The 72,089-nt window shown below is 34.2% G+C and overlaps 1 protein-coding gene across 1 annotated transcript; it reads left to right on the plus strand.

Annotated features, from left to right (window-relative positions):
- Nucleotides 1-15,915: 15,915 nt before the first annotated feature.
- On the plus strand, nucleotides 15,916-20,520 carry LOC131048468 (probable disease resistance protein At4g33300). Its single transcript, XM_059208383.1, has 4 exons — nucleotides 15,916-16,434; nucleotides 18,883-19,289; nucleotides 19,788-20,143; nucleotides 20,226-20,520. The coding sequence occupies exons 2-4, from the start codon at nucleotides 18,951-18,953 to the stop codon at nucleotides 20,518-20,520; spliced, it is 990 nt and encodes a 329-aa protein (XP_059064366.1). The 5' UTR covers nucleotides 15,916-16,434; nucleotides 18,883-18,950.
- The last annotated feature ends 51,569 nt before the right edge of the window (nucleotides 20,521-72,089 follow it).

A 72,089-nucleotide genomic window follows, 5' to 3' on the forward strand; every position in this document is an offset into this window, starting at 1 on the left:
TTTATATATGTTTATTTTAGTTTTTTACTATTTTTATTTATTTTTTAATAAGTTGCTTGTGATAAATAGGAACAAAAGGGTTTTCTTCGTGAAAATATATCAAAGATGAACTTTTGTCAATATGATATGATATAAGATTTATCTTTGTATTTGGAATGTTAAGACAATTTTGTTCATATGAAGAGGTTAGTTATGCTTAGGCGGCAACATCTTATTCCAAAGAAATGGAAATTATATAAAAAAATTGAACTTTTAAATATTCAAATGGTCTCAAATCACATAGTAGATTATTTAGAATAATTTCTGAGACAAAATATATCACTATGATGTTCTGTACATTGGTCATTCAAATATCTTACTTTCCATTTGAAATATCATCTTAAATTGTTTTGCTAAGAAAAAATTCTATTTGAAACATAAAAGTCTCTAATGATTTAATTTAATTTATATTTAAATATATAATAAATAGATATTTGAAATATGATAGTGTAACCTATCTTTGTTAAAACTTATAACTTCATTTTTGTAAAATAATATTTATCTAATTCTTTTACCTTCTTATGGAAATTATTCTAACTTTTAAAAATTATTGCTACATGTGTACTACCACTTTATTTATAGGTCTATGTAGTAGTATATGTCTCATGTTCTACCCGTTTATTTCCTACATAGGAAAAAAAATGTTTGTATTGAATTATAATATTTATGTTCATTTTTTATCATATAACATAGTGACTATCAACCTATAAATTAGTACCCATTATAAAAATAGAATGTTCTAACTATATTTCATATATGAATATTACTATAGCATCTAGGAAGGAATGATATTCCTCATAACAGAGGTTTGGGTATTATTGTTTAGTGTAAGTGAATACTTCCCCATTTCTATAACCATGAAAATTTTGAAAATTATTAGCATTTTTTTATTTTGGCTCAAAAAGAACAACACTAAAAATTCTAAATGCCTTATCTTGACTCACTTAGTTCAAATTTGTCTATTTGAAAGGGTTGTTTTTTATTCTATTAAAAAAAAAAGTATTATTATGCTTGTGTGAAGTACTATGAGATACACTTAAACTCAACAATACCAAAATAATATCATTCAACTTGGATCATTATAGTGATTTGAAGGATTTACCCTCTAGCATATTTCATATGCCAAAACTATAACTATGTTCCATCACTAACTGCCATATTCTATAATCAAGGTAGTGCAAATGGGCAAGAATTGGAGTGGTTGTGCGGGAGGGATTGGTCAAACCAGAGGTTTAGTAAAGGATGAGGATGCAGATGATGAGGAGGTTGGTTGCGACGATGATGGTGTGTAGACTGGTAATCGTTTCCCTTCCCTTCTTGCGGATTGTGCCTTGTTCTATGACAAGGATGATGTGGGAGTAGTCAGTGATGAGTGTGAAAGGGTGGGATGCTTTGTTGTGCTTGGAAAGTTCATGTTTGACTGTGTTTAAGTTGAATTTTTTGGCTTCTTCCTTCCTTGCTCCCTCTTTCTTCTCTCCCCTGATCTTTGCAGGCATTGGTTTCTCTCTTCCTTGTGCAAGGAGAAAGGCTTGGTTGAGCTTTGGGTTTGTTGGGCCACTCTGGTGGGATCTATAGGCTGTGGGTGCGTTCCTCTTGTTTGGGACCCAGGTGGTTTTCCAAGGTTCTACCTTTGTGGGTTTTTCGTTACCCTTCTCTCTTTAGGATGCCTTGTACCCTTGGGGACAAATTTGGTACTGCTAAGGTTTTTTTTAATAAGATCCGGTCTCTTTGGTTTTTTTCTGATCTAAGTTGTCCTCCTATTGAGGTGGAGGGACTTTTTCTATGTTGGGCTATGATTGAAATGTTTGGGCTTCTGAGATGCTCTTATCCTTTCCTATATGAGGTTTCCTTTTCTCTTATTGCAGTGGAGATTCAGTGGTTGGGAGAGGTGGGATTTTAGCTTGCTTCTAGAGGGTTCTTGGGGCTGACATTTTGCCTTCTCTCTTGTCCTATCGAGGTGGACCTCTTCCCTATTGAGGTGGGGAGATGGTGTGAGGAGGCCTTTCAGATGATGTTACTGCTCATGCTGCTAGTTGAAGCTTCCTATCATTTCTATCATGTGTTTCTTCATGGCAAGGTTTGGGTGTTTTGTGTCCCTACGACCCAGATTTTTTTGTGGATTGAGGGACCCTTTCAATTCCCTCCTCATTCTATTTGGAATCAGTCAGCTGGTTTTTTGAATTCAAGTTGTGCGAGGCTGGTAAAACCCACTAGGGGGTTAGTTGCTACTAGTGCTTTCTATATTTTCTTCTTTCTCGTGTGTGCTGGTCATGGGAGCCTTGTTTTTCCCATAGGCAAGATGGATGCTAGCAATTTTAAAGGGCCCAGTTTGGCCAGTTGTTGTTTTTTGTTAGCAGTTAGTTGTGCTATTGGTAGGATGAATACTTTGTTAGAGGTTAAGGGAGCCTGGGAAAATCCTTGTTTGTTGGTTTTTAAAGCCAGTTTAAATCTCATGCTGAAGGTTAGTGGAGCCTTTCAAAACCCCATTAGTCCAATTTGTGGGTATATGTTGATCTATTGTAATCTCATGTTGTTGAAGGTGATGGGTGACTGGATACACCCATTGAAACATCTGTAGGTTAAGGGAGCCTTGTAAAACCCTTGTTTATGTGTTAGAGATGATTTTATGTCCAGTTTGCGGTTTAGTTGCTGGTATCTTGATTCCCTTTTCTTTTAGCAGTGTTGTACTTTGGGTTCTAGATTGTAGTAAAATCTGAGGCTATTGGAATTATCATTTAACTTGGATCATTGTAGTGATTTGAAGAATTTACCCTCTAGCATATTTCATATGCCAAAAGTTTAAATATGTTCCATCATTAATTGCCATCTTCTATAAGTTTTATTATATAGCATTGATAATTTATCCACTCTAAGAGTGTTGATGCTATTAGCATTATCAAGCATGAAAGAACTTCCTACATGAATTGAAAAACTTGGATTATTGTTCCTTGTTTGAGAATCTAAGAGAATTTCTAGAGGATATAGGGAAACTAAAAAATTGATTGAACTTGATATGAGAGTGTTCATATTTTAAGAGTTTCCTGAAAGTTACTATGAACTAATTTCCTTGAAACATGTTATGTGTGATGAAAAGAATGATAATGATTGGTTATAAGGTATGCAAATTTCTATCCTTGCACTTGAAGTATACATTATAGAAGCACATTTTTGTTTGGATTGGCTTGATGTTTTACTTCCTCTCACAAGCATAATTTGAATGAAAGTTTGGATAATTTTATCTCTTTGAAAATTTTGAATTCATCTATGGGTTATTACAAAAAAATAAGATTTCAAGCATATACAATTCACCTAAATTGAGTCATAAAGTGTGATGCAAAATTTTATTTTTGAACCTGCTAATTCTTTCAATAATAAAAAATATAATTTGAAATATTTTTGCAAGTTAAGATAATTAGTTTTTTTTTTTTTTTTTTCATGAAACGAATTTTATTTATGTATTTTTTTTACATTTACTTCATAACTAGGTCCAATCATGTTAAGTTTTAAGATAAAAGAAAATTAAGAAGTGCTTATATATTCTTTGAATTCAGTTACAATTTAGTATAATCCATTACAGATTCAAATGGACTCATAGAAAAGGTCATTTTGTTTGTTAAATGTCATAAAATAGTGTGATTGGTTTCTCTATAAAATTAAACCAAGCTTTTTATTAAGTTTCTAAAATAAATTATGCATTGACTTTTTAAAGAAAAATAAACTATTTTTTTTTTATATTCTTATAGTAACTTTGTTGTAGGGGTGTCCATAAACATAAATCAAATATTTTATTAAATTGTTAGAATAGATTATGATTGAAAGCCATTTTGGATTCAACTATGTAATTTTTTTGGATATTTTTATTGAATTATCTTAAATGATCCATCATGAAGATGATGAGATAGATGTGAGATGATTCTAACTAAAAGTCATGTTTTTGAAATTGTTTGATATTAACAAGGAATTTCCTACTTTTTTAATCTACTAAAAAAATTCCCATAAAACATCTACAAAGTTATGACAAAAAAATTACATTCAAAATATTACATATCATTGAAAGTCGTTTTGGATTCAACTATGTAATTTTTTTGGATATTTTTATTGAATTATCTTAAATGATCCATCATGAAGATGATGAGATAGATGTGAGATGATTCTAACCAAAAATTATGTTTTTCAAATTGTTTGATATTAACAAGGAATTTCCTACTTTTTTAATCTACTTAAAAAATTCCCATAAAACATCTAAAAAGTTATGAAAAAAATTACTATCAAAATATATATATACATGTAATGCAATTGCTGATGTAATTAGAAGGTTACAAATGAGAGTTGGGTTTAATAAATTCTAAACTAATTTTTTCCATTTGTAACAGTAAAAGTGAGTGAGGTTGTTAATGTTTATAACTAATGTGAAAATTTAAATTTGAACTAATTAAATATTTTTTAAAAATAAATATGTCTGATTTTACTAATTATTAAATATGGACATATTCACAAAAACATAAGACAAAAGGTCACTCTCACAATTACACAACAACGCTCCAAAAATAAAAATAGAAATAACAATAAAATCATTAAATGAAAAACATATAAATGATTTTAATTTTTAATAGTATTATAAATGCACATATTTTTATTATTGTTCCTTACCTAGATTGGTTTAATTTGTAATGGTTTGTTAGTGTTCCTATAGAACGAGTGGGTTTAAAATTTGTGACTATTTAATAGTTAGAAGGCAGGAGAGCCCCATTCTCTGCACTCCTAGTCTATTTCAACTCCATGTGAAGATCACTGATTCGTTGCAACAGCCCCGTTTTATACTTAATTAGATAGCCCAGAATAAATGCCCTACCGATATTTGATATGCATAGAAAGGCATTACCTTCACCACTTATGTAGCAAGGTTATTCTTGCGTACCTGCAATTTTGAGATTAGAGAATTGAGAGGGAGAAAGAATGGCATGTACGTGAGTGAGTCTGGTCGATGTTAACACACAGTAAATTTGTGTCCATCCATGGAATCGTAAGACACTAAGGCCAGCGATACCCGGCTCTCATTTCTTCCTTCAAATTTTCCAATCACAAGGATGTGTCAAGAAGGTGAATTATTGTAAGGTTTGTAGTTGTAGATCGGGCCTTGAGTGGGCAAAAGAATATAGATAGTCTTTAGAGGTTTTTTTGTTTTGTTTCTAATTAAGGACTCTATTAGTATAGGGTTACCATGATCGTCTATTACAAGTGATCGCATAGCCTCGACACCCTGGTGATGGTAAAATTTCACTTCCTTATATAGTAATACCTTGATTGGAAGCTTTGTCATCGTTTTCATTGCTCTTCTATATCTTTCTTATGGGTAGTCTTTCCTAGTTTTGGGTTTTGAATTTTGAGATTCAATTTAAGGTTTATTTGACATGTTGAACTATAGATTCTAATGAAAAGATTAAATAGGAATTATTGTTGTCGGTGAATGGAGGCATTGAGTTCAGGAAAGTTTTTAAAAAAATTCACATATTTTTCGATTATAATTCCAATGTGTAATGGGAAAATGTGAGCATTCTACATACTACTTCACAAGATAAGATGGAATAATGAAATCATGTTAGTAATATTGATGACTTCATTCATTCCTTTGCCAACTCTCATTGATTGCAAGAATGAGGTCAAAAGCATGGTGTGTTATTATCATCTCAACCTCTAGATGACATGACTTGTTAGAAGGATTTTTTTTCTCACACTAAAACCTTATTATGGTAAAATTTCTCTTGGAGATGACACAACCTATGAAATCTAAGGTATTGGTGAAATCTCCTTGCGATTTGCATGCGTCATTGCAATATCCATAAATAATTATATATGATAGGGAATTACAAAGAATCTTCGATCTATCAATCAAGAGTTTTTACAACATCAAGAGGATTGGATTTGACAAAGATGATGATAAAAGAAATGGCCCACTCATGATAAATATAAAAATCAAGGATTGTTGTAGGCTCTTGTAAATTTGGTTAAAATATTTAGGCTTGATATAATCAAGACTTGGTGACTAAGAATGATAGTCTTTCTTTTATGAAATCACTAATAGAGTCACAAGAGCACTATGTATTTTATTGTTGTTAGTTAATATATGTATGATAAAAGGCCTTCCCTATCTTGAGAAGATTAGTGATATTTTTTATAGTTGTCTCACTAGAAAATAACATTGAACACCCTTCCTTACTAATAATCATAATGCATGCCAACCTTTAAGGTTGGTGAACCCATGGCACCTAGTCACAATGTTTTCAAGTACTTTTAGATTTTTGTTGGCAATCAAACATGAAAAATTAGGGTTTTATCACTTATAGACCAAAGATTAATTTTTTTCCTGATTCAAATAATTTTGAACTCTTCTTAAAAAATGAAAAAATATCATCGCATTCATATCCTCCACTTAGGTTAATGGGGAATTCACGAGCACAAAATTGTCCTATACTTGAAGGAAAATAAAATAGATTGTCAACTTAGTACAGAATACACACCTCAAAGAATGGTTTTGTTGAATCGTATAATCACATCACCATGGAGGTGTCACATCAAATGTTGAGGGATTCTCATTTGGGACATGTATATTAGATTAAATTCATTTTTATAATCATTTATCTATTGAATTATACACGAATTGAAGCACTTGATGGAATCATAGGAGAGAGCCTTGATAGGAGTTAATCCATCCATCTCTTCTTCTTATATTTATTTTAACAACATACATATGTTGGAATTAGGGATCACTAGGAGGGAGGAGGGTGGGAATCAGTGATCTATCAGTTATGAATTTTTTTGACTTAACTTTAAACCACCAGAAGCATACACATGAAACTGAAATGTAGAAACACAAAGCAACCAATCACAGAATTATAACACCAGGATTTTCATGTGGAAACCCAAATGGAAAAAACCACGATGGGATTTGAACCCACAATATTATTCCACTATGGCTAGTAGAAAAATAATATTACAATATAGGGAATGCACTTGCATTCAGGCACACTGCCTAGAGTTTACAACTCATTTACAATAAGGGTTACAACCCTAGAATTCTCACTACCTCACAAATAAATTATAGTGATGTATTACAATGAATGAACTATAAAATAACATCTGCAATGCCTAGATGAGTTCTGGTTAAGTGTCAATTACACTAATTGTATCACCTCTGCTATTCTGCTATGTTTTCTTTCTCAATCAGCTACCGGATCAAGAATGCACACATGAAACTGCACTACAAAGGATTCTTGATCACCATTCACTCACATAAAATCATACCATCCACCAAAAAGATCTTCTGCACCATTCTTATATATCTGTAATCACAAAATAGATCATTCATCAAGTCAACCTGCTAATGTAACATGTAGTCATATGTCATCTTGACCGGATCACCAAAGATAAATGTGGATCACCAAAATTGATGATAAAATGTTGTCTCTATGTCGGCCCAATTATCCTATACATGATTCATGACACTGTAATCACTAGAAAACTTTTGGACCAAAACTGCTCCGTTCAACCTGAAATACTGGTTAAATGGCTATCGGTTGACGTCCGCTTCCGAATATCAAGATCCGTGATTATTGGATGGGAATCTCATGAATATTTTCCATCAATGACAACCCTAAACCATTAGTCAAGAATCAGAAGCCACCGAATGAGTGTCAATTTCTAACAATCTCCCCCTTAGGCATTGATGGGAACACTCGTGAAAAAAAGCTAAGTGTTGAAAACCTGTGCACTAGATCAAAAGAATTTCTAAGGCTCCCCCTTAGACAAAGAGTTCTGAAACTTGTAATTATACTCTTCTTCTATATATTTTTCACTTTATTCTCCCCCTTTGATAGCAATGCCAAAGATGGGTTGTTGTCCAAAACTTATACAAGGATACATGTCAGAGACTTTACAAGTACTTAAAGACATCAACAAAATTGATCTTCAAAAATCCTAGGTGAGTGTCCCACCCACTCTTCAAGTTTTCCAAAACTGGGATGAATGCATTGAATGTATATGCATGAATCTCCACCCCCCACTGCTCAGATGGAACAGGTTATCTGATAACCTTCATACAATCAACCTTATTGCTCAACATGGTGTCCAACTTGGGGGTAATCAAATTCCAGAGTTCACCAACTCTCCTAAAAGTTCTATCCTTGTCCGTATTAAGGCTCAAGATCTCATCATTTAGAGCCAATATTTTCCCTTCTACAGTGCTAGTCAGAGCTACATTATGGTCAAAAGACTATGACATACCAGCAAGTTTACCCTAGAAAACACTTATTTGCTTGTCCAAGTCTACGGCAAACTCTGGAAAAATTAGACAGGACTTATATATTTTTCCACCTTCTTATAATGCATCTGAAATAGTCTGCAGACTTTCATTCAATCTGAATCTGTCATTTTCTATAATTCTTCAAAATGTCTGCATTCTTACCTCCTTGAATCTATCTAATAGTCTCTTATTAGTAGACTTCTCCAAAGAATTAAAATTGGTATTTGTATTGTTAATCAATTGAAGTAAATTACCAGAGGGGCTAGAATTAGGATCTAAGTATACACTCAGGGCCACCTTTTGTAACACATCAATAAACATCAAAATGAGCTTTTTATCTTCTAACTCTAATTTGACTAGATCTTGACTAGCACGTGCCTATACAGTAGCTGCAAGCATCAACTTCTCTGTAGGTGACATTTGTCCAAGATTTAGAGGACCATCTATATTGATAGAGATTTGAGGTGGGGTCCTTGTGCTTGGAGGAGTGTTAATTTTTAGATCAACAACTCCTTTTCCCTTGTCTACCTCAACATCCTTTACCTCTTCTTTCTTAGGTTCCTTTTCAGTTCCATCCCCTTTATCTTGTGCATCAGTGTTGCCACTTGGTGCAGTATCATCCTTTTGAATCTCAGGGACAGCAAAACAATCTACCACCAAAGGATTATCACTAGTCTCAACATCAAGGGTTGTGTTGCTTTGATCTTCCAGATGTCCCTCAGTCCGAGTTTCTTCCTTCTGATCATAGGAAACACCTTCTTTTACTTCTAGATGAGAAGACTTGACTACATCTCTGTACAAAGGATCATTTTTTATGACTCTTCTCCAAATATCTTCAGTTTCCTTTCTCACTTCTTCCACCTTTCCAATCATCAACTTGTTCACCGTATTTTTTCTTCTCAATTATTTCTTGTTAGCTTCCTCAATTAGCCTTTTGGCCTGATCATGGGATACACAGGTGCAAACATTTATGAATTCTCTTTCCTTCATTTCTTTATCAATTTTACTAGTTGTTAGCCTCCTTGCATCAACAATGTTGTATAGATCCTTATAGATTCTTCGCTCCATCTCAATCAAAGCTTTACTAAAGTTATATAAATATAGAATAGCAAATTCTTCAACCTTTCTCTAATCTACCTGATCTAAATTTTCAGAATATATTCCAATATTTTTAAAATTTTTATCAATAGTTATCTCATTAATTTATTGGTCTTTTGTCAATGGAGGAACAAACATATATTTACCTTGCTGATCACCGAACTCAAGATCTTTGTCAAATTGAGTTCTGGTCTTCCTTCCCTTCTTGGATCTTTCGGTAGGAGCAGGTTCAGATTTGGCTTACTTGCTTTGCTGGGCTCCACCAGACTACGACCTCCTCACCACCCTTACAAATTTAACTTTCTTCTTAGCTTTTCCATCTTCCTCATCAGATGCAGTCTCAAAGGCTACTGGAGATATAGAAACATAAGTTTGCTTAGGTTTCTCCTTTTCCTTCAAAACTCCCTTTCTGAATGGGCTCTAATTTGAAGATGGTGCTATCGGAGCAAAGGCAGACTTGGTTTCTTTTTGTTAAGCTTTAGAGGGAACCATGTTGGCCTTAGGCTTCTTCGAATCCTCTTTATCTTGTATCTGAATATACTTTTCTCTACCTTGCTTCACCTCTTCCCAAGAGAATCCCATCTACACAACTACTTCCTCAACCATCTTAGAAACTTCTCTCTTCCTAGCAGGTGCAGTGAACTGCTTGTGCAACTCAAGGTCCTCCTTAAAAGTGCCAAACCTTCATTTATTTACATCTATCGGCTGACTCAACATGTGAGCATAGACATATAGAGTAGCCATATCAACTTCAAAATCTATTGGAAGAATCCACATAGTCCTTGGTTTAGCTTCTTCCATTAAGCATTGGTCCTTATCAACCATGAAGCAAATTGATTTCTCATATTACTTCACTATTTCCTTTGGGATTCTTTCTCTACTCTTCATTGTTCTTCATTGTGGCTTGACAAGTTTTGAAATAACCCCACAGAGTAGATATCCTCATTGTGGCATCACCAATCTCCATAGTCCCATCTTGGATTTGCATTGCAACCGGTTTATCATATGCCCATTAGACCTTTCCTTGAACACAAAGGATCTCATTCATGAAGTATAGAGCTAAACACATGATAAGGGTGCCAAACTTAAATGTGAGCTTCTTGTCTTGTTTAAATTTCTTCAAATTACTTAGTAGCTCATTCAAGAGAACCGTTCATATGTCATACCTCTTGTCTTCCTTCAACATCAGATAGGTAAAATTTATGGTTGTACCGAAGATAGATTTTTGTCTTCTTGTCTGGTATACTTTATATCCGACCACCATTGATGCAAACTTGACATCATGCTTTATAATGTCATTTATTGTCATCACTCTACTGTCAAATTGAGAACCAGTGATGGCAATCATAGTGTTGTTTGATATTTTCCTCAGGCTAGGAACTTCACCAAATGCACTTAGACAAGTCACAACCTGGATTTCTTGTTGAGTAATCTTGTGAGGCTTATCCAACCACATAAATTCATCATGGATTCTACTGAGTACAAACCAGATCCATTCTTTCTCATCAAAAGTCAGAAAATGTATGAACTAAGAGAAACCCTTGGTCTGCAAATGCTAATATTCGAACTTGAGGTTTCCCAAGTTGTCCACCAGATGCTTTTTGTATAGGTTTAACATGTTTGCACTCCTGAGTTCATCAAGATCATAGTGGATATACCTCATTATGTCCTTATTATGAAGAACACCATAGGGTACAGAGGAAAATGCTCCTTTAGGATCATCCTTGACTGATTTGAAAGGATGCTTCTTAAAAAAAGGTTAAGCTCTATCCTTGATTTCCACAACCAACTGGGTAGTAGTTCCAAAAACTGAAGCCATTGAAAACTTAGGGTTTTATGGAAACTGATAGCTTGATACAGATAAATGCCTTAATTCACAACTAGGCACTAGAATTCAGTTAGGATCACTGAAATAATTGTTTAGATCACCAAATCATTTTGCTCTCCATCTATACACTATTCTCTTGATCTCATTGTGATGAATAAACCTTTGAAATGCCCTTTTAACCTTTGAAATCCTAATTCTGCACTATAATAAATGCTGCAACCAGTTACCTTGATTTTCATGGAGCCACTTACTAAAGCATCAAATCTTCACTAAAACTTCCAGATAACATCTATATGTATAATTTAACCATTTTGCAACCTTCTAGAATCAATTGCTGATCACCAAAGAGGGGGTTCTTAGAATCTGCATAAAAAATTCCTCCTAAGGCATAAAGCGCTAGTTACTGGATGAAGATCCTACACCAGATTCGGTTGCAGATACTACTTTGAATTCATCTTTTTTGACCCATGTCTTCTCATGCTTGTCTCTAATCTCTTTTAACTTTTCCTTCGGCTTCTCATCTAATTTGTTCTTGTGTACTGGAACACTATTCTTGCTTTTTTAATATTTTGCAATGTGACCAGGTTTATCGCATGCACGACAAACAACATTCTGCATTGGTATGAAGTTGATTTGATTTGGTCTCATCCTACACTAGTTAGAAATATGTCCAAACATCCCACAAGCATAGCATCTCTTATTTTGAAATTTATTCATTACTACTCTGCACATATTTGACTTGTGACCAAAATTATTGCATATGAAACACTGGTTGGTAAAAGTAGGACCATTGTTCATATTATTCATTTCATTATTCATCCTATTTCTATATTGATTTTCCATATGACAAAATTTATTGCAAGTAAAACATCTACCATTGAATTTATGAGAATTAGGTTGTCTTACCGGAGGATTCTTTCTCTTCTTCTGATTAGGTTTTGCATTGCTTTATCTAGATCTGAAGGATTCACCTTTCTCAAATCCAAGTCCTCACATGTCCTTTCCATGTCTCTAAATTTCCAAAATCTCATCAAGCCTTGCTGAGATAGCATTGAATTTGTCTTTGTATTCATTTGTAGTAGCAAGTTCATCTCTTAGGGAAACAAACTGTCTTTCAAGTTATTGACCATTATTCCTTGATTCTGTCAACCCCAGCTTCAACGGATCATTCTAATAGGTAAGCCTAAAACATTCATCTCCTCTTTCCTTCAATGATTGATTCAAATTCCCTTCATTCTTCTTCTAGTCCTCAATCTCCTTAGTCAGCCTCATCACAATGGATTGCATCTCATTGTTTAGTGCAAGATTTTCTCTCTCAAGCTTGTCAACTTCATCAGCTTTATCTAGATTTTCCATGATCTAATCTTCTTTCTCCTTCACCTTGTCCATCAATTCCTTCATCTTGTCTCTTGAAGTGTTCACTTGATCTTTCAATTCATTAATGAAATATTTAGCTGCATTCAAATTCCTCTTCAAAGAGATTATTCTATTTCTTGTTGCATCAAGATCTTCAAGAGCCACACAAAGCTATCATTGCAAACTGGAATTCATTGATCAATCTCCTAAACCTTCCTCAATTGGTTAGGCTTCCTTAGAGGAACTAGGCTCTGATACCAATTATTGGAATAACGGACCACTGAGAGGGGGGGTAATCAATGATCTATCGGTTAGGAAATTTTTTGACATAACTTTAAACCACCAAAAGCATATACATGAAGATGAAATGCAGAAACACGAAGCAACCTACCACAAAATCATAACACCAGGATTTTTACATGGAAACCCAAATGGGAAAAACCATAGTAAGATTTTAACCCACAATATTATTCCATTATGGCCAGTAGCAAAACAATATTATTATATGGTGAATGCACTTGCATTCAAGCACACTGCCTAGAGCTTACATCTCATTTATAATAAGGGCTACAACTCCAGAAGGCTCACTACCTTAGAAATCAATTAGAGTGATGTATTACAATGAATGAACTACAAAACAACATCTGCAATGCCTGGATGAGTTCTGGTTAAGTGCCAAATACACCGAATGTATCACCTTTGTTGTTCTGCTTTGTTTTTTGTCTCAATCAACTACCAGATCAAGAATGTGCATGTGAAACTATGCTACAAAGGATTCTTGATTACCATTTGCTCACATACAATCATACCATCCACCAAAAATATCTTTTGCATTGGTCTTATATATCCGTAATCACAAAATAGAGCATTCATCAAGTCGACTTGCTAATGTAACATGTAGTCATATGTCGGCTTGACCTGACCACCAAAGATAAATGTGGATCACCAAAATGATGATAAAATGTTATCTCTATGCTATCCCAATCATCCTATACATGATTCATGACACCATAATCACCAGAAAGCTTTCGGACCAAAAGTGCTCTATTCAACCTAAAATACCGGTTAACTGGCTATCGGTTGACGTCCGCTTCCGGATATCAAGATCCGTGTTTACCGGATGGGAATCTCATGAAGAGTTGCCATCAGTGACAACCATAAACCATTAGTCAAGAATTAGAAGCCACCAAATGAGTGTCAATTGCCAACAACAAATACATATTGATAATCAATTTCACTTAGCATTCACAACTATCACATATATTATTCGCAAGTGGTATACTCATATCATTTTTTATACAAAGCTAGATGGAACCCTAAATCTTTAATTTGGGGACTTAGAATTCATATAATGGCTTGAAACGATTTTAATCTCTCACTAATAAGTTTAGTAAATGATAATTTTATAAATTTTACTATATAACATCACTATAATCAATGGCTTAGGAAGAAGCTATAAATGTAGAATATTGATCACTAATTATAATTGAGGCTTGAGATCTTATTCATCTACCACCAGATAAGAAAGACATTGAATGAAAATAGATTCCCAACACCAAATATAAGATAGGGGGTAGTATAGTAAATATAAGGATAGAATTATGTCTGAGGGTTATAACCAAAATGAAAGGATTCATTATGAGGAATTTTCTCCCAATACGAAGATCAAAATTATCAAAATAAGTTTTTTGTTTAATTGCATAGCTTGATATAAGTTGTATCAAATGCACGTAATCATTATCTTTCTCAATGGATTCCTTAAGGAAGGAGCCTATATGAACCAACTGAAGGGGTGTATTGCACATAGTGAAAAATAAATGGTATATAAAATTGTCAAGTATTTATATGGTCTCAAAGAAACTCATAGAGTTTGTTACATCAAAATTGATGAGCATTTTCTACAACATAAATTTAGTAAGAATCAATATGATCCATATATCTACCTCAAGGAGCAAAGGGAGAGACTATGATTATTAATGTATATGTTGATGACTTGGTCATCATAGGTGACATAGAAATGGTGTTTAAAGAAATTCTTAATGATTAAATGCGGGCATTTGATACGAGAAAAGAAATTCCATTATACTATTATCTTACCTTAGAGGTATGAAAATTTAATCACCATTGTTCTGTACCTCGCTCAAAATATGCCCATAACTTTCTTTATAAGTTTCAATTAATTGATTATAAACCCTTTTTATAGTTGTGAAATCATGTTTATAGTTAATCTTCTTGATATGCTAAGGTATATCCTTAGGGTATAATGAATAATGGTTTGGAATATAAAAGGAAAGATAATTTTTTATTAATAGGTTAATTAGATGTAATATAAATTTGGCTAGATTTTGCATGTTTTTAGGGTGAAATAATTGAAAAAATAGAAATTGAACTCTGTTGTATAATTGTTTAGATGATATTCACTTTTGTTATACACTAAAGCTATGTTTTCCTCTTTAGAATGTTCTTATCTAAATTTAGGTGATATATTTCAAAGTTACTCTAGATGTTGAACATTTGGAAGAGCTTCTTGATCACTAGTGTAATGCTTCCTATAGATTGCTAGAGTCCTAGCTTGTGCCTCTTCCTCACCACATGGGTATAGACATGGTCATGGTTGATTTGCTAGATGAAATGGAGGATCCAAGTATCAAGGCTATTAGTTGCAAGGTTCTAAGGATTGCACTACCTGCAATTGGTTTGAATTCTCTTAGCATCCTTATGCCTCTTCTCATGGGCATGGTGCTCTTGATTAGTGTATTCTAGTAAGCTTCCTTACTTGGAATTAAGTATTTCCCTATTTTTTTCCTAATATTCTATTAGATAATGAGGAAGAGGATGCTCTTATTGTCTAAGAGCCTATTGGTGATAGTTTCATCTTTACAAATTTATGAGGCAAACTTGATGATTGTGATCCCTACTTTCCCCTCACCCCTCCTCATGATCTTGCAACTTAATAGTTCTATTTTTATTAGTTGATGGTTAGACTTTCCCTTTTATATATTTTTTGATTGTTATTTGAGCGAAATCTCATTTAGACTTTAATGACATGCTTTTCACCATGATTTTTACCACCCACCCTTTTCTTGACTAATATACTATTATCTTGTTAATTAATAAAACTAACCTACAACTTTTTAAAATATTTAAGTTAGAAATTAATTTATTGAACATACCGAAATAGTTTAATCATGTGTTAAAATCATATATCCCATATTAAAATTAATTAAACAAGGCCCTTAGAAAGCCATCATCAACTCCACCCACCTTCACAAGGGGAGCGCTTACCTCGAGGTCGGCTCCCACTCCCCTTGTTCCTCTCCATCGTGAATATACCCACCGAGCGAGTCATCGGCCCCTCTTTCTCTTTCCCCTCCCATCATTAACATTCACATACCACCTGAGTATCCTCCTCCCTGAGCATCCCCATCCGGTGGGATCTTGTTCCGGCAGCCACTGGTTCAAACAGGGAAAATCTAATACGGGGCTGCCACAGTCTAGAGTAGCTCCGCCCCATCAGATCCTTTTGGTATTCTTCCAGTGCTCCAATATCGGGTAACCGTTTAAGTTATCCGTGTTCTGAAGTTTTTGTCTAATTTCTAGAGCTCCTTGCAGGTTAAGTTTTTGAGATTTCAGATGGGTAGAGAAAGAATAGTGCTGAAGAAAATAGAGTAAGCGGCGGCCAGGCAGGTCACTTGCTACAAGCTGAGGAGGGGTCTGCTGAAAAATGCGCAGGAGCTTTCCATATGTGCGACGCGGATGTAGGGCTCATCATTTTTTCTCCAACGGGGAAGCTCTTCGCGTACTCCAATTCCGGGTATTCTTCTTCTTTCCTGCTTTTATTTATTTATTTAGAAGGGTAAAGTTTTAGCTAGATCTACTTTAGAAAAGTTCGTTTGTACTGTAGCAAGAATTGATGACAAAGCAGCCATAAAGTTCGGGGGCAGAGGACTTCTCTTTCTCAGTTCCTCTCCCTGTTGGGTAGGAAGGGCGGGAGGAGGAGGCCCATTGGAATTATAGGTTTAGGTGTTCCCCACTCCACTCATTGTGGACATGCAATGAACTCAGATCTGGATTCAAAATCAGCTGATCCCACCTTTTTTTATTCTTCTCTTACCCACCTTGTGATGTCGATCCCACTTACCCACCTTATGATTTCGATCCCACTTCCCTTCCATTTCCAAGCAAATGATGGGATTCATTCTCATCCGCGCTAAAGGCTTCAAACATAATGTACAGAATCAATCATCATTAATAACGAAAATGAGTTCGGCACAAACCAAATCAATGAGATAATTGCTAGTCTAGTGTGAAGATTGCTTGGAAAAGACCTGAATGTATTTCTCCCCGACTAAACGTCCTCCCACGGGAAAGTCGATTAATTTGTAACTGGTAAGACCCATGTTGTCAATGCAGCCTACTGCTTCTCCCCGCTGCTTTCGATGCCGAAAAAGGATTTCGATTCCCTTTCGTGGGGTCTCCAACACGCTAACCAGAGGCGCTAGTTGTTGAGCGAACATCCAACGCAATTGGTTATACCGATTACGGGCTCGCTCATACTTGCGTCATGAGCACGGTGTATACATTAAACCTAGAAAATAGTATATTTAAATTAAAAAGTAAGCTAATAAACATATCAAAATAATCAAATAATGGAGGAAAATTATATATTCCATTTTAAAAGTTAAAAATTTAATATATACAGCTTCCACGCAAATTTGTAATTTTAAAAGTTCCAAGAAAACAGACTAGCAGTTGGAAGTTGGAACAGCTACCCCGACATTTTCGTATTGTGTTCACGAAAAACTCGCAATCTTATGTAAGTAAGCCCGTCGTTGCATGCCGTCCAAGATTTAGCATAACACTAGAAGTTTGAATAATCGATAGTGTCTGTCTAAATAGAGATAATTATGTGGGACAAACGAAAGAATATAAAACATAGTATGTAACGATTGCGTCATTAGCAAGATTAAGGTACACAGCCGGCAACTTCGCTAAAGTTCACAAATCAGAATTACCATTCGAAATCTAGGGTTTTACTCTGAAACATCTAAAACCGGAAATTCTACAAAAAATGGTCTCACAACGTGCTGCCTACTCAAAAGTATGGGTTTGGTATTCAAAGGTCTGACCCACTGTAAATTATCAGCCAACAAAACCAATGGCCTAGAAAAGTATTTTGACTATGGGTATATTTTACAATGTGCCGTCTAAAGACGGTTTACCAAAAAGACTTGATGCCGGCGTCAAATCTCAATCTATGACTTGATCCGTGACATTGAATGCAAGCAAATGCAGACGTATGGGTTAAGATCCGACTATTTCTTCATAATTTCCCCGAACCCAATACGAAAGTAAGTCTATGAAAATTTTTAAACTTCTGCTTCTCAAATAGTTGTATATTAAGCTGCCCACAGGCATGTCCAATATTAAGAAGTTATCAATCGCAACGACAAGCTTCGATAAAATGGCTTCAGTTGATATGGTTGAAAGCAATGAAATGGTAGAGGATTCCGTAGTCTCTTGCATTCCTGGAAACTCTCAGTTTTGTGTGGGTTTGAAGAGAAGTATTGAGGAATTGAAGGTGCCTTTGTTGGAGAGAGATGTGTCTGTTGTTCACGTTCATTGCATTGGAGGTGGTGGGAAAACAACACTCGCGAGGGCGCTCTGCAACGATCCTCAAATTAAAGGTTATTTTCCCCTTCAATAAAATTGCGGTCTGTTTTGAGTCAATTGTTTTATTATTTGTGATATTCTGGCCTCTCTTTGCAACTAACAAATATGCCTTTGCACCAAGATAGACATAAGTCGAAGCTGTTGTACAAGGGAATGGCTTTTCAAAATAAGCCTTCAATCCAAATACCACTGAATTTTAGAACATGGTTGAAAGTCTCACTTTTGGTATTTAGTATCTAGAATTGTTTAGCATCAATTTCTATTATTGGCATGCATTTAAATCTTAAAATAAAAGCATTCTAATCTAATACAAAATATTTAGGAGAAGTTATTTATGTAGCATATGAAAAAAATGCAAATATACAACATCATTTTTAGACCTTTCTAATAGTATCAAGCTGAAATTGTGTTTAAGGATCTGTTCTTTTTTACCTTTCATCAGTCCAAATAAATACATACTAATTTTTTTCTTAAGACTTCCTATCTAATAGGCTATTCAATATCATTTTCTATTATAGGGTTGCATTTTATTTTCTTTATACTATCTAATTTAGAATCTAAAATTCATTTGTTTCTTGATAATTATTAGGTTACTACAAGAATGTGATTTTTATCACTATATCCCAGTCTCCAGACTTGAAAGTAATATTGGAAACTATGTGGGTGAAGATTCTAAAAAGAAATAAAGTCAAGTTCCAAAACATTGAAGATGGACACATGCAACTACAACAACAACTTCTAATGCAATCAGAACCAACCTTGATAATATTAGATGATGTTTGGTCGAAAGAAGATTTAGATAAGCTACTCTTTGAAGGAACAAGATATAAGACACTTATAACATCAAGAGATAGTTCCATTATCCCCAAAACATTCTCGACTGAAGTGTATCAATTACCATTGTTGGATGAACAAGATGCTCTATCCCTTTTATGCTTTTGGGCTTTTGGACAAACATCAATTCCAAGTACAATCGATGCAAATCTAGTCAAGGAGGTATGATTTTTTAAAATTTTCATGATTATAGACATAAATGAAACTATTTATTGTTTTCCTTATATAGCCTTTTTGAATATTTCATTTGAGATAGATAAATTATAAAAAAATTCATCAAAATATTTTAACTTAGAATTAACAATACTTGAAAATATATTTTTTGTTAAATCATATGGTTAAGCACTATATATATGTGTGTTTGTACATATCTAAATGTAAATATATATAGGTATACATATGTATGTATGTATGTATGTATGTATGTATGTATGTATGTATGTATGTATGTATATATGTATGTATGTATGTATGTATGTATGTATGTATGTATGTATGTATGTATGTATATATGTATGTATGTATGTATGTATGTATGTATGTATGTATGTATGTGAGGTTGATAATAGGTCATTTAAAAACATACCTCTTTAATTATATGTGTGATTTTATTGTGCATAAAAGTTTGTGATAATTTTAATCCTATTTCATGAATTATAGGTGCAAGAAGAATGTGGTGGTTTGCCACTTGCTCTAAAGGTGATTGGGAGTTCCTTGAAAGGAAAAACTCATGTAGCTTGGGAGAGGGCGAATAGTAAGATTTCCAATGGAGAAATAATATCACAATATTATGAAGAAGGGATCCTTAGATGTTTGGAATCTAGCATTGATTCCTTAGATGATGTGGTCAAAGATTGTTTCTTAGACTTGGGATTATTTCCTAAGGGTAGAAAAATATGTGTTGATGCACTACTACAAATTTGGGTTAATATTAGGAAGATAAAGTGGCAAGATGCTGTTGACATCTTATTTGAACTTGCAGGAAGAAATCTTATAAACTTAAGTAGCAATCAAAGGTAAAAATTTTTTTTCTTGCATGTATATTTAATTTTTTAATACTTATAAACATTGAGCTAACATGTTGCTTGTTCTAAATAGGATCAAAAGGACTCTCCCTTATGGAAATGCATTAGAGCTGAATTTTTTTCAACATGATGTAATGCGAGATTTATCCTTGTATCTGGGATGCAAAGATAACATAGAGCATAGGAAGAGATTACTTATGCCTAGGAGGGAGCATGGTATTCCAGAGAAATGGAAATTATATAGTAACATAGCATTTAATGCTCAAGTCGTGTCAATTCACACAGGTAGGTTATTCAAAAAAAATTCCAAGGCACAAAATATCACACTGATATTTTTTACATTAGTCATTCAAGTATCTTACTTTTAATTTACAATATAAACTTCAACTATTTTGCTAAAATTTTCTCTACTTGAAACATAAAAGTTACTAATATATTTTTTTGGTAGTTTATGTTTAAATATATAATAAATAGTTACTTGTCATGTCATAGAATGTCAGCTCCTAAATTTTTATTTTCCTAGTTCATTACCTTCTTATACAAACCAAAGAATTCATAATATTCTCTCTTTTAAAATTTATTACTACATGTGTCTTTGTTTTTTATATGAAATTATTTTTCTCATGTTGTACCTTTTTATTCTTTTATATGAAAAAAAATGACTACATTGAATCATAGCAATATTATTCAAATTTTACTCTATACTATGCTGACTATTAATTTGTAAATTAGTATGTGTAGTCAAATAGAATGTTCTAATTGGATATCATATTTTATATGTTTGTGTAGGACCTATGGAGGAATCTCAATGGCATGAAATGTTATTTCCCAAGGCAGAGGTTTTGGTATTACTATTCAATGCAAGTGAATACTTCCTTCCCCCATTTGTAAAAACCATGAAAAATTTAAAAATTATCATGGTTTTTAATTCTGGTTCAAAAAGGGCTATTTTGAAAGGTCTAGATGCCTTATCTTCACTCAATCAACTCAAGGTTGTCCATTTGGAGAAGTTGATTTCAATCCCTAATGAAAGCAGTAAAAATATACTAGATAACTTAGAGAATCTATCATTAAGCTTATGCAAAGGGATAGAAAACACACCCAACTTTAACAGTACCAAAATTAGATCATTTAACTTGGATCATTGTAGTGATTTGGAAGTCTTACCCTCTTCTATATTTCATATGCCAAATGCTCAACTATGGTCCCTCACTAATTGCCATCTTGTACAAAATATTTCACATAGCATTGGCAATCTATTGAATCTAAGAGTGTTAAGGCTATCAGCAATGCTAGGCCTGAAAGAGCTTCCTACGTCAATTGGAGAACTTGGTTTGCTGGAATATTTAGACATTTCATTATGTGAGCATCTAAGAGAACTTCCAGAGGAGATAGGGAAACTTAAAAAATTGATTGAACTTGATATGAGAGAGTGTTCATCCTTAAAGAGGCTTCCAAAAGCTGTATGTCAACTAAGTTCCTTGAAACATGTTATGTGTGATGAGAAGATTGGGAAGCAATGGCTACAAGCTAAGAGAATTTCCATCCCTATACTTGAAGTAGAAATTACAAAATTGCATTTTAGTTTGGATTGGCTTGATGATTGACTTCTTTCCAAGCCCATTCAACAATCATACATTCAAATAAACTTTGACAAGTTTTATATAATTTTGTATTTTGAAATTATTTATGGATTTTCACAAAGGAAATAATGTTTTAGGTGTATGTACACCTAAAGTTAAGCATGGAAATATGATGTAATTTTTTTTTAAAACCATCTATTCTTTGAATGATGGAAAATGTTATTTCAAATTTTTTCATTAAAATGCTCATTTTTTTATATGAAATTAATTTAATTTATTATGTATTTGTTTTACATTTGATTTTGACTTCATAGATAGGATCAAAACATGTTAAATTTTAGGGGTAAAGGAAAAATATAGATTGCATATATAATTATTAAATGAGTAAAAATGATCATTTGGTTTATTAAATTTAGAAGAAAATTGTGTCATTGGTTTCTCTACAAAATTAAGTCTATTTTTGTATTAAATTGTTAAAAAATATATATAAAGATTTTCTATACAAAATCAAGTAAACATTTTTATTATATTCATAGTAAGTTAAATTATGGTATATGAATGTTTTACTAAACTATTTGAATAATTATGATTGAAATTGATTTTGGATTCAACTATGTAATCTTTCTTTTATCAAAATTTTTGAATCACATTCAATGATTCATTTTTAAGATGATGAAATAGATGGGAGATAATTCTAACTAAAGTTTATTTTTTGTAAAATCGCTTTAATGTTGACAAAAAATTCCTGACCTCATTAATCTACTTCCAATCAAAATTTCCAAAGAATATGGCAATAAACTTCATCCAAACTATCATAATATAACATATGTATGTTGATGCAAATGCTTATATAGTTAGGACATGCATGAGAGTTAAATTTTCTAAATTTTAAACTAATATTTACCTACATTTAGCATTAAAATTGAATTAATCCTTAATTTGTATAACAAAGGTGATTGTATGGGTCGTGTCAGTTTTAGGGACAAAATTGTCTCTCTTGGAAATGCCATGGGTAAAATTGTAATGAGAAAGATGGTTGTGGGAGAGGTGATTGTGGGCTCTAAGATTGAGAAGAGGGATAAAAGTAGAGAAAAGAAAGATAGAGGGACAATTCAGAGGGACGACAAAGTGACTATCATTGCTAAAAGATGGGAGGTTACTTTGGAGAAGATGGTTGCACTAAGACTCCCTCTAGTAGAGTCTTCTGCACTTTCTTTTTTGACTGCTTTTATATGATTGGTTGCTATACTATTGTTTCTCTATTAGTAGTTGTTTTTAGACTCTAATGTTTTCCCACTATTTTCTTTTTATTTATAATTTCTATTTGTAGTTATTAGTTGATTTTTGTTTCATTGTATGTCAAGCTTGTCTAATTTTTTTTTATCTGCTATGAACTGAACTTTAAGAGTGGAAGACCCTTCCCAACTCAACTAAATGTGATAAAAATTTAGTTTTGACCCTGACCTATTTTTTTTTTCATATCCTATGAGTGTTGTCCCTATGTAGTTTGTTTTAGTTTGATACACTTTGTTAGTCCATTTAAGATCCTATTTGTTATTTGTTAGTTTCTTATAGAACCTCGTGACTTCTAAATTTGTGACTATTTTATAGCAATAAATACCTATTTCCATAATACAGACTTAATGCTTGAAGCTCTAATATGACATCAGATCTATCCGGCAACGGCATTGGATATTCTTCTTTGACATAGAAAGGGAGATGCGGAGGCATGGATGGCAAGTTAGAAGGCAAGAGAGCTCCCCTCTCTGCACTACCAGTCCATTTCAACTCCATGCTAAGATAATTAGCTTGTTGCAACACCTTCTTTAAATCTAAAAGCGATGGCATAATCTGCATATCCTGGTAATGGTAAAATTTCACTTCCTCATATAGCAATACGGGTATGCTCTTCCAAACCTTTCTTATGGATAGTGTTTTCTAGTTTCGTCTCTTGAGATTCAAATTAAGGTTTATCTGATATGGAGTCGAACTATAGATTCTGATGAAGAGATTAAATAGGATAACTATCATATCCGGTGAACTGAGACCATGAATCTATAAATAATATAATAAATTTGCACTCATGTTTTTTCTTTTTTAATCTATAATTGCAATGTGTAATGGGAAATTTAAGCATCCTACATACTCCTTCACAAGACAGTGATTGAAGGATGAAAGAATTACCCTTTTCAAGTTAGTAATATTGATGAAGTCATTCATTCCTTTGGCAGCTCTGGAAGATCAGAAGAATGAGGTCATAATCATAGTGCATTATTATCATCTCAATCTCTAGATCATGTTGTTCTGCTATCTAATCAGAATTGCTTGGATATTATGGTATCTCCAAACACAAGGTAGTTGTTGTGTTATTGTTTTCATCAACTGAGTTATATTTTACTTATGGCGTTAATTTTTATGGTAGATTTTTTTTTTTTTTTTTTTAAATTGCTGATCTAAGTGATGAAAAATAGAATAAGGTTAATAAAATGGAAAGTAGTTCATTGTTTTATTTCATTCTTTCAAATTTCTAGTTGCTATGTTAGAATAGTTATTTTACATGGAAAACTAAAATCAAAACTTGACTGAATTTTGAAGAGATTTGGCATATGGTTGGTAATACAACTATATGGTATGAGAATGAAATTGACGAACACAAGAAATTCAATCTAATTAATATGAAGGTCAAGTTGATTATTATGTTCAATGTGTGTTTGATGTTGTTTGACCTTTTATGGGAGACTAATGAATAGCCAAACATTAATGCAATAAGATCAAGATAATCTATGAGGTGAAGAATCAAATAAATCCTAAATTTGCAAAGTCAATTATGTAGCATGAAGATTGTGAGATTTTGCCAAGCTTAAGAGCTCAATGAAAAGTACAATAGAGACAAAATATAGGACAAGAATAAATTGTATTCTCATCAATAGAAAATGATCAATAGAATCGAAATTACATACAATGTAGATGAGCTTGCTTATATAGGCAAGGCTAGGGATATGTGAGCACACAAACATGACATGTGGCTCAATAAGAAACAAGGGTAGGTAGGAAATAGGTGTGGGTAGGTAGGAGAAATAATATAATAGTCCACATGAGGTGGATCACCCACTGAATGTGGAGTGTAACAACAAGATCAACACCATAAAAGGTGGAATTTCTCCTACACACACTATCCCAATGTGCCACAAACACCCAAGTGTCTCATACCCAAACTACTATGAAATGCATTTCCTAAGTAAACTTAAGTATACTGTAATAATATCCATGATGAATAATTATTTACACCAACACCCCTCCTTAAGTGCAACTTAGGGGAATGCACTTAAGTCTACAATGCAACTAAGCAATACAAGATGGGTCCCGGTTACTAGGCCATGTTAGGTACCAATGTACAAATGCAAATGCATGCAAACCAATGCAATGAAATCTCTCACAAAGTGGGGAAAGAGAGAAAAACCCAATGGGAAAAAACCCTCCCCCAAAAGAGAGATGAAAACATACAAGAGAACTCTCATAGAAGAATGTGAAGGACAAAACCCCATGTGAGGAAAAAGTCCCCCCCATACGAGAAAAGAAGAGAAGCTAGGAAGCCCCCCCTCAATGTGGAATCTGCACCAATGATAGAAGCTCAATGTATGAAGAAACTGCTCCACGAATGTCAAACAACATTCCGCCCCTTAGGAAGAAACAAAACCAAAGGTGTATCCATGAAGTCTCCCCAATCATGAAGGAAAGATGTATGAAGAAAACTCATGATGAAAGGAATCTCTGAAAATTGATCAAGTGTCCCCATGTCGATGCTGAAAGATACCCCCTCCAAAGGTGGTAAACTATGCCACACTGCTGAAAAAGGCACTCCAAGATCTAGTGGAGATGGATGTAGAACATGTCCCAAAGACTCACATGTCTCCTCTAAACATAAAGAGACCTCCTCCAACTGCTGTACATAAGTATCCACAATCATGTCAACCTTGAAAGAATGATCATGTAGAGAATGAACAAGAGGGTCAGAGTGTTCCCTCGCAACAATCGAAGAAGGATCATCTTCATCAAAGAGAAGATGAATGTCATCTATGATGTCTCCCAAATCTGCAATGTAGGATTCCACAAACAAACCTGTAATGTCTGTCAAGTAATCATCCCATGAATCTAAAGCTGGAAGACAATGAATATCCTACTGCACTGAATCACATGAAGGCAAAACTGTCGCACTATCTGCATCATCAGGTGTTATAGGTGATGTGATATCAATATGAGGAGATGAAATAGAAGGCTCAGGAATGGGGTCACATGTGAGACTCCCCATGTTCAAGTGGCCAAAGTTCTCCTCAAAATCTGAACCATCATAAGAAGTGTGATCATCATGTGTAGAATCATCAAATGTGAAATCATCATCATCAACAAAATTTGAAAAGGAGTATAATCGAGATGCATAATCAACCACCTCAGTTGCAATGATAGCTCTAGTCTCCAAGTCTCTAATGAAAACTAACTCGGGTGTGAACTCCACAACTCTCTTAGTTGTGCCATGTGTGATTTGATAGATAGAAAGGAGATTGTTTGTCAAGTGGGGTACACACAACACATCATTGAAGGAGTTATCCCCAATGTCAATAGATCCTTTCCCAATCACATCCATGTATGTATGATTGCCCATCAAAATCTACGGCATGGTGCAAGGCTCAAATGTAGAGAACATAGACTGCGAAGATGCCATATGATGAGAAGCCCCTGAATCTAGAAGCCATCTCTCTGAATCATGACTGATAGTAGCACATAGAGCTTTTCCTTTTCTTGTCCCGAAAGAGTGAGTCTTCCCACTTGTAGAGGCCATGAATGCTTGCCCTTTTCCTTTTGAATGTGAGGAAGTGGAAGTTGATGAATCATCCTTCTTGTAGACATTAGGCAAATCAATGTTATGCTTTTTGATGATATGTGTGAGCTCATCAATCTTCTTAGAATGGCAACAATGCTCCTCATGACCAACCTTTTTACAATAGGCACAAGTAGGTCTCTCCCTCTTTGGTGAATTATCTCTCTTGGAAGAGGATGAATCTCCTTGTTGTGGAGAAGATGATGCTTTGTCCTTATGCTTTGATTGCCATTTCTTTTTGTTTGAGTTGTCCTTTCCTTGATTTCCTTTGTTCCCTTGATTTGCCACTAATGCTTGAGACTTAGAAGCCTTAAGAATGCCCATGCTTATCAACTTAGTTTGTTCCATCATCAACATTTCATTGAAAGCATCAAATGTAGGCATTGTGTATCTTGAACCCATTGTCATCCTATGGGTTTGGAAACTAGAAACAAATGCTGCATATTCTTATGGAAGCTTGCCTATCAAGTTGAATATCAATTGAGTATCCTTCTTATCAATGCCACAATCTTTGAGTTGTGCCCTCAACTCATTTGCCTTAGTGACATAATCTTGTATAGTATCAAAGTTCTTGGGATCTAACATGGTGAGATCACTATCAATTTGATATCCCCTAATCTCATCAACTTGACCATACAAGTCTTGAAACTTTTTCCAAGCATCCTTGATTAGAGTACACTTCTCAATATGAAAAATGAGATCCTTTGATACACACTTTGTTAAGGTACCAATTGCCATGATATTTTTAGTAAGCCAATCCAAGTGACCAACTAGATCAACCTTAGGATCAGTGGGAGCAACAATAGTTCCATCAATGTAATGAGTGAGTACTTTTTCCATAAGTTTACTCCATGCATCAATTTTTCAATTAGCATAATTATGAAGAGTTAAGAGAGGAAACTTAGAAGAACCCATAGCAACAAAAAATGAAGGAACACAAGAGCACAAAAGCACAAGAGACACCCCCGCAAATTCACTCAATCAAATTACCCCCCCCAAAATGATGATTTTGGCACTTTATATGTAGTGCATGTACAATAAGCCACTTGCAAACAATGGCAAGATAGAATTCTGATTTTGTTTTACAATTGCCCCAATAGGCTGAGAAATACAAAGAAAAAGATCAGAAAGATAGATCTATGCAATACAAATGCCAAATTGGCCAAATAAGACCATATGATGAAAGTAAAATTTATACCCATAATTGCTACAAACTAATAGCATATTCTGAGAGTAGACAAAAAATAATGCACTTTCAAAAAAAATGGCACCTGAAAAGGAGTTCGTATGAGCCTGATCGGAGACTTGGAAGTTGTAGAAATGGGGATTGGACAGGTACAGTCACCAAAAACTAATAATTTTAAAAAATATATCAATCAAAATCATAAAATAATTCCACCATGTGAAAGTACATGAAATTCTAGCCCATTTCAAAAAAAATTGTACCAAAAAAGGAGCAAAAATAAGCAAGATATGGCCATTTGAAGTTGAATTGCAAAATCAAAAAGCTCAGTGAGAGGGGCCTGCAAAATTTTTGAAAAAATAATGACGTCAAAAAAATGCGGGATTAAATTTGATGGCCATATGACCGTCACCAAAATTTCATGGTTGACTAGGCACTGATGTGGCATGATCTAACTGGCCAAAAATCTGACTGGACAGATGACGTGTCAGATGATGAGATGGCCACGGGCCAGTGGCCTCCTGCCACGTGGCGGGTGTGGATTCGTTGGGTTCCCTACGGAGTCCGCGTGGTGATAGTGGAGGGCTCGCTGGAGAGCCGGTGATGGCCAGTGGCGTGGCGCGGAGGAGTGCTAAAGATGGAGGGGCCGACTGGAAGCGGTGCGACAGGGGCAGCGATGGCGAGGCCGGAGGAGTGGGGCCTGCGCAAGCGGCGGTGTGTGGAGAGGTTGCGAGGTGGTAGCTGCGAGGTGCGTTGCTTAGGCGATATAGGGAGGCGGGCGGTGTGTGGGAGGAGTGAGCCTAGGCGGAGGGAGCCGAGGTGCAACGGAGGAGACCGCCGGGAGGAGGAGCCGCTGGGAGGGGAAGCCGGAGATGCCGGAAAGACCACGCTACCGGGACAGTTCACAGGGAGGTATGGTGTACAGAGTGCCTGCAGACCTATAGAGTACGGTAGGTCATGAGGGGGTCTGCGGTGTTAGTGTAGGTTTTTTATTTTCCTTATGTTAGGGGATATTTATTTTTTCCTGCACATATATTATTTAAGCTTGCTTAGGTTAATAGAAGTGGTTTATATGAGGACACGTGGCGAAATACTTCAGCTACATATGTAACTCTCCACCTCACATGGGTAGTTGAGTTACACACCCTCTTTTGGCTTGTTGTGCCACCTCTCATAACCACTATTTTGTCATTTCCTAAGTGGGTTATGGGGTAGTTGGGTTTCACACTCTCTTTTGGCCTTATGTGCCAACTTTCTCAACTCCTTTTTTGTCTTCATGTAAGGAGGTTATGCCACATGTTTTGGCATTTACCAAGAAGGTAAAACCTCCCACTTTTTATGGGGAATAGGAGTTAATGCACCCGTTGGATGTATATGCTTATATTTTTCTATATAATAAGCACTATACTCTCACCTTCACTAGTCAAGCAGTTAAGTGATAGCTTGGTGAGAGTCTTCTCTAAATTCTCTTCTTTATCTCTATTTTTCTCTCATATTAGATTTATCTTCATTTAGCTATTTTGATCTTCGATCATCCGTTGCTTGGAGTTGCATGTGATCTATGACCGACATCAGATCCTGGCTCGATTCTTGCTTCTCACAGAATTTAACATGAAGACCCTAAAACAAAATGTTTTTGATTTTTTTTTTTGAAATTTTTTTTTTTTTTTGAATTTTTTTTTATTTTTAATTTTTTTTTTGAAATTTTTTTTTTTTCAAAATTTTTAAGGAAAATTTTTCGAAATTTTTTAATTTTTATTTTTCAGAAAATATAAATTTTTTTTCGAAATTCATATAGTAATAGCAAAATTGGTGAAAATTTTTTTCTCACCAAAATAGGCCGACTTTATAACCAAAATTCATGGAAATGACATTCTGGACGCAATGGCAGGGTTAGATCTAGTCTAGGACGCCTCTAAAAGATGCTACTCCTCAGATCTACCTCTTGACATCACAATAATGCCTCTTCAAGATGAATCAATGAAGCCCCAATGACTCTGATACCATGTGAGAGTTTGCCAAGATCAAGAGCTCAATGAAAAGTACAATAGAGACAAAATATAGGACAAGAATAAATTGTATTCTCATCAATAGAAAATGATCAATAGAATCAAAATTATATACAATGTAGATGAGCCTGCTTATATAGGCAAGGCTAGGGATATGTGAGCACACAAACATGACATGTGGCTCAATAAGAAACAAGGGTAGGTAGGAAATAGGTGTGGGTAGGTAGGAGAAATAATATAATAGTCCACATGAGGTGGATCACTTACTGAATGTGGAGTGTAACAACAAGATCAACACCATAAAAGGTGGAATTTCTCCTACACACACTATCCCAATGTGGCACAAACACCCAAGTGTCTCATACCCAAACTACTATGAAATGCATTTTCTAAGTAAACTTAAGTATAGTGTAATAATATCCATGATGAATAATTATTTACACCAACAAAGATAAAGCAGGGAAAATAGTTAAAATTATTTCTCAAAAAGGACCACTAAGTTGAGATCTTTGATACAAGAATTGGATGAAAAAATTAAGAATTCTATCTTGGTGCCTATTGCTCTATCAGAAATTCTCTCGAACAGAAAGTGTTTGTGACAACATTGAGTGCCAGAATATAAACTTTCAATTTTGACAAACTAGTCAATTTACTTTAAAAATAGGAATTTGAGTTAGTGGCATGATGATGAGGATCATGTAATGACCAAAATCCATTCAACAAATAATCCTTAGAAGTAATTTGGTTGACCTATTAAATTTGGTAGTTCATCCTAATCTCAAAAGAAACGTGCACTTTATGAAACAATAGGACAATGTAAAAAAAATTATAAATATTTGACCAAAATACCATCCACCAATAAAAATCCTTAGAAGTGACAAAGTAAGATGGGATTAGAATGAAAAACACAGCATAAAAAAATTGTTGAATAAAATATGTTTATATGGAAAGTCTTGATTAGATGATATTAATAAAATTATTTTTTAGTCTTGGATAAGTTTTGTGTGAGCACTCTACATATTTGCAACCCCTGTTGTGTCAAGGGTTTGTTGCCAATGGTCTCGACAAAGGAGAGCCCACATCGTGACCCTCTTTCAAAATTTGCTGCTACTAGGCCTCCTCGGGTGTCAAGATTCCACTTACCTCTAGAGGAAAGAAAGCTCAAAAAAGACAAGGGCATTGTCTCCTTACCCTCTAACATTGACTCATTTTTCAATAAAGGAGTCCTCACTTTATACGTTGTGTGTGGGGGAGAAAGTGACACTAAGCAAACATACCCTAATCTCACTTTCAATCACACACTTGTGGAATACGAAAGAGCCTAGAGGTATCACACAATTGGCTACTTCTTTTTGTGGAAGAGAGAGCCATGGGCTACCTATTAGGATTTCTATTCCTTTGTTGCAAATGACAGATAGAATGATGCAAGTTCAATTCTAAACCCCAAAGTGCAAGTATAAACTAGTAACAAGATTGCAGAATTAAGATTAAACAATGGAAAATTGTAAACACAAGGATAAGACAATAATGCAAATGTGTACCCAGAGTTAAAATTTGAGTGAAAATGTTCAGGACGAGGGCGCGGGCACCACTGTCCTGATTCTGCTCCTGAAACTGCTATTTTGCAACCTGAAAAGCTGTCGGAAAAATGCTAAAACTTGCTATCTGATAGAAGGACCAGGGCGCCCAGCGCCCCTGTCCTAGGGACCAGGGTGCCCCACGCCCCTGTCCTAGCTTTTTGGGCTGGAATTTGGTGTGAAGTTCTATCTCAGTCTGCTTCCATCGGATCTGCAATTTGCGGCGTCGTCCAAATCTCGAAACCTGCACTTATATCTGAAAAGGTATGGTGGGCGGCTATATAGGGTTTTGCCTTAGTCAAACCCCTGCTTTGGTGATTTCCACCTCCACGAATAGCCAAGTTGTATTGTAAAAGTAATGTGTGTGCAGACCTTGTGTGTGTGCAAGATCCTAAAATGCAAGTAAGCAAACTAGAGCAACTTAGAAAGTAAACCCTAATTGCTTGTAAATGATAATGTAAATGCTCCAAATCAAGATGCAAAGTGATCTAAAACATGAGTGCAAAGGATGTAATAAAGCTTCTGCAAAGACATGAAAATAACATGAAATCATACCCAACCCCAAGGGAGGGGTACAAGCCAATCTTCAGTCGGCGATCCCTTATTGCTCTTCAATGCCTTCAAAGCCCTAAATGGATGAATGAAATTGATGAATGCTTGATGGATGGATGTTGAATGTTGTTGAAGTCTTCAAAGATCCACCCTTTTGCTGCATAGAAGGTCCCTGAAAACAAAATTTGGATCCTTTCAAATGAAGAAAGAGAGCTCTTATATATGAAACCCTAGGTCTTAATTTCAACTTTTGGCCAACTTAGAGATTGAATCTCCCACCAATTTCTTGGGGTTAAGCTTTATTTTATGATTGGATCGCGCTCCTAAAATTTTGAGAAAAATGTCCAGGACCGTGTGCACTCCGGGCGCCATGGTCCCGACAACTTTTCGCCAAATTTTCAAGGCCGTCAAATATGATGATTTTAGAGAGAATCCCGAAGTTACAAGTGATTTCAAGATGTTTTGACCCCCGAAATCAAGCCCCCAAGTTTAAAATAGGACCTAATTAGGGTTTTTGATTAAATGATGTATTGGAGGAATAAAATGAATGAGACACACTTTAATGAAAAGGGCCCAACTTTATGATGTGGAAGATGATGAAATAGAACCTTAGACCTAATTAATTTGATTAATTAAGTGCTAAAGGGGAAATGTAATGCAAATGCAAAATGCACCAAGGCAGGTGCTAAACTAGGTGTGAAATTGTACCACCCTAGCAAGTGCGTACAATTTACGACGCTACATTTAGCCCCCACTTTAGCGGTCATATGAACACTACGTGCATATGCAAGCTAAAGTACAGAAAAGTAAACATTATTTGAAAAAGGATATATCCATAAGTCTGTCGAATGAAGCCCCCAACGGTATCTACAGTACACAGTTAGGAACCGCACCCTACAAAACACACATTAGATCACAAAATCACCTAATGCTTACTAAGGAAGGTGATGAAAATTCAAGGGTAGCTATATGCCCCCCCCTGTTTCAGCTTGCTAATTTTAGTGAGTTGAAACAGGGTGTCATGTTTACCACTTTGAATTGTTAAAGAATATTGATGACAAATGCTCACAAAAAGATTTGATATGAGATCAAAAACTAATGGAGAATCATTTGGTAAGAAAGAGGACTAAATCTCAATTCCAAAACAAAAAAGAGTGTGAGGATTTGAGAGTTCTCTAACACAAGATGAAGGATGTAAATGGAAACAAAATGCAAAGAGAAGAAGAGACAAGATAGTTGAAAATGGATATCTTGTAGTATGTGTAAAGGAGATCCTTAGAGGAGAAGAAATCTTTGTACAAAAGACACCTATCCTTGAGAGGAATTGTCTTAGACAAATATAACATCTTCTAGAATAAGACAAAGAAGAGAATAAGAATGCAATACTTCCTTCTTTTGCGAGGTGAAAGTGACTCTTAATGAAGGATGATGCCCTTTTTAACCCAATTGGGAGAGTGAATTCATTATGGATGTATTTTACCAAGTGCAAAAGAGGTTGTAGTCAAGGACTTACACCTCTTGTAAGAGAGAATCCTTGAACAAACAACAACAAATGCATACAAGGAATAACATCAAGTATTAAAGTTCACACCATCCACGAAATAGGAAAAACTGGATCCTTAGATAAAAATAAGAAAAGATCATTGCCTCCCAAGGATAAGGCCAATGAGAAGGACTTACACAATCTTCCAGGGAGAGATTTAGACATAAGCAAAATGTACTACATACCCACATGAGTTCATGCAAGCAAGACATTAGTGTATGTAAAATGCTCCTCACAAGAAGTGGGTAGGATAAGAAAGAGAATACACATCTTCTCCCATATCTAGGAAAAGAGGATTCTAAAGAAAAGATGATCAATATTTCCATACTATTATCCCATAGGAACAAGAGATAACATAGAAAAATTAGGCTATTATGTTGCTTCAAAAAATATGATTGCACTTGAAATTGTACCATCATGAATGACAATGAGCCCCCAGTAAATGAGCTACCAATGTCACATAATGATGAGCAACATAATAGCCATTAATGTTATTTAAAGACATGATAGACTAAATGCGGTATTTGAATATGACATGCTAAATGCTCAACTATAAGTGAGATCAAAAACATGTATAAAGTGATAAAAATTGAAGAAGAAAAGTCACAAGAAATCTTAGAAGAGGGATGAGTGTAATTTATTAGAGCCTTATCCCTAGAGGAAAGGACTTTATGATGAATAGGAGATAAAGATTCATAAGTGGATTTAGAAATTTGAGGGGAGTCATAAAGAGATTTGTTCATCGCCAAGATTTCCTTATGAGGGGAATGAGAGTTGATAGAAGTAGAAGATGATTTAGTTGAAGTGAGATCAACATCACTACTAAATATAGCATTCACACTAAGAGATGGTCTTTTGGATGCTTTGGTGGGCTTAGAAAGATTATATCCAAGTCCAAATGAATATTCATGCATGTTATGTTCTAAAGGAACTTTAATTCCTTGTTCATTTGCACCACAACCATTTCCACTGTAGCCACTCTTAGCCAAAATATGGAAACCACGACCATAACGATTAGCCATTTCAGAAAGAAAAGGTGGTTTTTCATAAGACAAAGAATCAAATTCTTTAGAATTAGAGGCGTGAGGAGAAAAATTTTGAGAAGCAGCCACAAAATTATTGCTCATAGGTTCAAGTAAGACTAATTGATCTCTAGTTTCTTCCTTCTTTTTAACTTTAAGCTCTTTAGGAGGAACCCTATACTCACCTACAAAGGTGGGATTGAAATCAAGAGATCCCCAATCGTCTTCTGCGAGAACCTTCTCAGGATCAAAAGCCTTTTCATGTGTAGATTCAAGTTGAGAAGAATCTTCTTCAGGAACTTCAGACTCATCCAAAGAATTTTGATTATCAGAGGGTGATGATTCATCCATAGGTATCTTGTTTAACGAGTCATCACTAGAAGAGGAAGGCTTAGAAGAACTCCCTTTGGAATTAGATGTTTGCAAACAAGCTTGAAAATTAGTATCACCTATCAAGGTATATGTCTTATTATTATAAATAAATTTAACTTGTCTATGCAATGTAGAGGGGACAGCTTGCATACTGTGAATCCAAGGTCTCCCTAATAACAAGTTGTATGTTAGATTTCCCGACATAACATGGATAGGAGTGGGCAAAGTAACAGGTCCCACTATGATGGGTAAGGTGATAATACCTAATGAAGACTTAGCCACATTATCAAAGCCTCGAATGGGATGAGAGTCAGGCTCAATAAGGGATGTATCCACATTAATCTTATGCAATAGATTAATGCTACACACATTAAGGCCAGAACCATTATCTACCACTGTTCGTCTTATAGCAGTGTTCTTTATGATAACCACAATCATCAAGGGATCATATTGATGTTGAATTTCACTAGTAGGCAACTCATCTTGAGTAAACACAATTTGAGCTTTAGGATTCATCATAGAGTTAACCAAAGACACTATATTACTAGATGTATTAGGTGGAGGAACATTCAAATCTTTCAAGGCATCTTGTAACATTCCATGATGAGCAAAAGAAGTTTGGATCAAATCCCAAAGGGATATCTTAGCAGGAGTAGTTTTAAGTTGTTCTATGAGATCATATTCCTTACTAAGCATTTGTGAAATACGAGGAGCTTGAGGAAGAATAGGTTGGGAAGGAGGAAGTGAGGTTGGGATAACTGGAGGAGGATTAGGTTGCCTATTATTTCTTGTGTTATAGGTATGAGCAACCGCATTATAACTCTCTCTAGTCAGTTGCTTAGCATACTCATAAGGGCTCTTAGTAGAATAACCTCCTTGCACAGTAATAATAGGTTTCTTAGGAGTGCACAAAGAATCATTAGCATAACCACCTTGGACCACTAAGATAGGCTTATTTAAAGGTTGAGAATTTTGATAAGGATAGGCACCTTGGACAGTGAAGAGAGGTTTGTTAGGTGTTTCATTCACACGTATCAAATTAATTGAGGATGGTTTAGAGGAATGAACAAAAGTGTTGGAAGAATTATTGATAGTCTTCTCTTGCACTAAAATCTTATCATGGATTAAATCAATTTTAGGAGAGAGACAAGGGGTAGGCATTGATCTTCCAGTAGGAAGAGTAATACTAGGAAAGGTCATATCATCCTCTATCATCAAAGGACCTACATGGGGAATAAAATCTCTAGGAGAAGGATCAACATTACTCTCTAAAGTCTCACTTTTGAGAGGGAGATCTTTGAAAGAGATCTTAACCATCTTGCTTTGAACTAGAGTTTCCTTATGAGTAGAACCAAGTTGAGGAGAGGGAGATGCCTTATTTTTAGAGGGAGAATGATTGAGATTCAAGGAAGGTGAGAAACTATCAAGGGAGTTTTCAATCTTGATTTCATCCCCTCTGGCTAATCTATACCTTCTTCTAATGGTTCATCCCAAATAGTGAGGTTGTTGAAAGGAATGTTTGAAGTATTGTCAATTTCAAGAGAGGAGATAACATTGTTTATTAATTCCTCATCCTTAGGAGGGAGAGCATCAATAGATGTGTTAAACTCATCCTCTTTCCTCAAAATATGTTCAATATGATCTTTAGGGGAGAGAGAATTAAGGAAATTGCTTTTTATTTCATCTTCTTTCTCTAAGGGATGCTTATGGGTAAGACAAACTTTAGGAGAAGGGTAAGCATTTATCATTAATTCATCATCTCTAGTGGGAATTTTGTTGGAAAAGGAAATGCCATCACTAGGAAATGTAGGGATAATGTCATCTTCTTCCACAAAAGGATCCTCATGAAGGGAGCGTCTTTTAGGAGCCACAAAGTCATCAAGGGCATCATCCAACAAAGCATGATCATATCTATTAAAAGGTTTATCTTTTGATTCAAAAGGAGATATCTCTTCATAGAGGGGTTCATTGAAAACAACCATGTTACTAGATTTAGTGGAAGAGTTGATAGGAATGTACCCTTGAGAGGAATCATTCGACTTATCTTTCTCATCACAGCGAAATGGCATAGTAACAATGTTTATGAGTTTTTGGTAAAATGAAGGTTTGGTATCTTTAGGTTTCAAAAAATCATCTAAAGCTTCATATAACTCATAATCATCACAAATATGAACATCTTGCAAATAAAAATCTGACATTTTGAAATAAAAATTGCACACAATGCAAAGAAACAAAACACACTCTTTCTTTTCCTTCTTTTTTTTCCTTTTTTTTTTCAAAATAAAACTTAAATGAAACACGCTAAATCTAGATTTAGATATAACAAATGTAATGCAAGAGAAAGCAATAATAAGATTCACGTCAGGTTCACCAAAATGTGTGGGGGAAAAAGTGACACTAAGCAAACATGCCCTAATCTCACTTTCAATCACACACTTGTGGAATACGAAAGAGCCTAGAGGTATCACACAATTGGCTACTTCTTTTTGTGGAAGAGAGAGCCACGGGCTACCTATTAGGATTTCTATTCCTTTTTTGCAAATGACAGATAGAATGATGCAAGTTCAATTCTTAACCCCAAAGTGCAAGTATGAACTAGTAACAAGATTGCAGAATTAAGATTAAATAATGGAAAATTGTAAACACAAGGACAAGACAAGAATGCAGATGTGTACCCGGAGTTAAAATTTGAGTGAAAATGTTTGGGACAAGGGCGCGGGCGCCACTGTCCTGATTTTGCTCCTGAAACTACTGTTTTGCACCCTGAAAAGCTATCGGAAAAATGCTGAAACTTGCTGTCTGACAGAAGGACCAGGGCACCCAGCGCCCCTGTCCTAGGGACCAGGGGACCCAGCGCCCCTATCCTGGCAGGACCAGGGTGCCCCATGTCCCTGTCCTAGCTTTCTGGGCTGGAATTTGGTGTGAAGTTCTGTCTCAGTCTGCTTCCGTCGGATCTGCAATTTGCGGCATCGTCCAAATCCCGAAACCTGCACTTATATCTGAAAAGGTATGGTGGGCGGCTATATAGAATTTCGCCTTAGTCAAACCCTCACTTTGGTGATTTCCACCTCCACGAATAGCCAAGTTGTATTGTAAAAGTAATGTGTGTACAGACCTTGTGTGTGTGCAAGATCCTAAAATGCAAGTAAGCAAACTAGAGCAACCTAGAAAGTAAACCCTAATTGCTTGTAAATGATAATGTAAATGCTCCAAATCAAGATGCAAAGTGATCTAAAACATGAGTGCAAAGGATGTAATGAAGCTTGTGCAAAGACATGAAAACAACATAAAATCATACCCAACCCCAAGGGAGGGGTACAATCCAATCTTCAGTCGGTGATCCCTTATTGCTCTTCAATGCCTTCAAAGCCCTAAATGGATGAATGAAATTGATGAATGCTTGATGGATGGATGTTGAATGTTGTTGAAGTCTTCAAAGATCTGCCCTTTTGCTGCATAGAAGGTCCCTAAAAACAAAATTCGGATCCTTTCAAATGAAGAAAGAGAGCTCTTATATATGAAACCCTAGGTCTTAATTTCAACTTTTGGCTGACCTAGAGATTGAATCTCCCGCCAATTTCTTGGGGTTAAGCTTTATTTTATGATTGGATCGCGCTCCTAAAATTTCGAGAAAAATGTCCAGGACCGTGTGCACTCCGGGCGCCATGGTCTCGACAACTTTTCGCCAAATTTTTAGGGCCGTCAAATATGATGATTTTAGAGAGAATCCCGAAGTTACAGGTGATTTCAAGATGTTTTGACCCCGAAAAACCAAGTTTAAAATAGGACCTAATTAGGGTTTTTGATTAAATGATGTATTGGAGGAATAAAATGAATGGGGCATACTTTAATGAAAAGGGCCCAACTTTATGATGTGGAAGATGATGAAATAGAACCTTAGACCTAATTAATTTGATTAATTAAGTGCTAAAGGGGAAATGTAATTCAAATGCAAAATGCGCCAAGGCAGGTGCTAAACTAGGTGTGAAATTGTACCACCCTAGCAAGTGTGTACAATTTACAACGCTACACATTGAAACACTAGTTGGTTTTATATCTTCTCTATCAAAATTTGTTAAGTCTTTAAAAGTCTCCCACAAGGCATCTAGATTGAATGAAGTCTCGGAAGTGTAGATCTCAGATAATATCTTGAATGTGGCAAATGCACATTTGCATCTTTTCCTAGTATGAAAATTCCTTACTTATAGATCTAATGTTGACCAAGTTTAAAAATGATTCAATGATGTTTGAAAGTTGAAAAGTAGTGTTAATATCAGTGCAATAGCCAATATTATATCATTAAGAGTGAGTTATGGATTTTTAGTTTCTATAATTAATATGGATCAAAATTTAATTTTGAACTATTTAAATAATCACAATTTTATTATTATAAATGATGAAAATATCCTCAACCATTTCTCGACATATTCTATCATTGTTGTCTTTTAGCTAGTCTATTTAATATTCTATTTGTTATTTTGTTAGTGTTCTTATAAAACCAATGAGTTCTAAATTTGTGACTCTTTAACAAGTATAAATACCTATCTCTATAATATGGTATCAAACTAGCAGGCAATGACATTGGACATTCTGATTTGACAAGGTAAGGAATATGGGGAGGCATGGAAAGCGTGAGAGGGTGGAATGATGAGTTAGAAGAAACTAGAACATATTCTTTATATTTATCCATGTAATATTTTATCATAAATTATAATATACGAGTTTATACAAAATCTTATTACTTATTAAAGTGTTTTTTTTTTCTAATCTCTTGGAATACATTTGGCATGTATTTTGAAAAGTATATATCTATATTTATTTGAATTTAAAGAAAATATCACTTTATCTATCTTATTAAATAAAATAATTCTTTGGAAGAATTTTTTTAATATACATGATGTAGGAATTGATCCCTCAATATCAACTCAAAAAATCCACCTATAATCAAGTGCCTTTCAAAAAAAAAGAGAGAGAGAAAAGAAAAGGCTATGGGGGAAAAAAGAAAAATGATCCAAAAAAATGATTCATATTGATTATTAAAAAATATTGAATAAATAATAATGATATAAATAGTACTAATAAAAGGAGAAAAAAATACTAAAAAAATCATAGGGAAATTTTAGGTGAGGCTAGAACAAGATCATGACATGTGTCTTCATCATTGGACTCAAGACACAAAAAAGAACATTTTCTAAGTAATCTTGCACACTAGAGTACTAAACTACTCTAACACATGAATGCTTTGTTATGAATATTCAACATTTCATCAAATTCTCATTAAGACACATATCTTCTTGTAACCAATTTTCATATGAAACCACTTGAAAAATTGATAAAATACTTACACAGTCATTATTTATGCACCCTTTGACTTTTAACTTGTATGATATAAAATAGAAAACTATACAATTTCTAGTTTTATTCACATATTTTAAAAATAAATTTTATACTTGCTAATGAGAGTCTTTTTGAGACTCCACAAACTTTGAAATATGGTAGAAGCCTTGTAGTTGATAACTATAGCAAATGAACAATCACTCTTATATGAAGTTAGAATAAGCTTGGGGCCCTCCATCTTACTTAATAATGACCCCTTTTCAAAAACTCCTTGAAATCGTTGGCTTGAGAAATGAATATGTCATGTTCTATTTGATTAATATAACACCCTAAAATATTTCATGAGATTCAAATTGGTAATCTCAAATTCCTTATACATGGCTTCCTCAAATTCAATTGATAAATAAACTATTAATATCAAATCATTCACATACCCAAAAAAAATAAAATATTTTGTATGTTTATCTCTTTACGCAATGTGGGCTCACCATTATAGTAATTTGTAAAGCTATTTTATAGAAGGTAAGAATATATTTACTACACCAACACTATTATTAGTATATCAAATAGGCTACTATAATGAATGTTTCGCCGTTGTCAATTTTTAGTATACTTACATTTGTACATACTCACACTACACCATAAAAGTTCTCTTGTACATTACATTGTGTCAAACACATTGCCTGCTTGTAAACTAGCATATATGCCTTAAATTTTAATTTAATCTATATCAAATACATTGAGAGATATCCTTCTTGAGGCACCTATTTGACTTTAGCATGTAAAATTGTATAAAAATAGGCACCTTGAGAAAGATATCCCTTGACGTATTTTATATAGATTAAATTAAAATTTAAGGTATCAATACTAGTGGCAGTCACGCGGCGCAACATGGAAAACATAAAATAAATCAATATATTATTATATAATATCTTTTTATTAAAATAAATTTTATTATAATATTATTATATTATTATGTAGAGATATATGAAATTTTATATATCTATTTAGACTATTTTTTATAATATATATGTGTTGCAAGATGAAAGCAAATACTAAAATCTAAGATATATTAAACTTTATTTAAATAATGATAACATAAAACTTTATTTAATCGAGAGTATTATGGTTATGGTTAGCGTTAGGGTTAAGGTTAGTGTTATAGTCTAGGTTAATGTTTACATCATGGTCCACGTTAGAATTATGATTAGGGTTAGAGTTTACCATTAGGGTTATGATAATGGTTAGGGTTTATATCATGGTTAGGGTTATAATCATCATTAGGGTTTGGTTTTGGTTTAGGATTATGGTTAGTGTTAGGGTTTAGGATTGCAATTAGGATTATGGTTAGGGTTAAGATTATGTTTATGGTTTAATATTGGGGTAAAATTTATGGTTAAGGTTTGGGTTTAGTGTCAAGGTTACAATTATATTTAGGGTATACATCAAAGTTAGGGTTAGGGTTAGAATTATAAGTGGGGACATGGTTAGGATTAGGATTGGGTTTATGGTTATGTTTTGGATCAAGGTTAAGGTTAGTATTATGGTTAGGGTTAAGGTTTATATCATGGTTAGGGTTATGATTAGGGTTAGGGTTTAGGGTTAGGATTATGGTAATGGCTAGGGTGTATATCATAATTAGGGTTAGCATCAAGGTTAGGGTTTGGTTCTGGTTTAGGATCATGGTTGGGCTTAGGGTTTATGATTATGGTTACGATTATGGTTAGGGTTTAGTGCCAATGTTACAATTATGTTTAGGGTTTACATCAAAGTTAGGGTTAGAATTAGGGTTATGGTTTAATTACATTAAGGTTAGGGTTAAATTAGTATTAAAGTTCAATTAGGATTAGGGTTTGTGCTAGATTTAGGTTAGGGTGTTAGGGCTAAGTTTAGGGCAAAATTATTGTTCGGGTTAGGGTTTAGGATTATGGTTAGGTTAGAATTAGGATTAGGGTTAGAGTTAGGATTATGACTAGGGTTATTGTTAAGTTTACTGCTTACATCATGGTTGGGGTTAAGGTTAGGTTTAGGAATATGGTTAGGTTTAGGGTTAGGGTCATAGTTAGGATTATGGCTAGGGTTAGGGTTTATATCAAGCTAGGGTCAAGGTTAAGGTTTGGATTAGGATTAGCGTTAAGGTTAAGGTTAAGATTAGAGTTAGGGTCATTATTATAATCTTGGTTAGAGTTAGGTTTAGGCTCAAGGTTAGGGTTTAATATTAAGGATACGGTTAAGGTTATCATTTGGGTTAGGGTTTAGGATTAGGATGAGGATTATGGATAGGATTTACTCTTAGGATTAGGGATAGGTTTTGGGTTATGGTTAGGATTTAGGTTTGGGTTTGGGTTTGGGTTCGGGTTAGGCTTAGGATTAAGCATTATTCTTAGGGTTAGGGTTTAAGGTTATGGTTAGGTTAGGGTTAGGGTTTAGTGTTATGGTTAGGATTATGGTTAAGGTTAGGATGGGGTTAGGGTTAGAATTATAGTTAGGGTTGTAATTATAATTAGGGTTTGGGTTAAAAAATTATAATTATTGATTATAATTAAAATTAGGGTTAGGGTTAGGGTTAAGATTATGGTTAGAGTTATAATTAGAGTTAGGGTTAGGATTGGTGTTAGTCTTAGTGGTTATAATTAGGGTTAGGGTTAAATATTATAATTAGTGATTATAATTAAAATTAGGGTTAGGATTAGGATTAGGGTTAGAATCAAAGTTAGGGTTAGGGTTAGTCTTAGCAAATATAATTAGGGTTAGGGATAAAGATTATAATTAGTGAATATAATTAAAATTACGTTTACGGTTAGGGTTGTAATTATAATTAGGGTTAGGGTTATGGTTAGGATTATAATTAGGGTTACGGTTAGGGTTACGATTGGGGTTAGTCTTAGTGATTATAATTAGGTTTATGGTTAAATATTATAATTAATCATTATAATTAAAGTTAGGCTTAAGACTATAATAATAATTAGGCTCAGGGTTATGGTTATGATTATAATTAGGGTTAGGGTTAGGATTGGAATTAGGGTTGGTCTTATTGATTATAATTTGGTTTAGGATTAAAGATTATAATTAACGATTGTAGTTAAAATTAGGGTTAGGGTTAAGATTAAGATTACAATTAAAGATAGTATGTGATGATAGCTATAAGAGTCAGGGTTTGGGTTAGGATTAGGATTAGGGTTAGGGTTAGGTTCTAGGTTGGATATGTAGTTAGGTTTAGGGTCATTATCAAGTTAGGGTCTAGATTAGAGGGAGTCATAGTATTATACCCAAAATAATACTTATAATTGGTTTTAGTTAACAATTAGGGTTACTTGCTTGGGGTAAGGGTTGGCATTCAACTAGAATCAGTGTTAGGGTTAGTGCTAGGGTTTAATTAGGATTAGGATTAGTATTTAAATTAAATTTAGGTTAGAGTTAGTGTTATGACTCAGGAAGGGTTAGGATTTAAGGATAAAGAAAGTTGCTAGGTTTAGGGTTATATAAAAGAAAATTGTTCCAAGGTTAGTGTTAGGGTTTAATTAGGGTTATGTGTTATGTTAGCATAAAGATTGGGGATAAGGTCAAGGTTATGTTGGATTTATTTAATTAAGCTTACTTTAGGGTTATGGTTTAGGTTCAAAATAAGGTTTAGTAATTATGGTTAGGGTTAATTTTAGGGTTAGTTTATTATAAGGGTTCAATTATAGTTAGTGCTAGAGTTTAATTATGGTTAGAATTAGGGTTGTGATTCAATTACATTAGGGTTATGGTTAAATTAGTATTTCACTACAATTAGGATTAGGGTTTGGGTTTGATTAGGGTTAGGATTAGAGTTTAATTAGGATTAGAGTTCAATTAGGATTAGAGTTCAATTAGGGTTAGGGTTAAGTTTAAGAATAGGGTTCAATTACGCTTAGATTAGGGGTAAAGTTGTAGTTAGGGTTCAAATCTACGGCTAGAGTTGAGTTTAGGGTTAACATTCTGTTAGAGGGATTAGGGTTAAGGGTTAAGGTTATAGTTAATTACACTTCATGTTGTATTAGATAAACATAGATAAAGAAGGAAATTAGATCTAGAATACCCTAATGTAGAAGATTAAATATCTAGTGATGAGAATAAATTATTTTAGTACAAATTAATTATGATTAATAATTAAATAATAGTAATTATTAATTTTAAAGTTTGAATTGATATATTAATTAAATATATAATTTACAAAAATAAATAAATAATATAGTGTTCAACATATTGGAATTTATTTATGAGTATTATCAAATAATAATTTAATATTATTTTATAATACTTATCTATATAGAATATAGTATTAGTATATATATATTTTAAAATAAAGCTAGACTTATATTGTGTATTTTATAAGTATTAGTAGAAATTTACTTTTAATTATGAAAATTGAAGAAAAAAAGGAAAAGCCAATCTAGTTTTATAGGTTTGAGCAATATTTCTATTCTATTTCTTTCTTTTTGCATGGAAATCATATGAAATTCTCAAACTAAACTAAATTCTATTACTTTTAAATTTTAAATGCATAAATTTAAAATTAAAATGGACATATAAATATAATCTTTCTATATTTTTTTTGTAGATATAAATAGATTCTTTCTCTCTTAAATAAATTGGAATATAAATAGAACCTTTTTTATATTTTTGTTTTGGACATACAAAATCTTTTTATAATTTTAAGATTAATTAAAAAAATTAACTTTTCACAAATTAAAATTAACAATTTTTTAAAAATTCTTTTAACAAACATTATTGAAAAATAAAAATAATATAAAAACAATTTCAAATAATTTTTGAAAAACAACTTAAATTGCCTTTTCACCAAAGTAAAAACAATTTTAAAAGAAAATCTTGCTATTTCTTAAGCTCTACTTGCTAATTAGAATGCCTAAAAATCTTTCCAAGAACTGTGAATTCTAATCCATTCTAAATTGCCTTTTTTTAATTGGAATGGGAAAACAAAATGATTATATTACTATTTTGGCTGCTTTCTACAAAGTAATGCACTAAAAAGTAATGCTAAATTAATGCATCTTATTACTAAAAACAAACCCAATTTTTCTCAAGAGCACATTTTTTTTTTTGAAAAAAATGGACGGCTTGATTCTGAAACCAGTTTCTTGATTTCAATCTATAATCTTTTGGGGTATCCATTCACTAGTTTTTAAGAGGAATCCATGAAAGAATGGATTTAAAGATCCAACACTATTGTAGCGAATGTAGAGGTGCTCAATGTTGTCACCTTTTCAACATTGATTAAGTTGGTCCCTCAAGCCAAAATAAAATAAAATAAAATCGCTACATAACATAATAAAAGAAGAATTATCATTTGCTTAAACTGAAAAATAGAGCTTACAGTGGATTCTTTCCAAGCATAGATTTGAGAGACAAATGCAAAAGATATAATTTTGTGTTCATCACAAACAAGAATTGTATGTATCTAGGGACTAATAATTTCTGCTTCCCCTTATTCCCACTCTATCTCAAGGTTTACAAAGAATAGATTGCAGAAATATTTTAAAATCTGCATGAATCACAATTGTAACCATCATTCCTGTGTAAATGTCATGCATTCTTTTTTATGTACACAACTCAATAATTCTGAATCTGGTGACCTCTATTTGGTGCCATTGTAGGTTACGCCTCTGGGTGTAAAGAAATTGTAATACGTTCATATAAGAAATTTTCATTCGATTTATATTTTGTTTATTTTGTAAATTGATAAAAAATACATGAATTTCAAAACTAATAGTTTGGTTGAAACTAGTACTATAAATGATGGTTCAATTTTGTCTTGGTTTATGTAAGCGTGAGGCCTTATTTTTGTAAAATGAATTCAGTATAGTTTATGCACATCCAAAGCACATGAACCAATAGTAAAATTTAATCAAAGAACATAGGTCGCTAAAACATTTGTTGATACCAAACGAAAATGGCATGAAAACATAACGAAGATATATATCAAATTCATTTGACTAGTACCATTTTAATTGTGGCCTAAGCTTGCTAAAATTATGTTGACTACTACATAAAATATTATATAAAGACATGCATACTGGTTTTTTGAGATTCAAGTATATGGAAGCTTTCTCTTCATAGTATAGTTTTAAAGTAAGCACTTAAGCAGTGGCTTAGGTTTGATTCTTGAGATTTTGTATTTTGGTGTCATAGTAGTGGACATTTGAATTTTCATAATAGAAAGTGACTGTTTTCTCTATAAGAATGGACGAAATTGGGAAAAATAGATCATGGAAAAATTGAAAAAATACGAATATGAAAGGACATTTTTTAAGTACCTGAGCAAAAGGAAAAAATTAATTGTTTTTCATAGGAAAGGAAGGAATTGGAAATATTATGATATTTATTGCAACATTTGAATGGGTTTATTAATCCATCTTCATAGTGTGGCTGTTGAAGTAGGAAATTTGTAAAAGTATGGACATGAACCTTACCTAGCTAATATATTCTTTTTTCATGGTTAAAGAATGTTGATTGAGATAATCAAGTATTTGTAATTATTTTTTATAATAATATTTTTAAAAATATTTATGTTTATAAAGTCAAGTGATTACTATTAAAAGCATATTCATTGTAATTTTTATCAGGTTGATTTGGTCATGAATTATATATTTTATCTTTTGAAACTCACACTTCAACAAAATTATAACATTTATCTATAAATATAAACATTCATTTATAAATTTATTTTAATTAAACATTATGATGCAAATAGAAGTTTAAAATACATATGATAATATGAAAACCAAGAGAGGCATTAACTTTACATATAGTTTTACCATGCTTATGTGCCAACTATAGTAGATGATAATCATAAGGGATGATAGGATACATTTAATGTATGACATCCTATTTAGGGTTTTTATGTTCAAAGAAATTGCCAAGCAAATGTAATAAGATCGTATTCAATGTAAATCAAAACTACATACTAGTTCATGTATATAAGTTGCTTCTTATAGTTCATGTAGGTGGAATCAACAAATATTACAAATGTTCAAAATTTAATAACATTTATTTTCATTTTTGTTGTTTGGAAGAGTCTAGGCTTAGCCTATTTAGCAACATGGTACAAATATGATTTTTATTTATATAATAATCTAGCACAATGTAATCAATTTTTTTATATTTCATCTCATGATAATTTATACTAGAGAATTGTATTTGCTTTTTCATATTTCATCTCGTGATAATTTATACTAGATAATTTATTCTTGTTTTGAACATTTATCACATTAGATATATGGTGCATATATCCAACCATCCAATAGAATAATGTGGTAATTTGTACCTTACAAGAGGATGCAACGTGTGTGCACATCATAATTTCAATGATATAACACCATCAAAGCATCATAACTAATAATTTCAAATAAAATATATAGGTGTCTTTGTATTGGTAAGAGGGAGACTCTTCCAAAATTAGTGAGTCATACAAGGGTTTTATGCAACTAATCCTTCAAGCTTCATTCTTGAGTTTTTTTCCCTCACTTGGCATTTCTTATGGGTTGGTTATTTTTTATAAAATAAATGGAGTTTATTTAAATGGGATTATATTTGTAGTCCAAAACATGAAGGTGGTTTGGATCTTTGGAAAACAAAACTTAATGGTCAAGTCTTGGAATGAAGCTCTATTAGTGATGCGATTTTCATCAAGACCAAGATTATTCTAGTATCCTTACTTCTAAGCATCTAAGAGGAGTAGAGAGAAATCTCAAAAAAGGTGATAATTTAATCAATAAAGGGCTGTTTGGGATTTTCAATAGAGGCTCAAAGGCTTTATTTTAGTTTGATTCCTTAGAAAACATCCCTTCTATCATCATAATATACTTTAAACTATGAAGAAACAATATTTCTATGTAGGATTTCCTTCTTCTAGGTATCCCCTTAGCCAAGGTGTCTATTTTATTAGATCATTAGAGGCTTTTATATGTATTTTGTATATACATGTATTGAGTGTAGTTGGTGGACCTAAGTAGAAGATAGAATTGATCTTTGAGGTTTATCCAAGTACCTTTTTATTATAATATAGAGATTTTTTATGACATTCTATCAATTACTGAAGTTCTCATTATTTATGATCTCTTGGAGTATATTTGGAGTGTATTTTCACAAGTATATAATTATAACTATTAAATTCAAAGGAAATTTTAATTTATCTATTATCTTGAATAAAATAATGGTTTGAATAAAAAAAAAATTAGTATAAATGATATTGGATCCATCAACCCCAGAGCTCCCAAAGATCACATGGATGAAAAATGTTTTCACAAAAACAAGAAAACAAGCAAAGTCTATAGAGGCTAAAAGCAAAAAGATAAAAAAGATGAATCATATTTATTATGCAAAAAAAATTAATAAAAATTTGTGATAGAATGAATGCTAATAAAAGGATAAAAAATAAGCTAAACAAGCGACCCTAAGGAAACCCTAGGTGAGGATGGAATGAGATCATAACCTTTGGCTTCATTATATGAGTGCAGGAAAAAAAAGAAAAAAAAAAGAACATGACCTAAGAAAGATTAAGCATTCGAGTACTAAACTATTCTAACATAGGATTACTTGGTTATGAATATTTGACTTTTCCATCAAACTCTAAAGGCACATATCTTCCTATGACAATTTTTCACTCAAAATGACTCTAAAACATCATTAAATGCTTGCATTATCATTATTTATTTACTCTTTAACTTTGAGCTCATATCATATTAAATAGAGAATTTTTACGATTTCTAGTTCCACTCAAATATCTAAAAAATAAAATTCTTAGTTTTTATTGAGAGTCTTTCGGAGAATCCACAAAGCTTGATATAAGGCTACACAATACCTTATATCTAGCCTTTTAATTGTTAAGGATATCAAACTACCAGTGACTCTTTTATTTAATGTTAGTTAATGTTGGATCCTCTGCCATCCTTGCTTAATAATGATCCTTTTCAAAATATGCTATATTTTTCTTAAAAATTGAATATGTGTTTTATTAATTGATTAACCTTAGCACCCAAAAAGAAACATCATAACATTCATATAGCTAACCTAGAAATGGTGTTTAAAGCTATGTATGATGATGTTATTTGATATGATAAATCAAAGGCCATTATACTATTATCTTACCTTACAGTTATTAAAATTTAATCACCATATCTTTTTAATTGCACAAAAAAATGTGAAGGTCTTATCGATCCACTCTCCAGAGTGATGACATCATTCATGATGGTGACATATTTTCAATTTTTTTTCTCCATCCAAAATCATCATACCTTTCCCAAAAATCTATAATAATGTTTTCATTAAATTACACCACCCACTTGGATAGGGTGTCCACCACTTCATTCCCTGAACAATACACATGTAAAATTTTAAAATATTGAAGTGTATTTAGCAATTTCCATGTAGATTAAATAAACTTGTCTATATTCGATGTAAGCACTCTTCCTTGTGGTAGAGCATTCACTATCACCATCAAATCTACCTTTAAATGTATTCTTTCCACTTCAAGTTTTTTTGCCAATAAGACTATTTCAAATGCCCCTTGTTCTTTTGCAAGATTGTTGTTTTAGTCTTTCAATTTTTTCATTGCTATTGCAATCATATTATACAAGGATTGCCATGAAACCTACAATTGAAGGTCCCAAATTCCCCTTTGATGCCCCATCAAAATTCACCTTAACCCACCCTTCCTCCAGAAATTTCTATTTCACTTTTTTACTCTTTGAGGAGATTGGATTACCCAATTAGGCCCATTAGCAAGCCATTAAGATTAAATTTATTATTCTCATTATAATTATATACTTTTCTAATTAAATTAAGACTATATTTTAAAGAAAAATGTATATTTTCACTATAATATTTATGTAATATTATAGTTATTGATATTTTATCAAAGTGAGGGCTATAGTTAATATTACAAAAATATAATTAAAATAATATAATTTTAAAATAAGTGAATTCTCGATACAATGAATCTCCGAAATAGAGACAACAAAGAGTGTGGGGTTCCGTCGACTTCTGGAAGGGCTCCCCCTCTGCAGGATCAACCCTGGCAAGTGGTTTGAAGCAGGAAAACCATTAATGTGGAAAAGAGAAAAGCTAAGGGCACACTGGACATAGCCCATATTTGGGTAGTCCACATTACTGCACAAATCCCCTCCTTCACTATCAAAGAAAACATGGTTCCATTAGGTTCATAGGCTGAATATGATTGGTCTAGACTCAGCCCTCGGTGATACCAAGCAAAGGGTTCAATAAAACCGTCCAGATTCGGAGAACCCGCACCTCATAGCAATATCAAAAACACTCATGTAATGTAAAAAGCATGGAAAGAGCCAAAATTCTCTGTGAGAAAATAGGCATCCACAAATCCCAAAAACCCTAGGCCAGAGCCCATCAAAATCACGGCTCCAAATGCCACTACGGAGTTAAGAAATTTTTGCGCTAAGCACAGACTATTTGCAAAATGGGAAGGTAGCGGACAATCCTCATCAAAAATAGCTAACTAGTGGAGAGAAAAGTTCCATGGCTAGGTAAGTATAATATCCTTAACCAAAAAATTCATCTTTATTGAATGCCTTAAGGAATCGTTAAAATCTAGATTGCTAGAGGGAGAATAGGTGTTTTACAAAGGAATGAATTTTAAGTTTCTTGATTGGAAACCTAAATTTTATTCGAATAGACATTAATTTAACATAGAATCTAGATGGATAATCATTCATAGCCTCCCTGTAGAGCTAATGTATGTCAAGATTCTTATTGACATTGGCAATAGTTTAGGTAAATTTATTGCCCTAGAGAAAAACTGGTCGGACAATTTCGACATTAAAATGCTAATAGATGTAGAGAGAAGCACTAATAATTTAAGAAACATATCCATCAACACGATGGATGTAAATTATAATTTAATTCTTGAATGGTTTAATGGAGAGATTGCAGAGGAGATATACGGTTTAAACCCTAATGTTAGAAAAGAACAGGTTAGTAAAATAGGGGAACTGAGGAAACCAGCTAACAAGGTTAACATCCAATTCAACAATGACATTGGCGATTTCACCATTACGGAATCATAGATTGGGGATAAACAGGGGAAACCTTCTAATACCTAGATTAGAAATAATCCTATCAAATCTACCAACAAAAATGAGGTCCCTGTAGTGCCTGATGAGGGAAAAATCCAAAAAGAATTGGGAGATGTCATTGACAACCTAATGGGAAAATTCGCAGAAGAATTAATAGATGAAATGTTTCAGGAAACCAAGATAGCAGAAAATAACATCTCCTCATTGTAAGGAAGTTAAGTAGCGGAAACAACTTCCTACACTAACCTTGAGAGGAGGGTAATGCAAAACTTTTTCAGATTGTTACAACAGTTACAGAAAATAGAAATAGATATAATAGCAATCATACCACAACACAATGATTTACGTGGGGAAAACCCTTTCGGGAGAAAAACCCCACCCTCCAAAAGCAGCTCAATATTTTATTCAGCAATCAAAAACAGATTACAAAATACTTGCAGAGAAAGCTCTTCGCAGGAGTACCACTAATCAGAGATTCAGAGGCAACTCAATAGCCATAAGACTCTTTACACACAACCTCTATCTCACACACCTCATAAATAGGAGATACAATACAGGAAACCGTCAAACGGTATAACAAAACCATGGGCTAAAACCACCCAATAAGGTGTAGCCGACCTTATCTCCCTTCTAGATGCCCTATGACATGTTAAAGCACACATCAACATGTGTCGCTCCCTTTTACAGCTCATTTATGTATTCGATACAAATTATTTTTCCTATTTCAGGAGTACAAACTTCCGGAGGCCATAACTTGAGAACCGGGTGTCCGATTGACGAACCGTTTGAAGCGCCGGAAAGCTCGCGAAGTGCTCTATCACCTCGTAACCTGCTTTGCCGGTTACGGCCACTTTTCAGGGCGTTTTGGAGCCTCTAAAGTCCCCAAAATTAAGTTTAAACATTTTATTGCACCCCTCCAAGACGAACACTTTAATATCTTCAAAACTAGCTATGACCTTGCGATGCAACTTTACCAGAATGCTTATCTAGCAAACCAGAAGCTTCAGGGAGAGTTTCGCACCATTTCGTGCTCAAATAAAAACTTACTATAAATAGTAACCTCGCATAAATGCAAGGTTGAGACACCATTTTTCCCAACAAATCTCCCACTTGTCGAACACCTTGCATGAGCGGAAGGGAATGTCAACACAATGAATCAATTGCTAGGGGCCATAAGGCCCATAGACTCTGAACACCATCTGAACTTCTCTGTGCTCACAGCCTTAGTTAAAGCATCTGCAACATTCATCAAAGTGTCCACCTTAACCAGCTTCACCCTACCATCTTCGACCATATCTCTAACAAAATGATACTGAACATCAATATGTTTGGTCCGGGCATGAAATGTCGAGTTCTTAGCTAGGCTAATTGCACTCTGACTGTCACAGTAAACTGTCACTGTACCTTGTTTTATTCCAATATCCGAACACAGTCTCTTAAGCCAAATGGCCTCTTTACAAGCATGAGTAGCTGCCATATACTCTGCTTCAGTAGTGGATAAAGCAACCACAACCTGTCGCTTACTCATCCAACTAATTGCACCACCAAACAAAGTAAACACATAAGCACTGGTGGATCTTCTGCTATCAATATCACCTGCCCAATCTGAATCTACATAACCATGGATATCAAGGGAAGTCATGTCTCCAACTGAATTACCATGATAACACAAAGAATACTCTGAAGTACCCTTCAAATATCTGAAGACTCTTTTGACTGCATCCCAATGAACTCTACCAGGATTAGACATATATCTAGAAAGTACTCCCACTGCTTGGGCAATATCTGGTCTAGTACAGACCATAGCATACATCAAGCTTCCAACTGCACTCTGGTAAGGCACTCTGCTCATGTCTTCCATCTCCAATGGGGATGTAGGACAATCTGAAATAGATAGTTTCGTTCCAACTGTAAAAGGAACACTCAATGGTCTACAATTCTGCATGTTGAACCTCTGTAACACTGAATTCACATACTTACTCTGGCCTAGCCATAGCTTTCTGTTCGCCCTATCTCTTCTAATTTCCATCCCAAGAATGTGCTTTGCTGCACCAAGATCTTTCATTTCAAATTTAGCAGTGAGCTGAGACTTCAGTTCTGAAATCATACCTTTCCCTTTACCAATGAATAACATATCATCAACATACAATGCAATGAATAAGAAATGATCACCATAAGATTTATAATAAACACAGTGATCTGATTTAGAACGTTCAAATCCCAAACTCAACACATATGTATCAAATTTCTGGTACCACATCCTAGGACTTTGTTTGAGGCCATACAAAGATTTCTTCAATTTACAGACCAAATTACTTTTGCCTTTCACCACATAGTGCTCCGGCTGTGTCATATAAATATCTTCCTCCAAATCACCATGAAGGAAAGCAGTTTTCACATCCATTTGCTCAACCTCTAAATCATAAGCAGTAGCAATAGAAAGCAAAAATCTAATGGACGTCATTTTTGCAACAGGAGAAAATATCTCACCGTAATCAACACCCTCAACCTGAGAGTAGCCTTTTGCAACCAACCTTGCTTTATACTTCTCAATGCTTCCATCTGAACCAATCTTTTTCTTGAACACCCATTTACAACCAACAGGTTTTCGTCCTTCAGGCAATGGTACAAGATCCCATGTATCATTCTTTTTCAAAGCTGCCATTTCTTCCTCCATAGCAATCTTCCAAGATTCTGCATCATTCATACCTAATGCCTCTTCTACAGATTTCGGTTCATCCACACTAGTATTCAGAGCAAAAATACATCTCCAATCATCAGGTGAATACCTTTCAGGTGGTTGTCTATGTCTTGTAGACCTTCGAACAAGCTGAGTTGGAGGTTCTTCCTCCTCTTCTGAAGATTCAGAGCTAGACGAGCTCTCCTCAAATTCTTGCCTATCTAGGGGTCTTGATTCAACTCTTTCAGGTGTAGAAGGAAGTTGAATCACATCTTCTTTTTTTAGTCTGTTCTGGCTGCAATGTAACAGAAGGAGACTTAATTTCTCTAAAAATAACACTTCTACTGTGAATTACCTTTTGTGCAACAGGGTCCCAAAGCTTGTATCCTTTCACACCATAACTATACCCGATGAAGATACATTTCACAGCCTTGTTCTCCAACTTTGTTCGCTTCTCCTTTGGCACATGTGCATATGCCTCGCAACCAAAAACTCTAAGATGTCTCAATGAAGGCTTGTGACCTGACCATGCTTCCATAGGCGTTTTATCAACAAGAGCTGATGTAGGAGACCTGTTAATCAGGTAGCAAGCAGTGGCAACAGCTTCAGCCCAAAACTTTTGTTCGAGACCAGCACCACTCAACATACTCCTAGCCTTCTCCATCAGTGTCCTGTTCATTCTTTCTGCAACTCCATTCTGCTGTGGAGAATACGGAGTTGTCTTCTGCCTGTTAATTCCACAGTCTTTACAGAATCTATCAAAATCATTAGAGCAAAACTCACCGCCATTATCAGTTCTCAAACATTTTATTTTCTTTCCAGTCTGCAACTCAACCATTGCTTTAAATTCTTTAAAACGACTAAAAACTTCAGATTTACTCTTTAGAAAATATACCCATGTCCTTCTACTAAAATCATCAATAAATGAAACATAATATGTGGATTTTCCAATCGAAGAGACATCTACTGGACCAAACACATCAGAATGGATAAGGTCCAAAACACCACAAGTTTTATGAGAACTCGAGTAAAACTGAATGCGGTTTTGTTTTCCGTAAATGCAATGCTCACAGAAATCAAAGTCAAGATTACAATCATTCAAACCTTCAACAAGGTTTTTATTTTTCAAGGTCCTTAGACCCTTTTCTCCAATGTGGCCAAGTCTCTGGTGCCATAACATAGTCTTCTCTGCAGGTAACTTTGCTTCAGACGAAAGAGCACCCTTAGGTACCCAAAAACCATTTCCATCTGCTGAAGGTGAACCCTTCAAATCTTCCAGTGAAGTATCCGCAGATTTAATTTTTACAGAAGTGCTATTACACTCAACAGTGTATGCTTCAAGCTTATACAAAGTGCCAAACCTGACACCTCTAGCAACTACCATAGCACCCTTAATCATCTTACATCCTGCTTCAGAAAAGACTACCTGCACACCTGCATCTATTAGTTTGCTCACAGATAACAGGTTTCGTTTTAATCCAGGGATATGTAGCACACCATTAATCCTTTTTATTCTACCATCAGAAAACCTGATTCTAACTTTACCTCGACCAACAATGTCTAGATGTGAATCATCACCCAAGTACACCTTACCTCCATTAAATCCTTCATATTCAGAAAACCAATCTCTATTGGAAGTCATATGAAAAGATGCACCTGAGTCAATTAGCCAGGCATCATTACCTGCATGAGTCGCCAAAGCCGCAATAAATGCATCGCCATCTTCCTTGTCGGACTCAGAATCAGAATCGAACTTTTTCTTTTTCTTCTTCTTTTCTTCTTTGCAGTCCTTACGGATGTGACCCGGTTTACCGCAATTCCAGCAAATGACTTTGGACTTTCTAGGAGATTTCGATCTCCCTTTGGATTTGGACTTGCCGTGCTTCTCATTCTTCTTGCCTTTCTCCTTAGGTCTTCCACGAACGGTTAGGGCTTCCTTTGAACTGATGGATACCTTCCTTCGCATCTCTTCATCGAGTAGGGCACCCAGCACGTCTTCAGATTTCAAAACAACAGAAGTACTACCGATAGCCATAACAAGAGAATCCCACGAATCAGGCAAAGAACAAAGCAAGATCTGACATTTCTCCTCCTCGTCCATCTTAACACCGACGGATACTAATTGAGCCACAATCATATTGAATGCTTCTAGGTGGTCTGCAATTCGTCCACCCTCTTCCATCTTCAAGGAATACAATTTCTTTCTTAAGAAAAATTGATTTAATAAAGATTTCACTTGATACATCTCACCAAGCTTAGTCCATAGCTTCTTTGCAGAGTTTTCTTCATGGACATTGATTAGAACAGAGTCTGCCAGGCACAGTCTGATTAGACCCTTGGCTTTTCGGTCCATAACATCATAATGAGCTGCCGTAGTAGGATCTGAGGGCCTTTGGACATTCGCATCAACAGCATCCCAAAGATCTCGATCTATTAGCAGATCTTCCATCTTCAGCTTCCACATCTCAAAATTACTTCCATTAAATTTCTCCACCTCTATTCTCCCTGACGAACTCGCCATCTGGATATTCCTGTAATAAGATCAAAAAGTGTCTTCTGCACAAGCTCCCACTCAAATCTGGATTAGTTCAAAAAACCCAACTGCCCACAATTGAAACCAAAGGTGATCAGGCTCTGATACCACTTGTAAGGAAGTTAAGTAGCGGAAACAACTTCCTACACTAACCTTGAGAGGAGGGTAATGCAAAACTTTTTCAGATTGTTACAACAGTTACAGAAAATAGAAATAGATATAATAGCAATCATACCACAACACAATGATTTACGTGGGGAAAACCCTTTCGCGAGAAAAACCCCACCCTCCAAAAGCAGCTCAATATTTTATTCAGCAATCAAAAACAGATTACAAAATACTTGCAGAGCAAGCTCTTCGCAGGAGTACCACTAATCAGAGATTCAGAGGCAACTCAATAGCCATAAGACTCTTTACACACAACCTCTATCTCACACACCTCATAAATAGGAGATACAATACAGGAAACCGTCAAACGGTATTACAAAACCATGGGCTAAAACCACCCAATAAGGTGTAGCCGACCTTATCTCCCTTCTAGATGCCCTATGACATGTTAAAGCACACATCAACACGTGTCGCTCCCTTTTACAGCTCATTTATGTATTCGATACAAATTATTTTTCCTATTTCAGGAGTACAAACTTCCGGAGGCCATAACTTGAGAACCGGGTGTCCGATTGACGAACCGTTTGAAGCGCCGGAAAGCTCGCGAAGTGCTCTATCACCTCGTAACCCGCTTCGCCGGTTACGGCCACTTTTTAGGGCGTTTCGGAGCCTCTAAAGTCCCCAAAATTAAGTTTAGACATTTTATTGCACCCCTCCAAGACGAAAACTTTAATATCTTCAAAACTAGCTGTGACCTTGCGACGCAACTTTACCGGAATGCTTATCTAGCCAACCAGAAGCTTCAAGGAGAGTTTCGCACCATTTCATGCTCAAATAAAAACTTACTATAAATAGTAACCTCGCATAAATGCAAGGTTGAGACACCATTTTTCCCAACACTCATAAGATTATGACCACATCTTAGACATTCCTCAAGAAATGAATAATATGAATGAGCAAGAAGAAGTGGTTCTTGAAACTCAGATCATGGATAACTCTTCTCCTCTAGTTAATGGGATGAATGAAGAAGAAGAAAGAAACTTCATAATCAAGGAATTAATTAACATGTAGGAGGAGGAAAGGAACTGGGAGTCAAATATTAATCTCGAGGATACACCCAACATGGGTATAATGTTGATAGAGGGAAATAAAGAGAACCTTGACTGTGGCAAACCTGGTAACATTAAGAGAGGTCGAAAGTCTTTTTTAGACAAAATGAAATTGGATGGGCAGGTAGAGGGGCAGAGAAAAATAACAACCCTATTTGGGCCAGGAAAGAGCCCGCCAGTCCCCAGACTGGAATAAAAATATTGACATGGAACATAAGGGGCCTAGGTGCCCATACTAAGCAATGCTTGATTAAGCGTAGCTTAAAAAGATCTGATATGGATATAGTCATGCTGCAAGAAACTAAATTAAACAAGGAAGATATGTCCAAATTCTATAGGAACCTTTACCAATTGTAGATGGAGATGTCAGAATCCACTGGGGCATCAGGATGATTGGCTTTACTGTGGAAGAAAAACACAATAATGTTTACAGGATATGTCAAGATGCAATACTGGATGGCAGACAAAATAAAAGCACTTGATAGAGATACAAAAATTATCATCATAAATGTCTATGGTCCGATCACTACGGAGAAGAAAAAGTCAGTGTGGCTAGAAATTGATCATTTTTTATCAAATCAGATGGCTTCACACTACATTATAGGTGGAGACTTCAATACCATTCTCCATCAATCAGAGAAACATGGAGGATCAAAAATCATAAGGCAACCTTAAAAAGATTTTATGAATTGGATAAATAATAACTATCTTTTAGAAATAAAAACTAATAGGGGTTCACACACATGGAATAACAGGAGATCAGGTTTCTCCAACATCTCCAAAATACTAGACAGGTTCTTCTTTAAAGGGGATCTAACTTCCTTCCAAACAGTGATGAAAGCCTTTGTGCTGCCATGGTCAGGTTTCGATCACTTTACAGTGATGCTAGAACTAATGGGAGAACTGAAAACCTCTGGGAGACCAGTCAAGTTCAAATTCATGTGGTTTAAGCATGAGGATTTCTTCCATAACATTAAAAAATGGTGGACAGAGAGTAATTTCCAAGGTTCCAAAATGTTTCGTTTAACTTTAAAGTTATAAGAAATTAAACATAAATTACTGGATTGGAACAAGGCAAGATTTAAGAACATCTTTGAGGAAAAATTAAGAATTGAAAAAGAACTAGAGAATGTAAATACAAAAGTAATTTGGCATGGGATGGATCAAGTCTTATACGAAATAGAGAAAAGGCTCCTGGGTGAATATGAAGACATTCTAGAAAAGGAAGAAATTTTCTAGAAATAAAAATCCAGAGAAGTATGGTTGAGTGATGGAGACAAAAATACTAAGTTCTTTCATAATAGTGTCAAGCTGAGGAGAGCAAAAACAGAATCTCACAAATTTCTAATGAGGAAAACCAGATTATCATAGATCAAAAGATGATTGCAGAGGATGCAATCTAATACTTTAGAAATATGTTGAATAATTGGGAATACTCGGATCTCTCACATAATCGGGATCTAATTAAAAACATTCCTAAACTACTATCAGCAGAGGACAATAAGATGTCAAATGCCAAAATCACTAAGGAAGAAGTAAAACAAGCTCTATCACAATTTTCAGGGGACAAGGCCCCTGGACCAGATGGATTCCCTACTGGTTTCTACCAGAAATGCTGGCATATTATAGGAGATTAAGTATCGAATGCCTTAGAAGCCGCTAGAAATGCAAGCAATTTCCTGAAGGAGATAAACAGTACATTCTTAGCACTTCTACCTAAAAAAGAAAATCCTTCAAAATGGGAAGAATTGAGACCCATATCTTTATGCAACATGACATATAAATTATTAACTAAAGTCATGGCCAACAGATTAAAAAAGCTCCTACCAATTATCATTTCTGAAGAACAAACAGGGTTTGTCCCTAACAGATCAATCTTGGATGGGATAATTATTATCCAAGAGGCTATTCATTCCATACAAAACCAAAGACAACCAAATATGCTAATAAAACTTGATATCAAGAAAGCATATGATAAAGTAGATTGGTACTTCCTATGCAGCTACATGAAAGCCTTAGGCTTCAATAGACAGTGGATTGATTGGGTATATAGATGTATTTCAAGTCCTAGTTACTTGGTTTTGATAAATAGAAAACTGGAAGGATATTTTGAAGCAATAAGGGGTTTGAGACAGGGGGATCCGCTCTCCCCCTTATTATTTATTATAATGTTTGAAGCCTTAGGAAGAGCCTTTAATGCCTCAAGATTAGGAGGCAAGCTGCAAGGTATACAGATAACAATAGGGGTAGAACCCTGTACACATCAGCAATTTGTAGATGATACAATGATATTGGGGATGGGCAAGCTCAAAGAGGCTAAGGAAATCAAGAGAATCCTACTTGCATATGGAAAAGCCTCGGGAGAATTAGTAAATAACCAAAAATCAGAAATTTTTTTCTTTAATATGTCTATTCAAGAGGAAAATAAAATAGCTAGCTGGCTTGGGTATAGAATTGGACAATTACCATGCACATATTTAGGAATTCCAATAGACAAAGGAACAAGATCAAGAAAGCTTTGGGACCACCTCATTGAACACATCAAGAAAAGACTTTCATCTTGGAAAGGCCTTTGGTTGACAGGGGCAGGCAGATTAACATTGATTAAATCAGTCTTACCGGCAATACCCATTTACCTTCTATCTTGCATTCCTATATCAATATGAGTACATAAGAACATATCCCAAATTATCAAAAAAAATTATTGGCAGGGCACAGAAGACAAAAACAAAATTAAATTGATATCCTGGGACAAAATTTGCAGAGACAAATGTGATGGGGGCACGGGTATAAGGAACCTAACATGGCAGAACAAGGCCTTAGGGGCAAAATTAATCTAGAGGACATATGTTTCATCCGATGCTAAATGGGCTAGAATCCTAAGAAACAAGTATCTAGCAAGCAACCAGAAGGAGGCAATATCAGGGAAAAACACTTGTAGAAGGGTTCTAGAATATGGAATTTTATTAAAGATTGTCACCCCATCATAGAAAATCATCTGACTTGGGACATCCACAATGGTAAATTGGCATTGTTTTGGGAAGATTCCTGGGGGGACCAACCCCCAATAGATGTATTGATGAATACATCCAACATCAAGCATCAAATAAAGAACCTTTGGGGGAATTATGTAAAGGATTACATAACTCCAAGACTAAAATCGGTATTTGGATGGAGATGGAAAAACATGCTTCCATTTATGCCTGAAACCAAATTCCAAGAATTGCAAAAAATACTTAGACTCAGACTGATTTCTTTTAGAAATGGGGAGGATATTCTAGTATGGTCAAATTCCAAGGATGGGCAATATAACTACAGAGATGGCTTTAGAAGCATATACAACAAGGCAAAAGTCAGCAAAGATCACATTCCAAGCAAACTTTGCTAGAATAAATTTTGTCTTCCAAAGGCAGACTTCTTTGCTTGGGCGACAATCCAAAGAAAAGTACTTACTGCAGATCAATTCAGACACAGGGGACATGAAGGGCCATCAATCTATCTGTTATGTAGAGAAGATAAGGAAACAAATGACCATATTTTCATGACATGCAAATATACCCAGAAATGCTGGTACTGGTTAATGGCATAGCTAGGATGGTTGGGAGCTATTAGCTCCTCCTTGATAGAATGGTGTTCATACTAGCCAATTATTAAGAAGAACAGTCTATTTCATAATTTATGGATCTGCAACCCATCCATAGTAATATGGGAGATTTGGAAAGAAAGAAATAGGAGAATATTTCAAGAAAAGGATATGCAAGTAGAAAAACCCATAATTAAAATAGAAGTGGCTATAACTGAAACCTCAAATAATAGGAATATGAACATTCCATTATACAAAAAGTCATTCACATAATGGGACAACTTTATTAGAAAGAAATGGAGTGGAATAAAAATCCCTCCCTTTACTGGAAAAATGCGAACAAACAAAGAAGAGATAAGGAAAACATGCAAATGGCAACCCCCAAAGCTTGGATGGTTCAAATTAAATTTTGATGGAGCATCCAGAGGAAACCCTAGAATTGTAGGGGAAGGATGTATTATACATTCAGATATGGGAAAGTGTATTGGATCTAAATCCATTCATTTAGGACAGTCCACCAACAATACCATTGAATTCCTAAGCCTCATAGAAGGACTAAATATGTGCAGAGAACTAAGGATACATAAAATAGAAATTGAAGGTGACTTAGCAATAATAATTAATGCAATTAGGACTAAAGGAATGCCTAATTTGAAACTTAAAGGTATTCTCGATTAAGCATTGGAATTACTCAATAATTTCACATATTTCACTATTAACCACATATATAGAGAGGCAAATTCGGCAGCCGATGCTCTAGCCAATTTAGGGGCTGATGGGATGATTGAGACAATGATTAATATTTTAGACTCTACTAATAAGGAGCAAATTGGATAAACAAATATTTGAAAATATATCTATACATATATAGATAAGACATAGACATATATGCATATAGATATGCTTCCATGTTTACTCAGGCTCATTCAATCTATAGCTATACAGCGATACCCACGGATATACATATAAATGCATATATATATGAATAGATTTTTATATAAATTGGAGAGGTAATGATATATATTTGCATATACACACACACATATATATATATATATACAAATTTATAAATATATATGCATATACTTATATATTTATATACATATATATACATATGTGTTTAATCAAATTATATATATGTATATCCTGTCTATATATATATATATATTTATATAGATATACACATGTATATATATATATATATATCTATATATACATATATGTATATATATATATATATACATATTTACATATTTATATACATATATATCTGTCTTATATATCTATATCTATATATATATATATAACCATATATATCTAGATATTTGTATATACCTATATATACATACAAATATATATTTATTTAGATATATATATTTATATACATGTGGATACACATATATTGTCATACACTTGTATTTACATATATATGCATTTATAGAGTTATGGTCTCTTCACTCTTACACTCATTTAATTAAATTTGCATCAAGATTAAGGATTAGCATTTAATCATGAGTACCATGCCTAGAAGTCTATAAATCCTTTAACTCATATATTAGAGGACGATCATTAATTTAGTGGCCGATTATACTCATATTATGGAGTAATTAACCCATAGATAGGAGCACTTGAACATTATAGCGGGTAGGATCCCCATGAAATCCTGACAATAATGATTTGTCAGAGCTTTGGTGTGAAGCATACTTGCTTGTTCTTCTACCAAAATTAATTTGGGCTCTTCAACATGATCTTACCACGTATAGTGCATCATTCAAGGATTTGTGATAATTTGTAAACAATGAGGTCCATCCATAGTGGTTTTGGCATGCATGTTTTTAGAAAGAATGAGTAAACTTTTCTCTTTTACATCATGAATACATTCAGCCATTAACTAAAGTTTTAGATTAAATAGGAGGTGCTTTGTAATAACATAGACTCCCAAAAGTGAGGAAAATCAGATAATGGATACCCCAATTAAACTTTGCAGTTCAAAAAGGCAAATGGCCTTTGAAGGAGCCATCACTAGAGATCACCTCAAGCACATCATACGGCTTCCCCATACCTTAGTGATTGATTTAGTTGAGAACATCCTAGGCGTGGACTTTCTTACAAATTCAGACAGAACCAGGGCCAACACAGTTGTGGCTGCCATGTTTCTTGCTGTGGCTGTGAGCTCCACCAAAAATCATGAGGAGACTAGTGCTTTGTGTAAAGAGGTCTTCACTGCCTCTATCTTGGGTGATCTTGAATGGGTTTTAGTCAATATTGACAACGAGTGGACTATCCCTCAGCTACGGAATTATGATATTCTCATTCGAAATAATAGGCCGGTTCCTTGTCTCCCTATTATCTTGACGGATGGCATGCCTATCTCCGCAGAAAGGCTTGAGGTAATCAATAGAAATGTCAACTTTCTGCTCTTCTTATTTCATGTGAAACACCCTCCAAAACCCACTTGGTTTGAGGACTTCCTCAAAGATGAGGGTCTAGTTTTGGAGGATGAGAATGCTTCTTCCTCATCTTCTGGGTCGGAATGATCTAGGTCGGCCTTTTGGCAAGTGCTTGGGTCCATTTTTGAAAACTAGTCAGAATTATTTTGCATAAGATAATAGTGTAACTAAAGATTTGGATCATAGTAGATTACTGTTTCTAAGTAAAACAAGGTTTATTTTGCAGTTAGCAGAGAACAAGGCATAGATAGCAAGTAACATTGAATCTTAAATAACAAACTAAAGTAACATATAGGACTCTAAATTAGAATGATATTATCCTAAATTACTGAGACTTTATAGGTATGAAGGAATATCAATTATATAGACATATATCAACATTTTGTTATGAATACCCAGCAATTTGAATAGATACTATAGATACTTACAAGCATTTGGATGCATGCATTTATTGGTATTTATTTTCATTTGTAGTAATCATATCAGAATGAGTAATTTTGATTTATTTTGAATAGTAAATAATGACTGTAGCACTCAAATGCCACCTGCTGAAGTTATCTATTTTTGGACATCCCCCGGTCATTGCTGAAGATGGTGGATTATAGGTGGATAATATGCAAATTTGAATATTCACTTATTCAGTCACCTTCTATGCTATAAATCTACTGGGCTGGGAGGGTTGGTATGACTGAATTTCCTTCACCAACTCTTGTTGTTGTAGCCTAGGTCTTATCCTTTAATAAGGACAAAATCTAGGAGCATAAACAAGAGTTGGTAGATTGAAGATTATCTGGTTGGTGAATCTTGTTCCAGCCTAATCGTATTCAGAATCTCAATTTTGCTTCTTTAAATTCTTTATTGTATGATCTGAAAAGATTGCTTTTCACAGGGAATTGGATGATGGTAAGAGTCTAATTTTACAGATGAATTTTCATATGATATAAATGTTTGGATATCACTAACAGATTTGCTAAGTGTTTGAGATATAACAATGTAGGCCAAACAGGTTATCTCAGACAATTAAGGAGAGACTATAAACAATCAAAGAACAAGTTCTGAGCCAAACTATTGGAAGCTGAGGAAATGATTAATTGATCATTAAAAACAATACTTTTGGGCTTGTAAGGGAAGGGAAAATAAAATACCCCCCACCTAATCACCTTGGCCTGGGGTGATGATCTATTAAATCTGAAACCATTATAAATGATATGCTGGACTATGGTCCCGGGCAAAGCTGGAGGTTTTCTCGCCTCCACTCTTTCCTACTAGTGCCCACATGAGTGGAGTATTGTATAGTTCCAAAATGATTAATAAAATTCTTGGCCTCGGCCTCTTACCGAATTTTTTTTTTTTTTTTTTTTAAAATAACAATAATTCAAAACTATAATTAAGAATTACAAAAAATATTTTTATTATAAAACTATGAAGGCAAGTACTCACCACTTTGTTGGCACTCGTTCATTTTTCCATGCAAATTTCTTCATATTAGAATTTTAAAATGATTATAAAATTCAATAAAAAAATACCAAATAGATATATATTAAAATAAATAATATTCAATTTCATTTAGAAAATCACCTTTAATCAGAAAATCAACTTAAAATAAAAAGGAATTAATGCATCTAATTATTAAAAAAATATTCTATTTTACCAATTGAAATTGTTTTTATAGAAAAATCAACAAAATTTTTATAATTAGATTTATGAATTTATAGAAAGTTTCTTGTCAAAGGCATAGTCGAAGGGATTTTTTATTTTCCATCCAATAGTGATAAATGTTTCAAAGATCTTTCACACCTCTAAGATGATATCAACTATCAATCTTCTAGTTGAGCTTTTAAAGCTCACATAGGGAGTGCCTTCAACATAATAAAACATAATATTAATAAGTTTCTAGATTAAATTGTCTGACATTTGTTTAGTATGAATTTTAAGGTTACATTTATGACCTTAATACGTACATAAATATCTTATACAATTGAGTCTAAATAGTTGACTTATATAAATTGTAAAAATTTAATGTCTTTAAAAATAATAGAGTAAGATTAAAAATTATACTAAACATATCAGAATAATCAAATCATAGATTAAAATTATATATCCCCTATTAAAATTAAAAGAAATAATATATACACATTTCCATGTAAAGTTTTAAAACAAGATATGAGCAATTGGAACAACTACTAAGGACTTTTTTGTAATATACATGGATGACCAAACAATTGTCTTGAACACTTCTTGAAAGAATTATAAAACTTACATAATTAAACTAGTTGTTGGATTGTCATCCTGAATTTATTATCAGCAAGTAGTTAATCTTTAATAGAGGAACCACAACTCTTTATTATATCTTTATTGTTAATTTTGTAACGTCAATCATAGTATTTCATGCTTCCAATATATATATTAATTTGATTACATATACTAATATATTAACGTTAACTAATGATAAATAAAACCAAAGTTAACTTATCGCATTTGACCAACGGTTACACCGTTCATGGTATCGGGTGGTAAAGTGATTCTCAAACAAGTCGCACTCCTTCCGATCAGATAAGCAAACAGTGATTAGTTTATATACTATGGTGAGAGGTACGTAGGGAAGAGATTTGTTTTCCCATGTGGGAAGACATATCTCTTGACTATGTAACCCCTCATCCACTTATATAGCATGCTTACATTGAGGAGGATGAACACACCGAAATTGATAAGTTAGGTGCATCTTTAGAACATGCTATAGCAGATCAAATACAAGTTTCAGATCATATCTCCATCTCTTCTATTTTGATCACATAATTTTGAAAGAACTTAACATGGTATGAGAGCAAAGTTAAGGAAGATCGTATTAAAATTTTGTAACAATCTCATAAACTTTCACCAGGTTCTTACTAAGATCACATTCCCATAATCCTAATGGCAACTAGAGTTAGGTTTGAAGATAGATTAGATAGAGCATCAAATTTTGTATCTTGGAAATTCAAGATCATGCTTGTTTTGAAAGAGAATAAAATTGACTCCCATGTCAAAAGTAAAATTCCTGAACCCTTTGATGATACAGAGAAAATTTAGTGGAGCAAGGACAGTGAGAAGGCCCTTAAGATAATTGTGGATTCAATAAGAGACCACATTGTACCAGTTATTTCTAAATATGAGATGACCTTTCAGATGTTCAAAGCACTAGCTGACATTAATGAAATCAACAACACTAGCAGGGCTCTCACCTTAAAGAATCAACTACACCATATAAAGATGAATAAAGAATAAACAGTTACATCCTATTTCTTGAGGATCACTGAGCTTAACGATCAACTATCCATTACTAGACATCTAGCAGACAACAAATAACTTGCTATGATGGCCCTAAATGGACTTCCTACCTCATGGGAATCATTCATTCAAGGAATTAGTGCTCATTCTAAATTTCTTAAGTTTGATAGACTGAAAACGAATTGCATTCAAGAGGAATCTCAGCTTGTCACAAGAGGAATAAAACAAAACAATGGTAATGAAGACATTCAAGTTCTAAACTCTAATTCCCACAAGAAAGGAAAGAAGAAGAACTTTAAGAGAAAGAGGGACAACAACTCAAATGGGAAGAGGTCTTCAAAGAAGAAGAGAGAAATTTTTGAAGTACAATGTTTCAGATGTGACCAATATGGGCACTATAAAATGAAGTGTCCAAACAAGATCAAACAACAAGCTTCAATGGCAGAAATTAAGAAAGGGAGTAATTCCAAGAAGCTAGTCTTCTACTCAGCCCTCTCGAGTCAAGTCACCTCCGGTTTCAACACATGGGTAATTGATAGTAGAGCATCTCGACACATCACTGGATTTTGTGAGCACCTAGATACACTTGTGGAAAGTTCAAATGAAAAAGTGACAATTGGTGATACTCAAATTATCCAGTTATGGGAATAGGAACCTGTAATATCAACCTAAAGTCAGGCATATCCCTATAGGTGACTGGAGTTCTATTTGTACCTGGTATAAAGAGAAACCTTGTCTTAGATTTTTCACTTGAAGATAAGGGTTACAAATTAACCTTTATGGAAGGAAATGTACTTTCTTGGTCAAATAACTCCACCATCAAGAAATCCCACACCATTGGAGTAAGATAAGGGAGCCTCTACAGACTTTGCACCACTCCACCTCTAGCCTTGATTCATGAGACTCCAGATTTGAATGAACTTTGGCACAGAAGATTAGAGAACCTTTATTTCCATGCCCTACCTAAGATATAGAAGATGTTGATCGTCTTACCGAAGCTAAGTCAAAAATCAGAAGAAGCCTGCAAAGGGTGTGCCTTGGGAAAGAATACTAAAGGGTCTTTTAATTCTAGCAACAATAAATCCAAAAATGTATTAGAATTAGTTCATTCTAATTTATGTGGACCCATGTCTATACCCTCTTTAGGGGGATTTTTATATTATGTAATATTTGTAGATGATTATTCTAGGAAGACCTAGATATATTTTCTGAGGTACAAAGAGTCTGAAGAAATCCTTTCTAAATTTAAGGAATTCAAAGCTCTTGCAAAAAATATGACAGGTAAGAAAATCATAACCTTAAGAACAGACAATGGGGGGGAATACACTTCTGATATGTTTAAAGATTATTGTATAAATGCTAGGATTAAGAGGGAGTTAACTATACCTTATAGCCCACAACAAAATGGGGGAGCTGAAAAAAAGAATAGGACTATAGTAGAAGCTGCTAGGGCTACGTTGTTTGACCAAAATATAGAAACCTCAGTTTGGGCTAAAGCATCTAGGATAGCTATGTGCATTCAAAATCGATATCCTCATTCTCTTCTTGAAAATAAAACCCTTGAAGAAGCCTTTATTGGCAAAAAACCTGACATAAGTCATTTCCGGATCTTTGGGTATCTAGTCTATATTCATGTCCCCAAAGAAAAGAGGTCAAAGTTAGAACCTTATAGAAAGAAAAGAGTATTTGTTGGGTATAGTGAAACCTCTAAAGCCTACATAATATACATACTTGGTCAAAGACAAATTGAACTAAGCAGAGATGTCATCTTTGAGGAAGACATAGCATTCAGGAGGTCCAAAATCTCTAATGAATTAGAACACCAAGATCCTCCTACAAGCTTGGATGAGAATTCCACCCCCGAGATTCAGAGGGAAACCTCTAAAGATACTAAGCATAAAGTTCAAAGCTTACCTTTAGAAGAAAATTATCCTGAGACTAGGAATAGACCACTTTGGGCTAAAAAGATGCTTCAAGAAGCTAAAAATTATGCTGCTCCAAAGGGGACCTTTAGAGAAAGTAAGAGACCTAACCTATTTTCTATTTATACTGCCTTGGTGAGTGAGATCATTGATGCAAAACCTTCCTATGTTGGAGATGCGCTCAAGCATCAATTTTGGATAGATTCTATGTCAGAAGAGTATCAACCAATTCTGAAAAATGATGTTTGGGATATTGTGCCTAGGCCTAAAGGAAAATCTGTGGTATCTTCTAAATGACTCTTCAAAATCAAACATGCAGTAGATGGCAGCATTGAGAAGCACAAAGAAAGGTTTGTTGCCAAAGGTTTCTCATAGAAAGAAGGTATTGACTATGAAGAGACATTTGCTCCTGTTGCCAGATACACTTTTGTTCAAGTAGTTTTGGCTATTGCAATATCTAAAGGATGGAAAGTCCATCAAATAGATGTCAAGACTTCTTTTCTGAATGGTAAGATTGAAGAAGAAGTTTATTTGGAGAAACCTAAAGGTTTTGTGATTCATAAGGCTAAATCACATGTCTGCAAATTAAAGAAAGCTCTTTATGGACTAAAACAGGCTCCCAGAGCATGGTATGAAAGAATTGATCACTATCTCTTGGAATTAGGGTTTTTCAAGAATGAAGCATATCCAAATCTCTACTACAAGGTAATAAATGGTTAATTATTAATTATTATTCTTTATGTTGATGATCTACTAATCATAGGAGAGGATAATTGTATTTCTCAATGTAAGAAAGAATTAGCCTCTGAGTTTGATATGAAAGATTTAGGAATTCTTCACTACTTCCCTGGATTGGAAGTTTGGCAGTAGGCAAATGGTATAATCCTTAATCAAGGAAAATACACCATTGATATACTCAAGAGATTTAGAATGTTGGATTGTAGATCCATGATCACAGCTATGGAGACAAATCTGCACAAGCTAAAAGAAACAACTGTAGAATCAGAGTTTGCAGATCCAACACTCTACAAATAAATTATTGGATCTCTGATGTATTTGGTAAACACAGGACCTGATATATGTTATGTTGTAAATGCACTAAGTCAGTTCATGTGTGAACCCAGGGAAATACATCTTGTTGTTGCTAAGCATATTTTGAGATATCTTCGAGGAACTATTGGTTTTTGGTTTGAAATATAAACATGTAGAGCTTGACCTACATGGATTCACTGATTCTGATTGGGCTAGAAGCATATTTGACAAGAAAAGAACTTCAGGATGTTGCTTCAATTTAGGATCAGGAATGCTCTCATGGATATGTAGAAAACAATCTTCAGTTGCTCAGAGTTCTACAGAAGCTGAATACATTGCAGCCTCTCTGCGAGCAAGAGAAAATGTATGGCTTTGGAAATTGCTTGTAGGATTGTTTGTCTAAGCCTTAAATCCTATTGTCATCTGCTATGACAATCAGAGTTGCATCCAGCTTTCAATGAATCTAGTATTACATGAGAGGTCTAAAAACATTGAGATTCCTTATCACTATGTTCGAGATATGGTGGAAAGGAATGTGATCGGATTAAATTATATTAGTACAGGTGATCAGATTGTAGACATTCTTACCAAGCCTCTCTCCAGGATCAAGATTAAACAATTTAGAGATAAACTTGGTATGGTTGAAAATGTTATTTAATTTTGAGATAGAGTCTCATTTATTTTTGATATACTAATATATTTAAAGATGTTTAGTGTGTAAACTCTTTTATTTGTCATGTGTGTGACTGCATGACTGAATGGGCCTTCTGTGAACATTATTGAAGGGTGATGACTTTTCAATAATGAACACTTGTTTCAAATTGATATTGTAAAGTGCTGATTTTACAATTATCAATTTAACTATCTTGATGGATATCATGTGACTTGATATCTGTGGACATGTAATGATATTATATATATCTCTGAGACATTATGGTAGATATATATTGGTTGATATCATTAAATAAACCATAATTGATACAGATCTTCATGGTGAATGTAATGAACATAATATTCGTGGACATGCCATCAAATCATTAACAGTATGGTAGGCATCATGTCACTTGATGCTAGTACACATTCCTTTCTTGATAACAATGAGTTATGGTGAGTATCATGAGACTTGATATTCATTTTTGAACCATATCTTTGAATATCACTATGGTGTGGTATCTCCTCTCTTCATAATCAATGGATGAATTGTGATGTTTTCTCTAACATGAAATGTGTCCTCCCTAGTTAAGAGGGAGTGTTAATTTTGTAACATCGGTCATACTATTTCATGGTTTCGATATATATATATATTAATTTGATTACATATACTAATATGTTAACATTAACTAATGATAAATAAAACCAAAGTTATCGTGTTTGACCAACGGTTACACCATTCATGGTATCAGGTGGTAAAGTGATTCTCAAACAAGTCACATTCCTTCCAATCGGGTAAGTAAACAGTGATTAGTTTATATACTGTGGTGAGAGGTACATAGGGAAGAGATGTGTCTTCCCACGTGGGAAGACATATCTCTTCACTACGTAACCCCTCATCCACTTATATAGAATGCTTACATTGAGGAGGATGAACACACCCAAATTGATAAGTGTGGTGCATCTTTAAAACATGTTATAGTAGATAAAATACAACTTTTAGATCATATCTCCATCTCTTCTATTTTGATCACAAAATTTTGAAAGAACTTAACATTTATAAGAAGCACCAATTTTTTTTTTATCTCGCTTAAATCTAAATTGAAGTTCTAGTGATCTAATTATGATCAAGAGAAATTTTAAACTATTATTGATGCCATTGCACCCCATTCAGTTCACAAAAATTGGGGTAAACTCATTCAAGACTTTATGAAATAATTAGGAATAGTATTGTAGACATATAAAAATGACCATATTCCTAAATGAATATTTTATGTTCATTTCTCTATTTGATTAAATCCAATTTAATTAAATTACCTGCATTCCTCTATTTAATTAAGTAAATTACTCAATTTATTTAAATTAAATTCACTATACCCATTTAATGAATAAATCATTTTATTCAATTAAATCTCCCCTATCCACTTTTAATTAAATTCAAATTTAATTAAATAGTTA

The sequence above is a fragment of the Cryptomeria japonica genome, chromosome 7, assembly GCF_030272615.1.
Source record: "Cryptomeria japonica chromosome 7, Sugi_1.0, whole genome shotgun sequence".
Classification (NCBI taxonomy): Eukaryota; Viridiplantae; Streptophyta; class Pinopsida; order Cupressales; family Cupressaceae; genus Cryptomeria; species Cryptomeria japonica.

Excerpts from the sequence above, each read along its gene's own strand:
- LOC131048468 (XM_059208383.1), top strand. The coding sequence starts at position 18,951 with ATGTGGGTGAAGATTCTAAAAAGAAATAAAGTCAAGTTCCAAAACATT. Across the intron at positions 19,290-19,787 it reads ATGCAAATCTAGTCAAGGAG|GTGCAAGAAGAATGTGGTGG; the intron begins GTATGATTTTTT and ends CATGAATTATAG. Across the intron at positions 20,144-20,225 it reads AACTTAAGTAGCAATCAAAG|GATCAAAAGGACTCTCCCTT; the intron begins GTAAAAATTTTT and ends TGTTCTAAATAG.